The 70,297-nt window shown below is 40.9% G+C and overlaps 7 protein-coding genes and 1 long non-coding RNA gene across 16 annotated transcripts in view; 3 read left to right on the top strand and 5 right to left on the bottom strand.

The window, feature by feature from the left end:
- The window catches only part of LOC130139723 (uncharacterized), a 13,699-nt gene extending 13,651 nt beyond the window's left edge, over positions 1 to 48 (bottom strand). The window contains exon 1 of the long non-coding RNA XR_008817819.1: positions 1 to 48. This exon is cut by the window's left edge and continues 1,779 nt beyond it. This is a non-coding gene — a long non-coding RNA (uncharacterized LOC130139723).
- A 5,238-nt stretch (positions 49 to 5,286) lies between these two features.
- On the bottom strand, positions 5,287 to 8,247 carry LOC115675125 (receptor-like protein Cf-9 homolog). Its single transcript, XM_030597738.2, has one exon. The coding sequence runs from the start codon at positions 8,245 to 8,247 to the stop codon at positions 5,287 to 5,289; it is 2,961 nt and encodes a 986-aa protein (XP_030453598.2).
- Positions 8,248 to 19,252: 11,005 nt separating this feature from the next.
- Positions 19,253 to 20,377, bottom strand: LOC130139701 (receptor-like protein 33). The gene has a single exon (XM_056317245.1). It carries the CDS (start codon positions 20,375 to 20,377, stop codon positions 19,253 to 19,255), a length of 1,125 nt encoding a protein of 374 aa, XP_056173220.1.
- A 6,556-nt stretch (positions 20,378 to 26,933) lies between these two features.
- LOC115675012 (uncharacterized) lies at positions 26,934 to 27,278 on the bottom strand. The gene has a single exon (XM_056317244.1). The coding sequence runs from the start codon at positions 27,276 to 27,278 to the stop codon at positions 26,934 to 26,936; it is 345 nt and encodes a 114-aa protein (XP_056173219.1).
- Positions 27,279 to 30,842: 3,564 nt separating this feature from the next.
- On the bottom strand, positions 30,843 to 33,401 carry LOC130139700 (receptor-like protein 53). The gene has a single exon (XM_056317243.1). The coding sequence runs from the start codon at positions 33,399 to 33,401 to the stop codon at positions 30,843 to 30,845; it is 2,559 nt and encodes an 852-aa protein (XP_056173218.1).
- A 5,656-nt stretch (positions 33,402 to 39,057) lies between these two features.
- Positions 39,058 to 43,099, top strand: LOC130134354 (protein DETOXIFICATION 21-like). Of its 4 annotated transcripts, none has more exons than XM_056316988.1 (9): positions 39,058 to 39,188; positions 39,803 to 40,137; positions 40,683 to 41,224; positions 41,495 to 41,581; positions 41,717 to 41,773; positions 41,870 to 42,108; positions 42,398 to 42,516; positions 42,658 to 42,744; positions 42,830 to 43,099. In XM_056316988.1, exons 2-9 carry the CDS (start codon positions 39,865 to 39,867, stop codon positions 43,013 to 43,015), a joined length of 1,590 nt encoding a protein of 529 aa, XP_056172963.1. In that variant the 5' UTR covers positions 39,058 to 39,188; positions 39,803 to 39,864; the 3' UTR covers positions 43,016 to 43,099. The 4 variants fall into 4 exon arrangements, with proteins under 4 accessions (XP_056172963.1, XP_056172964.1, XP_056172962.1 ...); XM_056316989.1 differs by lacking the exon at positions 39,058 to 39,188 and adding an exon at positions 39,230 to 39,347; XM_056316987.1 differs by lacking the exon at positions 39,058 to 39,188 and adding an exon at positions 39,306 to 39,444.
- Positions 39,319 to 63,506, top strand: LOC115675010 (protein DETOXIFICATION 21-like). Of its 6 annotated transcripts, none has more exons than XM_056316992.1 (10): positions 53,331 to 53,485; positions 53,672 to 53,815; positions 53,970 to 54,287; positions 54,929 to 55,470; positions 55,749 to 55,835; positions 55,969 to 56,025; positions 56,120 to 56,358; positions 56,648 to 56,766; positions 56,908 to 56,994; positions 63,306 to 63,506. In XM_056316992.1, exons 3-10 carry the CDS (start codon positions 54,015 to 54,017, stop codon positions 63,363 to 63,365), a joined length of 1,464 nt encoding a protein of 487 aa, XP_056172967.1. In that variant the 5' UTR covers positions 53,331 to 53,485; positions 53,672 to 53,815; positions 53,970 to 54,014; the 3' UTR covers positions 63,366 to 63,506. The 6 variants fall into 6 exon arrangements, with proteins under 6 accessions (XP_030453434.1, XP_056172967.1, XP_030453436.1 ...); XM_030597576.2 differs by lacking the exon at positions 63,306 to 63,506 and adding an exon at positions 57,072 to 57,400 and having other exon boundaries at positions 53,332 to 53,485; XM_056316990.1 differs by lacking the exon at positions 63,306 to 63,506 and adding an exon at positions 57,072 to 57,400 and having other exon boundaries at positions 53,369 to 53,514.
- On the top strand, positions 45,314 to 48,696 carry LOC115674989 (protein DETOXIFICATION 21-like). The gene is made up of 8 exons (XM_030597542.2): positions 45,314 to 45,649; positions 46,293 to 46,834; positions 47,107 to 47,193; positions 47,315 to 47,371; positions 47,466 to 47,704; positions 47,997 to 48,115; positions 48,257 to 48,343; positions 48,419 to 48,696. Exons 1-8 carry the CDS (start codon positions 45,377 to 45,379, stop codon positions 48,476 to 48,478), a joined length of 1,464 nt encoding a protein of 487 aa, XP_030453402.2. The 5' UTR covers positions 45,314 to 45,376; the 3' UTR covers positions 48,479 to 48,696.
- Positions 63,507 to 70,297: the final 6,791 nt, after the last annotated feature.

The raw sequence follows: 70,297 nt of genomic DNA, 5'->3' as shown, positions 1-70,297 counted from the left end.
GTCAGAAAAAGAGGAAACTTGGTCAAGTTGCAGGAATGCAAGACCAAAGTCTCAGGATTCGGAAATGAGTAATTTATACTGTTGTGAGCTAGATTTAACCCTACTGAAAGATCAAGGAATTGCAGATTTTTCAGTGTCGAAAAGACTCCCAAGTCTAAAACACCAGTAAAGTGGTTAGAAGAAAAGTCTAAATATATGAGTCGTTCAAGCTTTAGCTTTACAACAAATGACGAGATATGATCAATTAATTCATTCTGTGAAAGGTCCAACGTGGTTAATTTTGTTAAGTTCAAAAGCCATGAGGGAATCGATCCTGTTAATTCGCAGAAACTGAGATGTAGAGTTTTTAAATTCTTCAATTCACCAATTGAATCGAGTATTTTGCCTAAGATGTTTGCAAGTGAGAGGGTTAAGGATTCAAGAGACTTGCTCCAATTAGACTTCAAAAAAGATACCATGATATCATTGAAACCCAAACTGAGATCAAGGAGGTTTGGCAAGCTAAAAATGTTGGGCAGAAGTTCCCCTTGTAAATCGCACATAAACGCACTGAAAAACGTCAAGGAGGATGATAAATTCATGAAGGAACTAGGCGAAACAGCAGACATGTCTATGTAATCAAGGTTGAGTTCGCTCAACTCTGTCAAATTCTGAACAAGCATTTTGAAACCGGTATTTTCTATCTTAAGATTGGGTGCCACATACGGTTTTTTATAGTTTAAAGAGAGATCAAGTAAAACAAGTTTAGAAAGGTAAGAAATTTCGATGGGAACTAGACATGAAAAATTGGAAGGAGAGAGATTGAGGTGCCTCAGTTCAGTAAACACACTTAGTTCAGGCAAAATGGGTGAGGCACGGAAATCGTTAATAGCAAGGTTGAGGCTCTGAAGATGCCAAAGTGCAAAGAGTAAACTGTTAGAACGAAGGGTCCCTTGAAGATAGCTGAATGAAAAATTGAGGCCGATAATGTTACCCGTTACATTGTCACAGGCGACACCGTCCCACGAGCAGCAATCCAAGCCGTTCTTCCATGTAGTCGTCTTCGGATCACAGTGTGGGTCCGTATCAGTTTCAACTGTGAGAGAATTGCTAAACTGAAGTAAGGCATCACTTTGGACTGGACGACAAAATTGTGCTGTTGTGCAATGAAGGTTTAATAACAATTGCCCAAAAAGACAAAGACAAAAGAGAAAACAGAGGGACTGGTAGAATTCCATGCTTTTTGGTCGAGCACAATGCCTCTAGGACAGTGGTGCACTTAATTATAAACGCTAAGATGCCAAAGTCTTCTTGAAACGACATTACTGGGGTCAAAGTCTTTGGTGGGGTTACTTGGGCGTGGAAAATTCTTAGCGCAATGAAGGACAGTGGGGGAATTTTCAGGCCATCCATTCTAGCTGGGCATTGACAAATTGGTGCTAATAAGTTGGACTTCATTAATTGTTTTTACATGCAATATCACATCAAGCACGGAATAGGATCTTTCTACATGTACACAATGCGAAGCCTCCTCCGCTTTTCTTGGAAGGCATATTAGTCAAGTCTAGGGTAGCAATTTTCATATCATACATATGTATGGCTCTGGTCATTACTGTCTAGTAGACAAAATTGAATAATTAGCGAAGAAAATAATCTTTTATGAATGTTTTTCCGAGAAGATAACTTTGAATTCCTAATACCCCTGTTTACCATTGCAGATAAGTATGATGATAGGTACAATCACAAGATCTATTATTCACCTGCAAGTAAAAGATGCATTCTCTGAATGGCAGCATTTCAAGCCGATGACTTTTCTATTCCTTGATCTACATGGCGAACAGTTTCAATTGAAATCTTTTCAACAAGTTCGTGGTACGTGCAATCTGATGCCTTCTGCTTTGGCTTCTTCGTTCGTTTGGCTTCCCTTTTCTCCATTCTTTGCACAATTCTTGCGAGCTATTTAGGTCTTCCAGTTTCATATGCAATGTATGCTACTGAGTCCCAAGATGATTCCCAATTAAGATAAAGTGACAAAATCTCTAAAATCAATGAAGTGCTTGTCAAATGTTTTACGGTTACATTAGCTTACAACATCAGTGATGATATTGAGCTTCCACACAAGGATGTCCTCGACTACTCCCAATTATGCATCTTCGTTCGTACTTCAGATGCTCTAAAAGAAAAATTCCTCACAAATATCATTCGGAGTATCGGAAGGGATGAGTGGACCCGAGTGTCGTAGAGGTCGAAAGAGATCGAGAATCTCTATCACCTTCAGGACCCATCGAAGGATGGAGTTGCACATAAGTTTCCGTCCACTAGAATGATGTTGCACAAGACTAGGCGCTTTGCTCATCCTGCGGGCCACAGAGAAAAGGGGGTCAATATCATTCCAAATTCCAATCACCGAAATTTTTTTGGCGAAAACATACACATTTCTTTCTTTGTGGCTCCTGTTTTTCAGAGCCTTGGACATGGAACCCCACATCGTGCTGCTTGAGAAAGACGCAAACCGCACGTCTTCTCACTGCACATTTTGAGACTGAAACTGTATTCTTGTAGAGAAATCGAAAGGATTGAAGTAATTGTCGGGGCAATTCTTCCGGGATGAATAGCCAGCTTCTTTGGAGCTTTTCAGCTGCTTACGTAGGAGTTCAGTTTTATTGCCTCATCCTCTGGAATTTTACCATGTACCACCACGTTATGTGGTAAATCTCTTGGGAAGCACGGAAGTTCATGAACGTCGAATGCAAGGCAAGTCAATTTGTCTTAAACTTTGTCTCTTTGGCTGAAATTACAGCTCGCATATGATTTTCATATATGCCTGAGTGACAAAGCTTCAACCCCGAGTCCTTCTGGCTTCATAGGCAAGTGTCAAGTCACCAATCACCATCTCTATTTGACGGACAGATAGCGCTACTTCATGATTAGGCCACAGTTCATCAACCTGATCATCCGTTAAACTAATGCATATAGCTTCCTGTGCCTTCTCCCCCATAGCCTTATCCTGTTAATATGGTAAAGAGTAGAAATTGAACATTTATTGGAGCTACAAAGATTGCCAGATCTTTGCAGGTCGGAAAGCCCAAGCAGCTGTTTTCTTTCAATATCAGAAGGCTCAAGCAGAGAGCAAAAGCACCCAATGTGAGTCATCAATGGTCTAAATGTCGACCACCTGTGGCCGCGACCTCCGCCGGCCATCGACGAGGCCCAGCGGAGGGAAAAAAGGAAAAAGAAAAGAGAAAAAATAAAAGAAGAGAAAAGGAAAAGAAAAAAAGAAAAAAAAAGTAAACAAGGAAGGAATAGAGAATAAAAAGAATAAATAAATAAATAAAAATTCAAAAATATTAAAATATTATTAAAATTCGTCCACGTCAATGCCGATTGTGCCATGTAGGATGGCTGACATCCATGTCATCAATTTCTAGTCAAAATAGCTAGATAAACTCAATTGGCAAAATATGAAAAGGTTTAAGACTTAATTGTTACAATTAAAATATTTAAAACTGAATTGAAAAAAGTGCAATACATTTAGAATTTTTTAAATAGTTTTCCTATTTTTAGGCTCTGTCACTCTATATACAAAGCATGAACTGCTTTTTGGCTTAGTATACATAATCGGGAAAATTGTTCAAAAGGTCCTAAACCTGTTGTTGCTAATTCAGTCATAAACCATTCAATTTTGTTAATTCAGTCATAAACCTTCCAATTTTGCTAATTCAGTCAATCTGGTCAATTTTGGCCCGCCAGTGCTAACGTGGACGATGGCCGATTCCGTCCGTCCGACGAATGCTGACCTGGTAATTTTTTAATATTCAGTCGATGTAAATGCTGTTCTCAGAGTTTTTGTTTTGTTTTGTCGAGACTATTCTAAGAGTTTGATGATTCAGATTGTTTGTAACTTGCATACCGGATTTAGATGCAAGCAGTGAAGATAAGAAGTTTTCAATGATCACAGTCTCGAAATTCTATGTTCATTTCACAATCTTTGTCGATCAACTTATTCTCGGACGAATCGCAGTCAACTGAAGTTCAATCAAGTCTCCTGCTGATGTTAACAAAAGTATTTTTTAACGTGTGTAAGTCAAACAATTACTCCTGAAGTTGGCCGGACGGGATAGAAAAAGCAAAATATGTTAATTTTCCATATGTCCTCGGTGATATGTTCTTCGTTTCTTTCTAATTAGTCAGCAATGCATAGAGATTGTTTCAATAGAGATAAAAGTACGCAAAACTTTACAACGGAAGAACCAAGCGCAGGAGTATAATGCCAGTAGCACGTGAGTTAATATGTCATGATGCACTTGGTTTATCAACGATGCCATAGAGATTAAGAAACCAAGATTTGCACAAAGATAGTTTTGCGGCATTTTCTACATGAGTCAAAACCACCATTTGTCTCACTTTTGGCTTTTGAAATTGCATAAAAAATTAAGGCTGCCCGCTACTTTCTCTTCATCAAGTGGCCACTCAATGCACACATCTGCATAATCACTCAATTAAATAATCACTCAATTCCTCAAGAAGCGACTTCTTTTCTCTTCAAATGTAATCCACCAGCGATCATGCACACACGTTGCGTCTGCATCAACACTAGCCAATATATTAAATCAAAAGTGAATTCTGTCACGCTTTTCTAAGGTTCTAATATCATCCCTTGAACAAGAAAAAAGAAATAAGTTCCCGGAAGAAATAGGGATAAAATTGTAAGCTGGAAGTTATATCTTCAGACTTTGATTCTGTCCACTAACAAAAACTAGAGAACCCGATGGCTGGGAAAAGTACACGAAAAAAAAGTTCTAAATCTATTTTATTTGTGCCAATTCACTTTTAAACTTTTCAATTGTACCAATTGAGTTATAATAATTTTGCTGATTTTCCAATATAATCCGTTTGATTAATTTTGGCCGGAAATCGCTGACATGAACGCTAATTATCTTACGTGTCACGGCTGACATTACGTGTGAAATTTTTTAATTATTTTCATCATCATTTTGTTATCAACAGTGCCATAGACTTTGTACAGTCGTGAACCGAATCGCAAGGATGGGATCCTTTGTCAAACTTTCACATTTAATAAGTTCTTATGTTTGCGTTCCAACAATAAAATTTAGGCATACGGCTAGCCAAGGATTTCAAAGTCTTGCAGATGAGGAAATTCAGATCTCACTTTGTGTAATTGGATGAGACTACACTTGAATGATAAAAAGGTCAAAATTATAAGCATATAATTTGCCTCATGGCAGTTCAACTGACATATTCATCATCTTACAATGCAAAAAAGGAACAGTCAAGATTCTCTCATCTTTAATAAGATCTACGAGCATTCCTCCTCCGCTTCTTTCTCATATTAGCTCCTTTCCTTTCAAGCAATCCCGCGAGCCATCCAAATTTTTTGGATTCGAGAACGATATATCCTAGAGAGACTCCAGCTACGATTCCACACCCATAACCCATCAATATGGCTCTCCACTCAAACCAGCCTCCATGCTCTGTATCATTTCCCTCGAGGATGGTTAACGGCGGAATTTCTCGTGAATTGTTTGTGCATGTCCCTGGCAATGGAAATCCGCATAATCCGGGATTCCCAACAAACGAGTCACTCTTAAATGTGTTGAATTGCCTTCCCAGAGGAATAGGTCCGATGAGCTGATTCTCTGAGAGGTTCAAGATTTCAAGAGACGTCAAATCTGCTAGTTCTCGAGGAATCCTTCCACTGAACTTGTTTGAAGAGAGGTCTAGCCATTCGAGTTCAGTCAAGTTCCCGATAGATCGAGGGATATAGCCAGTGAGATTGTTGTGGGAAAAGTTTAGCCCTTTGAGTGACTTTAGGTTTCCTATATCCACCGGAAGCTCCCCACCAAAATGGTTGCTCGATAAGTCGATACTCGTGAAAACAGTTAGAATTTTCACCAATTGTATCTCCAGTCCTTTTATGGTCACCGTGACTGAATCTTCATAACCATCTCCTCCCATATACTGCAGCTTGCCCTGTCCATTATCCCGATTCATCATGGCAGTGAACTTCATAATATATCTAACGGGTAAAGGACCGCTCAGATTGTTGTTGGACAGGTCGAAAATGCGCAATTCAGAAAATGGGGGAGCTGCTCTAGGACTACTGACGAAGCCGTGGAACATGTTGGACCTCAAAACAAGAACTTGTAGCTTGGGAAGGGTTCCCAACCAATCAGGGAACGTATCCTTCAATCCATTGTTGCCGAGATCCAAAACTTCCAACTCGTCACAATGTACTAAGGACCGTGGCAATGTCCCTTCAAATCGATTCCGACTAAAGTCAATAGTCCTTAAATTGCTGCCCTTAGCAAATTTTATGGGGATCACACCCTGAATCATGTTCATCCGGAGGTTGAGCACCGAGAGATATTTGCTAAAGCTCATCAAGCACTCTGGCAAGGTGCCCATCAAACTATTATTGGACAAGTCAACGACTATGAGCTCAGTGGCATTGCATATCAAAGAGGAAACCTTTCCACCAATCTTGTTGTTTGCAATGGAATAAAATTGAGTGGCGGGTGGTGGAATTGGAAGAGGACCTTCAAATCTATTGTTGGATAGATCAACTTTCCACATATTCAACCGATGGAGAAAATATTCCTCGGGCCATTGACCCCCCAAATTATTGTTAGATATGGAAAAACTATTAAGCCTAGAGGGAAGAAATGGAGCAGCTGGAAGATCGATTTGGCCATGGAATTCATTGAACTGTAGATCGATGCTCTCCAATGAGGGGGCTTCTAGCAACCACTTGGGAAAAGTATCGTTGATTTTGTTGAAACCGACGTTTAGCACAAATAACAGTGCACAATTGTCTAAAAATCGCGGTAATGTCCCTTCAAGCTGATTGGCACTCAAGTCAAGTGCAAAGAGGTTGGTTAAATTTCCCAAACATTGTGGAATAGAGCCGGAGAGATTGTTACGAGCCAAGAGTAGAATTTCAGGGGAGCTTAATTCGCAAATGGAAGATGGAATCTCTCCGCTGAAGCCGTTTTCGCTAGCCCAAAAGAGGAGTATAGAGAGTGGTGGAATTGGAAGCGGGCCCTGGAATAAGTTGTCACTAAGGTCAACAATGGTCAACTCTTTCCAAGGAAATTGTTGTATGCCTCCCTCAATAAGGTTACTAGAAATATCAAGAACCAGTAGTCTACCTTCCCCTACATCCCAAAACCATCTCGGGATCTCACCGCCAATCTTGTTTTTGGAGAGATCTAATTCTGTTATCCTTTTTAAAGACTTAAGAAAAATAGGAAACTTGGTCAAGTTGCAGGAAGGCAAGGCCAAAGTCTCAAGTTTTGGAAATGTGTCATTCGTACTGTGGTAAGCTAGATTTAACTCTACTGTAAGACGAAGGACTTGCAGATTTTTCAGTGTCGAAAGGACTCCCAAGTCTAAAACACCAGTAAAGTTGTTAAAAGAAAGGTCTAAATATATAAGCCGTGCAAGCTTTCCAACAAATGACGGGATATGACCAGTTAATTCGCTGTGCGAAAAGTCCAACCTGGTTAATTTTGTTAAGTTCACAAGCGATGAGGGAATCGATCCTGTCAATGTGCAGTAACTGAGATATAGAGTTTTTAAATTCTTGGATTCACCGATTGAATCAGGTATTTTGCCCGAGATGCTTGCATCCGAGAGGGTCAAGGATTCAAGAGACTTGCTCCAGTTGGACTTCGGAAAAGAAATCTTGATAAAATTAAAATCCAAACTGAGATGAAGGAGGTTTGGCAAGCTAAAAATGTTGGGCGGAAGTTCCCCTCGTAAATAGCACCAATACATACTGAAATACGTCAAGGAGGATGATAAATTCACGAAGGAACTAGGCGAAACAGCAGACATGTCTATGTAATCAAGGTTAAGTTCCCTCAACTCTGTGAAATTCTGAACAAGCCTTTTGAAACCAGTATTTTCGATCTGAAGACCCAAGTTAAAAGAGAGATCAAGTAAAACAAGTTTAGAAAGGTAAGAAATTTCAACAGGAACTAGACCTGAAAAATTGGACCTAGAGAGATCGAGGTGATTCAGTTCAGTAAACAGACTCAGTTCAGGCAAAATGGGTGAGGTACGGAAATTGTTCTCAGCAAGGTTGAGGCTCTGAAGATGGTGAAGTGCAAAGAGTGAACTGTTAGAACGAAGGGTCCCCTCAAGACAGCTGAATGAAAGATCGAGGCCGATAACGTTACCCGTTACATTGTCACAGGCGAGACCGTCCCACGTGCAGCAATCCAAGCCGTTCTTCCATGTAGTCATCTTCGGATCACAGTTTGAGTCCGTATCAGTTTCAACGATGAGAGAATTGCTGAACTGAAGTAAGGCATCACTTTGGACAGGATCACATAATTGTGCTGCTGTGAAACGAAGGTTTAAGAACAATTGCCCAGAAAGACAAAAGAAAAGAAAGAGGGACCGGTGGAATTCCATGTTTTTTGGTCGAGCACAATGGCTCTAAGACAGCGGTGCACTTGATTATAATTGTTAAGAAGTCAAAGTCTTCTTGAAACGACATTACTGGGGTCAAAGTCGCTGGTGGGTTTACTTGGGTGTGGAAAACTTTTTAGGCTCCGTTCGTTTGGCGGAAAATATTCTCCCGGAAAATATTTTCCGGGTTTTTCGGTGTTCGGGAGGCGGAAAACGTTTTCCATGGGAAAATATTTTCCTTTCCCCCATCACAAAATAGCCTAAGTCTATGGAAAATGACTTCCGCTTCTTCAAAAGCGAAAATCATTTTCCGGAGCTTCTTCTTCTTCTTCTTCACTAAGGTCGCCGCCGCCGCCGCCGCCGCCGCCGCCGCGACGCCGCCGCCGCCGATCGCCGCCGCCGGTCGCCGTCGCCGCCGCCCGTCACCGGCCGCCGGTAGCCGGTCGCCGCCGCCGGTGCCGCCGCCGCCGCCGTCGAAAAATATTTTCCGAAACTTTTTCATATTGATCGCCGAACACCGGAAAATTATGTTCCGGGAAAACATTTTCCAGAAAAATGACTTCCGGGAAAATATTTTCCAAAAGGAGAATATTTTCCGCCAAACGAACGGAGCCAGTGCCATAGAATTTCTTCCTTGGCTGAATGCAATAAAGGAGAGTGGAGGAGTTTTCACGGCATCCATTCTAGATGGGCATTGACAAATTGGTGCTAATAAGTTGGACTTCATTAATTTTTTTTACTTGCAATATCATATCAAGCATGGAATAAAATTTTTCTACATGTACGAGATGCGGAAGCCATCTCCGCTTTTCTTGAAAGGCATATTGGTCAAGTCTCTGGTGGCATTTTTCATTTCAAAGATATGCGTGGCCCTGGTCATTACCACTTGGTAGACAAATTTGAATCTCTAGTGCCCCCGTTTACTATTGCCGACAAGTGTGATGATAGGTACAAGTCCAACTTATGCTATTCACCTGTAAGTTCAACAAGAATTTGGGGCGGGACGAGGGAATGTGTGTTGGTGTCTACGGAACATGTAAGGTAAAGTAAAATATAAACGCAGCGGAAGCAAAAAATAAAATTAAACTATACATGTATTTTCAAAGGTGTTGTTCGTGTGCTTTAATAAAAAAAATCAGAAAAACAAAGGGGGTTAAACGGATTGCCTCTCATAGCGTGCCCAAAACGACTTGGTTAAAATGTTATTCGGTTCGAGCTCCACCAATGTCTGACCTCCAGTTTATATACATCACCAATAGCACGTCAAAGGGAAGAAAGAACTCGCGAGTAATCACCTCTATAATTGTGCTAACAATCTCGTGTGGAGACAATTCTCTGCAATCCTGGGACCAACAGAAGAGAGAAAAACTTTTTACCTCCCCAATGTGTGTATTGTTGACCGTGTGCTGCACGTGATCAGCTGCTAACCATGTGTCCACTTTGGGTGTGTGTTCACATCATACGCATGCAAGCCCATGACCAAAAATAAAATAAAATAAAATATCATTTAACTTAATTTAATTTCAGGCCAACTCAATTCGATTGTTGTAATTGCAAACATATTGCATAGTTACTTTAAAGCATACATCCAATAATGTCTAGTGATATGATCCTTAAGGGATGTATTTCCATGGCAGAGTCATCCATTAAGACCAGCTATATGGGATTCGGCCGTTTTATCTTATTATTCAAGGAAAAATTCATGCACCCCCCAAAAAAAGATGCAATCTGTGAATGGCATTTCAAGCCGACAACTTTTTTATTCCTTGAACTGCATGGCGAACGGTTTCAATTGCAATCTTCTCAACAATTTCATGGTCCATGAAATCCGATGCCTTATGCTTTAGCCTCTTCATCCATTTGGCTTCCCTTTTCTCCATCCTTCTCACAATTCTCACGAGATATTTTGGTCTTCCAGTTTCATATGCAATGTATGCTACGGAGATCCCAACAACAATTCCCAATTAAGATAAAGTGATAAAATCTCTAAAATCAAGAAAGTGCTTGTCAAATGTTTTACAGTTACATTAGCAAGAATGTCCTCGACTACTCCCAATCGTGCATCTTCGTTCGTACTTCAGATGCTATAAAAGAAAAACTCCTCACAAATTTCATCCGGAGTATCAGAAGGGATGGGTGGACCAAGTGTCGCAGAGGTCGAAAGGGATCGAGAATCTCTATCACCTTTGCTCAATGAAGTTGCACGTAAGTTTCCGTCCACCAAAATGAAGTTGCACAAGTCTACACGCTTTGCTCATCCTGCGGGCCACAAAGAAAAGGGGGTCGATATCATTCCAAATTCCAATCCCCGAAATTTTTTTGGCGAAAACATACACATTTCATTCTTTGTAGCTCCTGTTTTTCAGAGCCTTGGACATGGAACCCCACATCGTGCTGCTTGAAAAAGACGCAAACCGCTTGTCTTCTCACTGCAGATTTTGAGACTGAACCTGTATTCTTGTTGAGAAATAGAAAGGATTGAAGTAATTGTCGGGGCTATTCTTCCGGGATGAATAGCTAGCTTCCTTGGAGGTTTTCAGCTGTTTACGTAGGAGTTCAATTTTATTGCCTCATCCTGATGAATTTTACCATGTACCACCACATTAGGTGGTAAATCTCTCGGGAAGCACCGAAGTTCATGAACGTCGAATGCAGGGCAAGTCAATTTGTCCTAAACATCGTCTCTTTGTCTGAAATTACGGCTAGCATATGACTTTCATCTACGCTGGAGTGACAAAGCTTCAACCCCGAGTCCTTCTGGCTTCACAGGCAAGTGTCAAGTCACCAATCACCATCTCTATTTGACGGACAGATAGCGCTACTTCATGATTAGGCCACAGTTCATCAACCTGATCATCCGTTAAACTAATGCATATAGCTTCCTGTGCTTTCTCCACCATAGCCTTATCCTGTTAATATGGTAAAGAGTAGAAATTGAACATTTATTGGAGCTACAAAGATTGCCAGATCTTTGCAGGTCGGAAAGCCCAAGCAGCTGTTTTCTTTCAATATCAGAAGGCTCAAGCAGAAAGCAAAAGCACCCAATGTGAGTAATCAATGGTCTAAATGTCGACCGCCTGATGCCACGACCTCCGCCGGCCATCGACGAGGCCCGTTGATGACCGGTGGAGGGAAAAATGGAAAAGGACAATAATAAAAAATGAAAAAAAAAAGAGTAAAGAAGGAAAAGAGAATAAAAAGAAAAAAAAAAGAGAAAGAAGAGAATAGATAAATAAAATTGAAAAAATGTTAAAATATTAATAAAATTTGTTAGTGTTAAGGCCGACTGTGTCACGTAGGATAGCCGACATTCACGTCAGTGATCTCTAGCCAAACTTGGCCGGATAGACTCAATTGGCAAAATGTGAAAATGTTTAGGACTCAATTGTCACAATTAAAAGGTTTAAAACTGAATTGGCAAAAATGCAATAAATTTAAAACTTTTTGGATAATTTTTCCGTTTTTGGGCTCTGTCACTCTATATACAAAGCCTGAACTACTTTTTGCCTTAGTGTACATAATCTCTAGCCATTACTTAGACAGTCTATCTATACTCGAAAGGACAAAAACTGGAAATATGGGGAAAATGGAGTTCCTCAACTAACTTAAGCACTGGCTCAAGTGCATGTAACATACAACTCTATATACAAAGTCTCTCTTTTGCATTGAACACCTGAGAGAGGATCATGGAGGATAAACATTCTGAATGGCATCATCAGTTTGAGATAACTTTTAATTTTACCCTCTTATTATCGTAAATTTTATGACTCTCACAGCGTGACCTTCACTAATCTCGAAATGAGAACAAAGTAGCACTAAATCGGGAGAGTCTTTTATGTAGTATTTACATCAAATGACGGGTTATCATTATGTTATCCACCGTATTAAGTACTATCATCTATCTTGCTTCTTAAATATGCATTGAAGATAAGGATACAATGCTTTCGTGTCGACACGGCCGAGTTGATAAAGGAAAATTACTCATCTAACTTTCTCCCAAAATAGAATTTAAAGAGCAAAAGGCACCTTCTCTTAATATAGAACGATTTTTTTTTTCTGGCTGTGAACTTGAAAACACATCATTCAAAGAAGGTGGAGGAAAGGGATTTTTCTAATCATTGTCTAATTGAATGACCTCTTTTGTTACATTGCAAACCCCAATTAGGGGAAGCGGAAAGCCCACTCGACATAATAAAGTTAAGAGAACTCGATGTGCTTTTGATCGCCAATTCGAACCTGTTCAGAAGATTCTCTCGTGCTTCATTCATCAATACGATTGGCAGATGTCGACCATGGTTCAAAATCTTGTTTTTAGGTCCCACTGTATGCCGGGTGAACAATGTTTTTTTTTTCGTTTGATAAAAAATAATTTTGATATGATAAGAAAGTAGAATAAGAATGTACAAAAACCTAACACGTTTGACATATTTAAGAAATAACTTTTTATAATACAAGTGGGGAGAAAACTAAAGAATGCGCGAATGCGTTGGTGTCCAGTAAAAAGCATGGTGCGAGTGAAATTCTGATTTGATTTAATTTTTTTAAAGTAAATATGCACAAGCGTTGCATGGGCATAAGAAATCGACATTTAAAACATTAAGCGAAATCATTATACCGCGAAATGTTTGGATCGTTCAGTAATTAAAAGAAATTAGTGATAAACATGCGAAATGAAAAAAAAATAGTATAAAATTTGTTACGGCTAATGCTATCACCTAGAGGGAGATGAATATGTGATTTTACCAAATTGTATTATTTAAACGTGCGGAATGAATATAGTCGAGGTCAACAACTCGTATGATCAATATCAGATAGATGCGTATAACAAACTTGTATATAAGTTGTCGTCAGATGATTGCGTCTGATGACTATGATGATGTTTTAACGAACTCGTTTGACAGATATATATGCAGTATAATGTCAATAATAATAAATGAAAGTTTAGGGATAGAGAATACTGCACACAGATCTTTATAGTGGTTTGGCTATATCAAGCCTACGTCCACTCTCCACGCTGGCAGCCTGTTGGCTGTGTTTCACTATTGAATCACCAAGAGATTACAAGAGTAGTGCTTCTCAGATGATAGATTGCACTATCACATACACTATTCACTCAAGTAATTTTCTTTCTAAAGTAACAACGTGGAATACAGTAATCACAAATGTGTAAGATCAAAGCTCTATTCAGACTTTGAAATTCTCGATTCTGGTTTTTTTTTCTTGTACGACGTTTGCACTCTTTTTATACTCCTCTTTTTCCAATCTATTCATTGGACAATTTTCAGAGGATTGATCTCCAAGGATGCGCATGATAACCATTCTGTTCCAGAATGAGTTCCTGAAACAGAAATAGATTTTTCTATTTCTGGTTCGAGGATGAGTTTCTGAGAAACGAAACCCGTTTGATAACGATAAAAAATTTCTATTTCTGGAACAGAAACCCGTTTGATAACAGCACAAAATTTCTATTTCCTGAAACAAAAACCCGTTTGATAAACAACACAAAATTCTATTTCCAGGAACAGAAATCCATTTTTTTAGAAATGGAATAAAATAATTAGAAAATCCGAAAAATTCCTAAAAATCTCAAAAAAAATTCAAAAAATCCAAAAAAATTGAAAAATTCCAGAAAAATTCATCAAAATGTCGAGAAAATAAAAAAAAATTCATATTTCGGGAAAATAGGAAATTTGATGAATTTTAAAAAAAAATCAAGAAATCAAAAATTTCAAAACTTCACAGAATTGCTTAGAATACCTGTGGCCACCCACTTTTTGAGTAAATTTTAATTTTTTTGAGATGTCCAAAAAAAATAAAATAAAAAATTTCACAGAATAGCTTAGAATACCCGTGGCTAACCATTTCGAATGAAATTTAATTTTTTGAGATTCCCAAAAAAAATAAAAAAATAAAAAATTTCAAAACTTCACATAATGGCTTAGAATACCTGTGGCCATCCACTTTGAGTGAAATTTAAATTTTTTTAGGTGCCGAAAAAAAAATAAAAAATTTTAAAACTTCACAGAATGATTTAGAATACCTGTGGCCACCCACTTTGAGCGAAATTTAAATTTTTTTAGATGCAAAAAAAAATATAAAATATAAAATTTCAAAACTTCACATAATGGCTTAGAATACTTCTGGCCACTCACTTTGAGTGAAATTTAAATTTTTTAAGGTGCCCAAATGGTATTTTGATTTTTTTTTCTTTTTTAATTTTTATTTCGTCACCTAAAAAAAATTAAATTTCACTCAAAGTGGGTGGCCACAGGTATTCTAAGCCATTCTGTGAAGTTTTGAATTTTTTTACTTTTTTTATTTTTTTTCGGCACCTAAAAATATTTAAATTTCGCTCAAAGTGGATGGCAACAGGTATTCTAAGCCATTCTGTGAAGTTTTGAAGTTTTTTATTTTTTTATTTTTTTTCGGTACCTAAAAAAATTTAAATTTCGCTCAAAGTGGGTTGCCACAAGTATTCTAAGCCATTATGTGAAGTTTTGAAATTTCTGATTTTTTTATTTTTTTTGGGAATCTCAAAAATATTAAATTTCACTCGAAATGGTTGGCCACGGGTACTCTAAGCTATTCTGTGAAGTTTTAAATTTATTTTTTATTTTTTATTTTTTTTGGGCATCTATAAAAATTTAAAATTTACTCAAAAAGTGGGTGGCCACATGTATTCTAAGCAATTCTGTGAAGTTTTGAAATTTTTGATTTCTTGATTTTTTTTGAAAAAATTCAACAAATTTCCTATTTTCCCGAAATCTGAATTTTTTTTATTTTCTCGACATTTTAATGAATTTTTCTGGAATTTTTCAATTTTTTTGGATTTTTTGAATTTTTTTGAGATTTTTAGGAATTTTTCAGATTTCTAATTTTTTTTTAAGAGAAAGAGTTCTCTCAGAAATGATTCTGATTTTTGTTCAAGAAATATAAAACATACTTTTTTTGGTTCTGATTTTTGGTCCAGAATCGGTTTTTGAACAAAAAGTTATTCCAGAAATAGAAAAATGAAATTGCGTTACCAAACGGGTTTCTGATCCAAAACTATTTCTGGGAACAGAAAACTAGTTCTTGACAGAACCAGAATGGTTACCATGCGCTACCCAAATCAACCCGTTGGAGAATCTTCCCAAAAGAATATGCATAGCCGTTAGAAGAAGAACCATTATCTCCCGGTGATTTGATCTTCCATACAATCAAATCAAGATTTCTATAATTGTAGTCTTTTGTGTTTAAGGAACGATCTTGTGATTGCCAATTAGGATATCTTGAGATATCAATTTGATTGTCCTGCATAAACTTGCCAAAAATAATAATTATTGAATCTGATAACAAAGTCATTTTATCGACTAAGTCTGATGACTCAGTATTTACCTGCATTAAATAACTTAAGTGTAATTGTGGTAAAAAAAGAATTGTTTTGTCTTTCTTCAAAACTAATTAGAAATTTGTTGAACAGGATTGTTGTAGGATAAAAAAAATCCGAGTTTTAATATTGGAACGTGTGAGTGGTAATATAAAACGTTGTGTTTGTGCAATCGTCCATGTACCAATATTTGCAAATAAATAATTAAGGATAGTTACGGAAAGGAAAAAAGAAACTATAGAAATCCCTTAAATTAAGAGCTTTTGTTTAATATAATAATATTAATAATATCAAAATCCCTTAAATTAGGAAGCATAGACTAAAATCAGTATCCCAGTGAACCAACTTTCTAGAACCACCTCCATCTAGACAGCTTATAGGCTACCGTGACTCGATGAGATTAGTAAGATATTTAAGAGGTCTAGGGTTTTCATGGATGTTACACTCGTAGACAACGGTTTCATGAAAAGAATTTATGCACTCACCATTGTATGGGAAATATTTTATAACGCACAATGCATTGGACAATTTAGGGTTTGTCCAAACATTCATCTAATGCTTTGCCGTAGCCTAGTTGGGCCGTGATCCATGGGTATAAAAGTCGCGACCTTCGGCGACTCGCCCGCAAGGTATGATATAAAGGTATTTGATAATTGATACGGTAAACAAAATCAATTAATTCATAACAATGGTAGGAGGGTACAATTTTGTATTTATAGTATCAAATTATACTTTTCTGCTCTGATGATGTGATGAAGCCCGATGCCACTTATGGGCTTTGTCTGCAATGAAGCCCACTTGCCATGCCCACGTCAATTTTTCTGTTTCTTTGGTAATAATCATACTCTGCCTCTACATTATATCAACCATTCAAATTATTTACATTAGAACAAAAAAAATTACATGAAGAAGTTTGATATTAGCAGGAACATATAAGAAATACAATGTAAAAAAGTCTCACAACACGTCCTGGTCGTGTTTATCTTGACCTGGTAATGACGTCCCCATGTATATTACATACATAGCATATGCTGATTTTTTGTTTTTTTGTGGTCGGAACATATGCTAATCTTGAACTTCCCGCAAATAAGCTACCAAATCATATGCTAATCTTGACCCAATAACCTTGGCTCACAATAACAACCTCTTCACCATCATCGATAAATTGAGTTAGACATGGAAAGGAACCATCCATGTTGCCAAGTAAATCACGACTAATTAACCCAGAAAGAACCAAGATTTGCACGAAAAGAATTAGCGGCATTTTCTACACAAGTCAAAACCACCATTTGTCTCACTTTTTGCTTTTCAAATTACATAATAATTAAAACTATCAACTATTTTCTCCTTCATCAAGTGACCACTCAATTCACAAATTTATAATAACTATGTGTTGTATATCCACTCAATTAAATAATCCCTCAATTCCTCAAAAAGCCGATTCTTTTCTCTTCAAACGTCACCCGCCGGCGATCACGCACACGAGTCAACACTAGCCTATATATTAAATCAAAAGCGAATGCCGTCTCGCTTTTTTATGGTTCTAATGTTATCCCTTGAAAAAAGAAAGAAATAAGTTCCCAGAAGAAACAGGGATAAAATTGTAAACTGGAAGTTATATCTTGAGGCTTTGATTCTGTCCACTAACAAAAACTGGAGAACTCGATAGCTGCCTATGGAACAGTGACTTGCAGCAGCTAATGTCCCCCCTTCTTCACCTTTTTCCTCACAAAGGATGCGCTTGCCATGGCTTCTATGCAAAATCACAGAGGACAAGCCTCCATTTGAAGTGAGAGTTTTGCCCAAGCAACAAGGAAGAGAAAACACCCTCTCTCGGTTTTGTTCCCATATTAAGATAAAAAAAGGCCTGCAAAATTGACTTTCATTATTTGTTTTCTACTTAATCTAAATCGTGCAATTTCTGCACTTTTAACTTTTTTTTTTAAATTCGAAACCCTCCCTCCCTTGTAACATGTGCCTATTAACATGTACATTCATATACAATTTTTTGCAATTGTTTAAAAATTTGTATGCCGATCCAAAAAATTTTGGTGGGCATGCGGAAATGTATTTTTTACTTTTTGGTGAATCTTAAACGAGCGAGCTGGGCCTTCTTCTTCTTTTCCTTTTCCAACAAAGAGAAACGAATCGTGCATGCACATAGCGCGTGCTTTAAAAATGATTTAGTTTGTGAGAATCCCGATGAGTTGTGTTAAGAGGGGATGAGACGCTGGGAAGCATTAGGTGATGTGGTTATTGGAAGATATCTGGGATGTTGAAGAAGAAGACAATAGGATCTGAGATACTTGGTTGTTGAACAAATGGGAGAGAGTGTGCCAAGAGGAGGAGATGAAATATAGTTAATTGGACACTTGGGCAATCTTTTTAGGGTTAGGTAGAGGAATTGGCATGTTAGAGTTGTCATGAATGGGAGATGATGCCATTCAAGAGGAAAATAGTGCAGGATCCGTCGGTGTTGGAAGATGGAAAATCTAGCAGTCTCTTCCGAGAACTATACATATAATCCTCAACAACCTTTGTAATACAGATCAAGAGAATGGGAGAACACAATTAATGCAAAATTCCAATGCAAAAGCAAAAAGAAATTGGTGAAAAATAGATACTCACCAAGATCTAAGATAAATATGTCCCTTCAATCAAGAATTGCAGTGATCCGTTGTGTGACAGTGACAACTGTATAGTCGATGTAAGTGTCGTTCTAAGCGTTTGCTGATTCAGATTGTTGGTAACTACATGCACACGGGATTTAGACGCAAATGAGGAAGATAACAATTTTTCAATAATCAAAGTCTCGAAATTTTGTGTTCATTTCTTAATCTTTGTCGATCAACTTGTCCCCGGACGAATTGCAGTCGATTGAAGTTCAATCAAGACTCCTGCTGATCTTAACAAAAGAATTTTTTAACGTGTGTAAGTCAAGCAATCGCTTCTGAAGTTGGCTGGACGGGAGAAAAAAAGGCAAAACATGCTATTTTTCATATATCCGCGGGGATATGCTCTTCGTTCTTTTTTTAAAATTTGTCAGCAATGCATAGAGTTTATTTCAATAGAGCTAAAAGTACGCAAAACTTTACAAAGAAAGACCCGAAGCGCAGAAGCACAATGCCAATAGCACCTGAGTTTGACATGTCCTTATGCATTTAATTTATCAACCGTGCCACAGACTTTATATATTCGCGATATGAATCGCAGGACGGATTTCTCTGTCAAAACTTTCCCATTTAATAAGTCTATATGTTTGCGCTCCAACAATAAAATTTAGGCATCCGGCTAGCCAAGGATTTCAAAGTCTTCCACATGAGGAAAATTAGATCTCACTTTGTGTAAATGGATGAGATTACACTTGAATGATAAAAAGGCCAGAATAATAAGCATATAATTTGCCTCATGGCAGTTGAACAGACTTATTCATCATCTTACAGTGCAAAAAATGAACAATCGAGATTCTCAGATTTGAAAAGATATACGGGCATTCCTCCTGCACTTCTTTCTCATATTAGCTCCTTTCCTTTCAACCAATCCCCCGAGCCATTCAAATTTTCTGGATTCGAGAACAATGTATCCTAGAGAGACTCCAGCTACGATTCCACACCCATAACCCATCAATATGGCTCTCCATTCAAACCGGCCTCCATGCTCTGTATCATTTTCCTTGAGGATGGTTATCGGTGGAATTTTTCGTGAATTGTTTGCGCATGTCCCTGGCAATGGAAATCCGCATAATTTGGGATTCCCAACAAACGAGTCGCTCTTGAATGTGTTGAATTGCCTTCCTAAAGGAATAGGTCCAATGAGCTGATTCTCTGAGAGGTTCAAGAATTCAAGAGACGTCAAATCTGCTAGTTCTCGAGGAATCCTTCCGTTGAACTTGTTTGAAGAGAGGTCTAGCCAATCGAGTTCAGTCAAGTTCCCGGTAAATGGAGGGATATAGCCAGTAAGATTGTTGTGGTAAAAGTTTAGTCCTTTGAGTGACTTCAGGTTTCCTATGTCCACTGGAAGCTCCCTAACAAAATGGTTGCTCGATAAGTCGATACTCGTGAAAACAGTTAGAATTTTCACCAACTGTATCTCCAGTCCTTTTATGGTCACCGCGACTGAATCTTGATAACCATCTCCTCCCATATACTGTAGCTTGTCCCTTCCTTTATCCTGATTCATCATGGCAGTGAGCTTCATAATATATCTAACGGGTAAAGGACCGCTCAGATTGTTATTGGAGAGGTCGAAAATGCGTAAATCAGAAAATGGGCGAGCTGCTCTAGGACTACTGACGAAGCCGTGGAACATGTTGGACCTCAAAACAAGAACTTGTAACTTGGTAAGAGTTCCCAACCAATCCGGGAACGTATCCTCCACTCTATTGTTGCCAAGATTCAAAACTTCCAACTTGTCACAATGTACTAAGGACCCTGGCAATGTCCCTTCAAATCGATTTTGACTAAAGTCAATAGTCCTTAAATTGCTGCCCTTAGCAAATTTCTTAGGGATCACACCCTGAATCCTGTTCATTCGGAGGCTGAGCATTGAGAGATTTTTGCTAAATCTCATCAAGCACTCTGGCAAGGTGCCCATCAAACTATTATTGGACAAGTCAAGGACTATGAGCTCAGTGGCATTGCATATCAAAGGGGAAACCTTTCCACCAATCTTGTTGTCTGCAATGGAAAAGAATTGAGTGGCGGGTGGTGGACTTGGAAGACGACCTTCAAATGTATTGTTGGATAAATCAACCGTCCTCAGATTCAACCAATGGAGAAAATATTTCTCGGGCCATTAACCCCCTAAATTATTGTTAGATATGGAAAAAGTAGAAAGCCTGGAGGGAAGAAGTGGAGCAGTTGGAGGATCGATTTGGCCATGGAATTCATTGAACTGCAGATCGATGCTCTCCAATGAGGGGTCTTCTAGCAACCACTTGGGAAAAGTATCGTTGATTTTGTTGAAACCGACGTTTAGCACAAATAACAGTGCACAATTGTCTAAAAATCGCGGTAATGTCCCTTCAAGCTGATTGGCACTCAAGTCAAGTGCAAAGAGGTTGGTTAAATTTCCCAAACATTGTGGAATAGAGCCGGAGAGATTGTTACGAGCCAAGAGTAGAATTTCAGGGGAGCTTAATTCGCAAATGGAAGATGGAATCTCTCCGCTGAAGCCGTTTTCGCTAGCCCAAAAGAGGAGTATAGGGAGTGGTGGAATTGGAAGCGGGCCCTGGAATAAGTTGTCACTAAGGTCAACAATGGTCAACTCTTTCCAAGGAAATTGTTGTATGCCTCCCTCAATAAGGTTACTAGAAATATCAAGCTCCCGTAGTCTACCTTCTCCTACATCCCAAAACCATCTCGATATCTGACCGCCAATCTTGTTTTTGGAGAGATTTAATTTTCTTAGCTTTTTTAAAGAGTTTAGAAAAAAAGGAAACTTGGTCAAGTTGCAGGAAGGCAAGGCCAAAGTCTCAAGTTTCGGAAATGTGTCATTCGTACTGTTGTAAGCTAGATTTAACTCTACTGTAAGACGAAGGACTTGTAGATTTTTCAATGTTGAAAAAACTCCCAAGTCTAAAACACCAGTAAAGTGGTTAGAATAAAGGTCTAAATATACGAGTCGTTCAAGCTTTCCAATAAATGACGGGATATGACCACTTAATTCATTGCGGGAAAGGTCCAACCTGGTTAATTTTGTTAAGTTCGCAAGCGATGGGGGAATCAGGTATTTTGCCCGAGATGCTTGTAAACGAGAGAGTTAAGGATTCAAGAGATTTGCTCCAATTGAACTTCGGAAAAGAAACTGTGATATAAGAATTGGAATCCAAACTGAGATCAAGTAGCTTTGGCAAGCTAAAAATGTTGGGTGGAAGTTCTCCTTGTAAATTGGACATAGACACACTGAAAAACGTCAAGGAGGATGATAAATTCATGAAGGAACTAGGCGAAACAGCAGACGTGTCTATGAGATCAAGGTTAAGTTCCCTTAACTCTGTGAAATTCTGAACAAGCGTTTTAAAACCAATATTTTCTATCTTTAGATTGGGTGCCCAATCCATATTATTAAAGTTATAGTTAAAAGAGCGATCAAGTAAAACAAGTTTAGAAAGGTAAGAAATTTCAACGGGAACTAGACCTGAAAAATTGGAACGAGAGAGATTGAGGTGCCTCAGTTCAGCAAACACACTTAGTTCAAGCAAAATGGGTGAGGTACGGAAATCGTTAACGGCAAGGTTGAGGCTCTGAAGATGGCAAAGTGCAAAAAGAGTGAACTGTCAGAACGGAGGGTCCCCTGAAGACAGCTGAATGAAAGATCAAGGCCAATAACGTTACGCGTTACATTGTCGTAGGCGACACCGTCCCACGAGCAACAATCCAAGCCGTTCTTCCATGCAGTCGTCTTGGGATCACAGTGTGGGTCCATATCAGTTTGAACTGTGAGAGAATTGCTGAACTGAAGTAAGGCATCACTTTGGACAGGACCACATAATTGTGCTGTGGTGAAAGGAAGTTTTAATAACAATTGCCCAGAAAGACAAAAGAGAAAACAGAGGGACCGGTTGAATTCCATGTTTTTTGGTCGAGCACAATGCCTCTAAGACAGCGGTGCACTTAATTATAATTGTTAAGAAGTCAAAGTCTTCTTAAAACGAGATTACTGGGGTCAAAGTCTTTGGTGGGTTTATTTGGGTGTGGAAAATTTTTTAGTGCCATAGAATTTCTTCGTTGGCTCAATGCAATAAAGGAGCGTGGATGAGTTTTCATGGCATCCATTCTAGATGGGCATTGACAAATTGGTGCTAATAAGTTGGACTTTATTAATTTTTTTTACTTGCAATATCATATTGAGCATGGAACAGGTTTTTCTTACATGTACACGATGCGGAAGCCTTCTCCGCTTTTCTTGAAAGGCGTATTGATCAAGTCTGTGGAGGCATCTTTCATTTCAAAAGTATGCGTGGCTCTGGTCATTACTATTTGGTAGAAAAATTTGAATCTCTGATGCCCCTGTTTACTATTGCTGACAAGTGTGATGATAGGTACAACTCCAACATCTACTATTACCTGCAAGTTCAACAATAATTTGGGGCGGGATGATGGAATGTCTGTTGGTGTTTACGGAACATGATGTATAGGTAAAATAAAATATAAACGCAACAGAAGCAAAAAATAAAATTAAACCATACATAAATATCCAAAGGCGGTGTTCGTGCGTTTTAATAAAAAAATCAAAAGAACAAAGGGGGTTCAACGGATTACCTCTCGTAGAGTACCTAAAACGGCTTGGTTCAGATATTTTTCAGTTCGAGCCCCACCAATGTTGGACCTCTAGTCCACATACACCACAAAATCGTACGTTGAACGAAAGAAAAACTTGCAAGTAATCACCTCTATAATTGTGCTAACGATCTTGTGAAGACAATTCTCCGCACTCTTGTTATTTCGATCATGGGACCAACAAAAGAGAGAAACTTCTTACCTCCCCACACACACGTTGCACAATCATCATCCCTTTATTTTTTTTTTGGCAACCGTTGCTGATCGCCCTTTTAGTTGTTTGATCATGTGCGGCACACTGATCGCACATAAAAGGGTGATCGGGTGCTACACATGATTAGCAGCTATGGCTGATTGCACATAAAAGGGTGATCAGCAACGGTTGCCGAAAAAAAAAAGGATGATGATTGTGCATTATGTGTGTATTGCTGACCGTGTGCTGCGCATGATCAGCTGCTGACCATGTGCAGCACACAGTCAGCAACTATTGCGGACTAGGAATATCAACGGTTTGGCTCGGTTTGGTTTTCTTGAAATACCGAACCGAACCATTAGAATGCACGAATCGAACTGAACCGAACTTCGAATGAACCGGATATGAACTGAACCGAAGAACCGGTTCGGTTCAGATCGGTTTTCGGTTTTTCTTCTTTTTCTTTTTTTCTTTTATCCTCCACAGCTCACAGCCATCTGATCAGAAGTCAAAAGCTTAGTGTTGCTGCTGCTGAAGAATCCCTCGGATTGGTTTATTTTATTATGTCCCCGTGACTTTTACGGAATCAAATACTTTTAATTTTAGAAAGATACAGCAAACGTATTTCATCTTTTATATTACGTAACTCTATTTTTCAAAAATACTATATATGTACCCAAGATTTACCTCCGAAACCAACTTTACACCTTCGCGTCCATTATCTTTGTGCCCCTCTTCATTTTCTTTCAAAACAAAAATGTTCAATCCAATATCCCAAAATGTCGCCCATCCAAAACACTCAACTATGACATCTACCTCAGTGTCTTCCTATGAATTTTTCTAAGTTCTTCACCCAGAAAAGAGAGAACAGATATTTAAGAAGAACAGTTAGACCTGCATCCATTTCAACAGAAAAGGATCAACAGCCAAAACCCAAAAAGCAACCTGGAGCTCTGCTGATATTTTGAACATTAGAACAAGATCACGAGGCCAAACACACATAAACTACAGCTTGCACCCACAAATGAAATCCCATGGAGAAAGGAATAGATCAAATTCCCGAAATTCAGCTTGATAAGCAAACAAAATTAACACAAGAAACCAGATTAGCCCGACACAGTCATACGGATCATCCAATTTCAATATCAAGGCTCAGCCTCGAATCAAGATTAATAATCAACTCGACCAGGAAAAAGAATAGCCGCATGTGAAAATGCATACCAAAATCAACAAACATTGCCTAACGGAGGCAGAAACCATAAAAATGAGGATCAAGATGCACAAATTATAGTATCTAGTGCTGTTCAGAGCTAAGAAAAGAGAAGGCGGGGAAAAAGAAGAAGTATCCAACCTTTAGCTGTTGACGAGAAATTCGCAACAAGAGAGTGGAGAAGCAAATGGACAGAATTGTAAGTTTCAAATTTTTGATTAACAGCATCGAACAGTTTCACCAAGGAATCTGATAGTGTAGCAGCAGCAAGATGAGAATAAGAAACCGGTTGACCACCACATTCCAGAATCATATAATCTTCCCCGCAACCCAGTCCCCGTCGCTCACTCTCGCCCAATCGAAGAACCCTCGAATCCGTCACCCACACGCCATCGCTCGGCCTTGCCTCCGCGGCCGCGCGCAACCCATTCCCCGTCGCTCACCCTATTCTCTCGAGGAAGCGAAAAATAAAAACATTATCCGAACTGTTAGGTTCGGTTCGGTTCGGTTTTGGTTTCGATTCCGGTTCGGTTCTGACACCCCAGCGGACCATATGTGTGCACTATTATTATTATTATTTATTTTTATCTTTTATAAAACATAAGAGCGCATGACCAGCATGTGTGCAGTTTGGGCACATTAATATGTGTCCATTTCGGGCGTGCGTGTATCATATGTGCGCAAGCCCATGACCAAAAATAAAATAAAATTAAATCAATTTATTTTAATTTCAGCCGGACTCAATTCGATTGCTATGATTGCAAACATATTACATGCTTACTTTAAAGCGTAAATTCAATAATTTCAGCATGCAAACATATTACATGCTTACTTTAAAGCGTAAACCCAATAATTTCTCTATCCTTTTTTCTATCCTTCTCATAGTTCGCGCGAGCAATTTGGATCTTCCGGTTTCATATGCAATGTATGCTACAGAGATTCCAATTACGATTCCCAGTTAAGATAAAGGGATAAAATCTCTAAAATCAAGAAAGTGCTTGTCAAATGTTTTACGGTTACATAAGCTTACAACATTAGTGATGACATTGAGCTTCGATACAAGGATGTCCTCAACTACTCCCAATTCTGCATCTTCGTTCGTACTTTAGATGCTGTAAAAAAAAAATTCCTCACAAATATCATTTGGAGTATCGGAAGGGATGAGTGCACCCGAGTGTTGCGGAGGTTGAAAGAGATCGAGAATCTCTATCAACTTCAGGACCCATCCAAGGATGGAGTTGCTCGTAAGTTTCCGTCCGTTAGAATGAAATTGCACAAGTCTAGGCACTTTGCTCATCCTGCCGGCCGCAAAGAAAACGAATTGATATCATTCCAAATTCCAATCCCCACAAATTTTTTGGCGAAAACATACACATTTCATTCTTTGTGGCTCCATTTTTTCAGGGCCTTCGACATGGAACCCCACATCGTGCTGCTTGAGAAAGACGCAAACCGCCGCATGTCTCCTCACTGCAGAATTTGAGACTGAACCTGTATTCTTGTAGAGAAATAGAAAGGATTGAAGCAATTGTCTGGGAAAATCTTCCAGGATGAATGGCTAGCTTCTTTGGAGCTTTTCAGGTATTTACAAAGGAGTTCAGTTTTATTGCCTCATCCTTTGGAATTATACCATGTACCACCACATTAGATGCTGAATCTCTTGGGAAGGACGTAAGTTCATGAACGTCCAATGCACTGCAAGTCCCTGAACGTGATTATGATTGCTGTATTGCTAAAATAACTTGTTACGGTTAATAAAGCCAACTCAATTTGTCTTAAACTTTGTCTCTTCGGCCGAAATTACGACTAGCATATGATTTTCATTTATGCTTGAATAGCAAAGCTTCAATCCTGAGTCCTTCTGGCTTCATAGGCAAGTGTCAAGTCACAATCTCTATTTGACGGACAGATAGCACTACTTCATGATTAGGTCACAATTCATCAACCTGATCATCCGTTAACTACTGCATATAGCATCCTGTGCCTTCTCCCCCATAGCCTTATCTTGTTAATATTGTAAAGAGTATAAATCGAACATTTATTGGAGCTACAAAGATTGCCAGGTCTTTGCAAGTCGGGAGGCCCAAGCAGCTGTTTTCTTTCAATATCAGAAGGCTCAAGAAGAAACCAAAAGCGCCCAATGTGAGTAATTAATGATCTAAATTGGACGCTGAACCAACTTGTATGGATGCAATGCCTTCAGTAATTAAGAGTTGAGCAGCAGGCTCATCGTTTACAATCATTCTCACCCTGAATCTATCCAAACATGCCAACACACATGCTCAGATGTGTACATGCCCAAACATTCAATATGCTTATATCCTTACTAAGAAGAAATCAAAATAAGCAGTCTCCAACATTAAAATCTCATGCACTCTCTTCTACTGTCATCTGTCTCAAGTGAAGATCACTTCAAACAAAGGTCACAAGTCTCAAAACAAATACAACCAATAAGTTCAGGAGTTCTTAAAGCAACTTCACACCTGCTTCTCTCACAGAATCGATGACTGCCTTAACTTTGCCATGATACTTTTGTTCTCTTTTTAAGTGGATGGCAACAGCAGGGATGCCCTTGAGCAGCAGCCTCTCTCCCAGTATCTTTCCTATCTTCGCAGCGGCGGCCACGTCGCGTGTCGAGTCCATGCTCGGTCTCAAAGCCTTCTCCTGCGAGCTTGCTGAAGATGCGACAGTAGCAGTAGGGGAATGGATCACTTGGGCACTTACGAACTTGTTAGTGAAGTGCATCTTCAGAACATAAGGCTTGAGAAAGTTTATTATTCTCGGTGGCTTAGCTGGCGGTGGGATAACCATCTCCGAGTTGGGGAATCAATATAACAAACTTCGAATTGCTAGAACCAAAGCACCAAAGTCAGACAAAAGGGAAAATAAATGGAAAAATAGAATGTTCATCTTTTCCATTCCATCTTTATGTTAAGGCCCAGTATGTCGTTTCAGTTGTATAAAAGTCGCCTTTTTCATTACAAAAGAAGAGAAGTATAAACCACAGGCCTTTAAGCTTGTAGTATAGTAGACTGTAGATGGGTCCTTACTAATAGAATGATAATGGAAACAAGATCCCTGTAAATAAGTAACTTAGGGTGCGTTTATTTCACGGAAAACTCAAGATTCGGAAAATATTTTCCAAAAAATGATCGCTTGTATTCCTTACAAAAATAAATGAATGAGAAGTATTTCCATCAACTACGAAAATAGTTAGACATAAATTGTTGTCGATAATGAAAACATTTTTCGTTAACTAATTTTTCTAAGCGATATAACCAATCATCTTTTGGAAAATTTTCTACAATTCTTGAGTTTTCCGTGAAACAAACACACTCTCAGTTCCCACACCATTGCACTAGAACAACGAAAAGCATTAACAGCTGAGGAATACAATATCGACCCTGATTGCTGATAAAGTATCTCATGAAGCAGGAATACAACTGATTCATGTGATGATTAGAGAAAGCCATACTTGAACAAAACGATCGCATGTCATCATAGAAAACCGTCGTAACTCGTAACACAACTCAGTTTCGATTTGGTTTTTCCCCCATTCCACATTTCAACGGCATATCACGCATCAAACAAGCAAAGATAGTTTTCTTCTACATGTGTCTCCTCTTTCACAACTTTCATCAAACAGTCCGCGGGCAATTTCTGAAAGATAGTAACCGAGCAATCTAGAAAACAGTAAAAGAAAGTTTTAAGCCGCCAACCAAGAAAGAGACACACGAGTGAATCGAAATCACGAGAAACGGGGCAAAAAAACACAAATTTGTCCAAAATTTCCAGGGAATCAATCAGAAAATGCAGAACTAGCAAGTCTAACTCTGACCCACAATGCACATTCACTCAAAGACAAGAAAGCAGCAGCGACAGACCCTTTTGAGAGGAAGTATCACGCCGGCGAATGCACGGTCGAGCTGCCAAAATCCACCAACAACGTCTTCAGAGAGCGTGAGATGCGAAGAGCGAGAAGTTAGCGAAGAAGCTGAGCGACCATATAAAAAGACTCGGAAGCATATGGAGAGCTCCAGACGGGCGACCCGATATTTGAGATCCGACCTGACCCGACCCAAATTGACTGAGGAAAGTCAATATTTTGCAATTGACCGAATCGTTCAATACTATTGTGCTAAGTTTGTTTTATTTACTGTTCCAAATTATTTTTTTCATATTAGAAATGGATATATACAAACGAAACTTGAAAAGTATTTCAATTGATTTGACAATTTTAACTAATGTGATATCATCAGGGGTCAAATGTAAGCTTTTACATATTTTAAAATTACAAAAGAACATTGCAATGATCGCTAACACTCAATTCGACTAATGTTGTCGCGCATCGAGTCTATTTTAATAGTTAGGTCCACAATTTAATTTTAATATGTGTAGTTGTACTATAGCTACGTTAACTACATGAAGAGGTGATTATCAAGTAATTGTACAATTTTGCTAAAATTGTTCAAATTAACTTTCCTATTATTTTGTTAAGATTTTTATTTGTTCTTCTTATCTAAGAGAAGTGTAGATATAGATAAGTTCATAGTAGACATATATTATTTTAATCCTTCGGTAGTCTATTTATTATGATATGTGAAATAATGTAAAGTCGAATGGAACTTCATTCACGTAATAAATTTATATGTACTTTAAATATGAAAAATTGTAATATAAACGGATGATTAGGAGTTAAATTCATATTTTATATTGTAAAACACCATTTGCAATTACATATTACCATCTATATAAAGTCATCTGAATATACAATATATATATATATACTTTTTTTTCAAAAGTATATGTAAATAGGTGGGTTCCATTTTCTTTGCCGCCCGTTTTGTGTGGGGAAAATCCATCTGGTTTGGGTCGGGCCACCCGCACCCATCCATATGTTATTTAACTTATTTTTACTTTACATCATGGATTGACGCCATAATAAAACGAGCAAAAAGATTTTGATTCTCTAAATAATTCGCAAAAAGCGTGGCGTGACCTAATCCGTGAGACATCAAACACATATGATTTCTTTAACACTAGTGAGTTTTGTCCACCCCTCCATTGAACTCTCAGAAAAGACAAAACAAAAAAATTTCCGACAGTCTTTTCTCCCTCTAATTTTTAAATTGCTCTTCGAACAGCTCTTGGACCAAAAGCAAATCTATATCCGCAGTTGGCATGTGTACCATTGTGTATCTTGTATAACTATTCAAATGTGGCAGCTTGGACGCGATAGTATAATTTGGGGATAAGTGCGCTGGAAATCCTAAAATTTATTACGAAAATGCAATTGAGTCCTAAAATTTTCAAAAAAGTGTAATCAACGGAAAGATTTAATTGAATCAATTTGACAAGTTTTAGGACTTGATTGCACTTCCTTAATAAATTTTAGGGCATAATTGCACTTTTTGAAAGTTTTGGACCGAGTTGCAATTTTGTGACAAGTTTTAAGACTCCCGGTGTACTTATTCCTATAATTTATATGTAAATCGGACAACGGCCTCTTCTTAAATCTTCTTAAATCAATTCGCAACTCCGGACAATTCCTCCCACCATCACCACGATGTTTCTCCTTGTTCTCGGTGTCAACTCACCCGTTCGACCGGAAAGGACAAGAAAGAGAGCTTCTTTTCAAATGCACGAATTCGTCACATGAGTCTGCGTTTCAGAATTCATGTATGGGAAGCCAAGCGAAAAAGTGGAGTGACTTACGTGAACCATTCGATATCTCATGGGACTGATCAACTTATTCATTTCTTAATCTTTGTTGATCAACTTGTTCTCGGACGAATTGCAGTCAATTGGAGTTCAAGCACGTCTCTTCCTGAAGTTAACAAAAGAATTTTGAACGTGTGTAAGTCAAGCAATCACTCCTGAAGTTGGCTGCACGGGAGAAAAAAAGCAAAACGTGTTATTTTCCATATATCCTGGGGGACATGTTCTTCCTTTTTTTCTAATTTGTGAGCAATGCATGGAGATTGTTTCAATAGAGACAAAAGTAGGCAAAACTTTACGAAGAAGGACCTGAACGCAGACAAATAATGCCAGTAGCACTGTGAGTTTGATATGTCATTATGCTTTCGATTTATCGACGATGCCATAGACTTTATACATTCACGTTCCGAATTAATAAGTTTCCCATTTAATAAGTTTCTATGTTTGCGTTCCAACAATAAAATTTAGGCATATGGCTAGCCAAGGATTTAATTCCAAGTCTTGCAGATGAGGAAAATCAGATCTCACTTTGTGTATTAGGCTGAGATTACACTTGAATGATAAAAAGGCCAAAATAATAAGCATATAATTTGCCTCATGGCAGTTCAACAGAATTATTCATCATCTTACAATGCAAAAAATGAACAATCGAGATTCTCATATTTGACAAGATCTACGAGCATTCCTCCTCCACTTCTTTCTCATATTACCTCCTTTCCTGTCAAGCAATCGCGCGAGCCATCCAAATTTTCTGGATTCGAGAACGATGTATCCTAGAGAGACTCCAGCTATGATTCCACACCCATAACCCATCAATATGGCTCTCCACTCAAACCAGCCTCCATGCTCTGTATCATTTTCCTCGAGGATGGTTACTGGTGGAATTTCTGGTGAATTGTTTGCGCATGTCCCTAGCAATGGAAATCCGCATAATCCAGGATTCCCAACAAACGAGTCGCTCTTGAATGTGTTGAATTGCCTTCCCAGAGGAATAGGTCCGATGAGCTGATTCTCTGAGAGGTTCAAGAATTCAAGAGACGTCAAATCCGCTAGTTCTTGAGGAATCCTTCCGATGAACTTATTTGAAGAGAGGTCTAGCCATTCGAGTTCAGTCAAGTTCCCGGTAGACGGAGGGATATAGCCAATAAGATTGTTGTGGGACAAGTTTAGGCCTTTGAGTGACTTTAGGTTTCCTATATCCATTGGAAGCTCCCCACCAAAATGGTTGCTCGATAAGTCGATACTCGTGAAAACAGTTAGAATTTTCACCAACTGTATCTCCAGTCCTTTCATGATCACCGTGACTGAATCTTCATAACCATTTCCTCCCATATACTGCAGCTTGCTCTGTCCTTTATCCTGATACATCATGGCAGTGAACTTCATAATATATCTAACGGGTAAAGGACCGCTCAGATTGTTGTTGGATAGGTCGAAAATGCGCAATTCAGAAAATGGGCGGGCTGCTCTAGGACTACTCACGAAGCCGTGGAACATGTTGGACCTCAAAACAAGAACTTGTAGCTTGGGAAGGGTTCCCAACCAATCAGGGAACGTATCCTCCAATCCATTGTTGCCGAGATCCAAAACTTCCAACCATTCACAATGTAGTAAGGACCGTGGCAGTGTCCCTTCAAATTGATTCCGACTAAAGTCAATAGTCCTTAAAATGCTGCCCTCAGCAAATTTTCTAGGGATCACACCCTGAATCATGTTCATCCGGATGTTGAGCACCGAGAGATATTTGCTAAAGCTCATCAAGCACTCTGGCAAGGTGCCCATCAAACTATTGTTGGACAAATCAAGGACTATGAGCTCAGTGGCATTGCATATCAAAGGTGAAACCGTTCCACCAATCTTGTTGTTTGCAATGGAATAGAATTGAGTGGCGGGTGGTGGAATTGGAAGAGGACCTTCAAATCTGTTGTTGGATAGATCAACCTTCCACATATTCAAACAATGGAGAAAATATCCTTCGGGCCATCGACCCCCTAAATTATTGTTAGATATGGAAAAGCTATAAAGCTTGGAGGGAAGAAATGGAGCAGTTGGAGTATCGATTTGGCCATGGAATTCATTGAACTGCAGATCGATGATCTCCAATGAGGGGGCATCTAGCAACCACTTGGGAAAAGTATCATTGATTTTGTTGAAACTGACGTTTAGATAGGATAATGATGCACAATTGTCTAAAAACCGCGGTAATGTCCCTTCAAACTGGTTAGCACTCAAGTCTAGGTCAGAGAGGTTGGTTAAATTTCCCAAACATTGTGGAATAGAGCCATAGAGATTGTTACGAGCCAAGTTTACCATTCCAAGGGAGCTTAATTCGCAAATGGAAGATGGAATCTCTCCGCTGAAGCCGTTTTCGGTGGCCGAAAAGGCCAATGTAGAGAGTGGTGGAATTGGAAGCGGGCCCTGGAATAAGTTGTCACTAAGGTCAACAAAGGCCAACTCTTTCCAGGGAAATTGTTGTATGCCTCCCTCAATACGGTTACTAGATATATCAAGAACCCATAGGCTACCTTTCCCTACATCCCAAAACCATCTCGGTATCTGACCGCCAATCTTGTTTTCGGAGAGATCTAATTCTCTTAGCTTTTTTAAAGAGTTCAGAAAAAAAGGAAACTTGGTCAAGTTGCAGGAAGGCAAGGCCAAAGTCTCAAGTTTCGGAAATGTGTAATTCGTACTGTTGTAAGCTAGATTTAACTCTACTGTGAGACCAAGGACTTGCAGATTTTTTAGTGTTGAAAGGACTTGCAACTCTAAAACACTAGTAAATTTGTTAAAAGAAAGGTCTAAATGTATGAGTCGTTCAAGCTTTGCAATAAATGATGGGATATGACCACTTAATTCATTGCGGGAAAGGTCCAACCTCGTTAATTTTGTTAAGTTCGCAAGCGATGAGGGAATTGGTCCTGTCATTGTGCAGTAACTGAGATCCAGAGTTTTTAAATTCTTGAATTCACCGATTGAATCGAGTATTTTGCCCGAGATGCTTGTAAACGAGAGGGTCAAGGATTCAAGAGACTTGCTCCAGTTAGACTTCAGAAAAGAAACCGTGATATAATGATTGAAATCCAAATGGAGATCATGGAGGTTTGGCAAGCGGAAAATGTTGGGCGGAAGTTCCCCTTGTAAATTGCACATAGATGCACTTAAAAACGTCAAGGAGGATGATAAATTCACGAAGGAACTAGGCGAAACAGCAAACATGTCTACGAAATCAAGGTTAAGTTCCCTCAACTCTGTGAAATTATGAACAAGCGTTTAAAATCAATATTTTCGATCTTAAGACCGGGTGCCCAACGCATATTAGTAGGGTTGAAGTTCAAAGAGAGATCAAGTAAAACAAGTTTAGAAAGGTAAGAAATTTCAACAGGAACTTGACCAAAAAAATTGGAATAAGAGAGATTGAGGTGCCTCAGTTCAGTAAACACACTTAGTTCAGGCAAAATGGGTGAGGTACGGAAATCGTTAAGGGCAAGGTTGAGGCTCTGAAGATGGCGAAGTGCAAAAAGTGAACTGTTAGAACGGAGAGTCCCCTGAAGACAGCTGAATGAAAGATCAAGGCCGATGACGTTACCCGTTATATCGTCACAGGCAACACCATCCCACGAGCAGCAATCCAAGCCTTTCTTCCACGTAGTCGTCTTCGGATCACATTGTAGGTCTGTATCAGTTTCAACTGAGAGAGAATTGCTGAACTGAAGTAAGGCATCACTTTGGACAGGACCACAAAATTGTGCTGTTGTGAAATGAAGGTTTAATAACAATTGCCCAGAAAGACAAAAGAGAAAACAGAGGGACTGGTAGAATTCCATGTTTTTTGGTCGAGCACAATGCCACTAAGGCAGCGGTGCACTTAATTATAATTGTTAAGAAGTCAAAGTCTTCTTGAAACGACATTACTGGGGTCAAAGTCTTTGGCGAGTTACCGTGTGGAAAATTCTTAGTGACATAGAATTTCTTCCTTTGGCTGAATGCAATAAAGGACAGTGGGGGCGTTTTCAGGCCATCCATTCTAGCTGGGCATTGAGAATTTGGTGCTAATAAGTTGGACTTCATTAATTGTTTTTACTTGCAATATCATATCAAGCATGGAATATGATTTTTCTTTGTGTACACGATGCGAGAGTCTTCTCCGCTTTTCTTGGAAGGCATATTAGTCAAGTCTGGGCGGCAATTTTCATTTCATACATGCGTGTGGCTCTGGTCATTACCGATTGGTAGACCATTTTGAATAATCCATAACGAAGAGCAATCTTTTACAAATATTTTTCCGATAAGATAACTTTGAATTCTAATAACTCGTTTACTATTGCAGATAAGTGCGATGATAGGTACAAGTCCAAGATCTACTATTCACTTGCGAGTAAAAGATGCAATCTCTGAATGACATTTCAAGCCGACGACTTTTCTATTCCCTGATCTACATGGCGAATGGTCTCAATTGACATCTTCTCAACAATTTCATGGTCCATGAAATCTAATGCCTTCTGCTTTGGCCTCTTCAGCCATTTGGCTTCCCTTTTTTCCATCCTTCTCACAGTTCTCACGAGATATTTGGGTCTTCCAGTTTCATATGCAATGTATGCTACGGAGATCCCAACAACAATTCCTAATTAAGATAAAGTGATGAAATCTCTAAAATCAAGAAAGTGCTTGTCAAATGTTTTACGGCTACATTAGCTTGCAATATCGGTGATGATGTTGAGATTCCATACAAGGATGTCCTCTACTACTCCCAATCCTGGATCTTCGTTTGTACTTCAGATTCTGTAAAAGAAAAATACCTCACAAATATCATTCGGAGTATCGGAAGGGATGAGTGGACCCGATTGTCGCAGAGGTCGAAAGAGATTGAGAATCTCTATCAACTTCAAGACCCATCCAGGGATGGAGTTGGTCGTAAGGTGCCGTCCATTAGAATGAAGTTGCACAAGTCTAGGCGCTTTGCTCATCCCGCCGGCCGCAAAGAAAGCGGATTAATATCATTCCAAATTCCAATCCCCACAAATTTTTTGGCGAAAACATACACATTTCATTCTCTGTGGCTCCATTTTTTCAGGGCCTTCGACATGGAACCACACATCGTGCTGCTTGAGAAAGACGCAAACCGCATGTCTCCTCACTGCCGATTTTGAGACTGAACCTGTATTCTTGTAGAGAAATAGAAAGGATTGAAGTAATTGTCTGGGCAAATCTTCCAGGATGAATGGCTAGCTTCTTTGGAGCTTTTCAGGTATTTACAAAGGAGTTCAGTTTTATTGCCTCATCCTTTGGAATTATACCATGTACCACCACATTAGATGCTGAATCTCTTGGGAAGGACGTAAGTTCATGAACGTCCAATGCACTGCCAAGTCCCTGAACGTGATTATGATTGCTATATTGGTAAAATAACTTGTTACGGTTAATAAAGCCAGCTCAATTTGTTTTAAACTTTGTCTTTTCGGCCGAAATTATGACTAGCATATGATTTTCATTTATGCTTGAGTAGCAAAGCTTCAACCCTGAGTCCTTCTGGCTTCATAGGCAAGTGTCAAGTCACAATCTCTATTTGACGGACAGATAGCACTACTTCATGATTAGGCCACAATTCATCAACCTGATCATCCGTCAACTACTGCATATAGCATCCTGTGCCTTCTCCCCGATAGCCTTATCCTGTTAATATGGTAAAGAGTATAAATTGAACATTTATTGGAGCTACAAAGATTGCCAGATCTTTGCAAGTCGGGAAGCCCAAGCAACTGTTTTCTTTCAATATCAGAAGGCTCCAGCAGAAACTGAAAGCGCCCAACGTGAGCAATCAATGATCTAAATTGGACTCTGAACCAACTTGTGTGGATACAACGACTTCAGTAAATAAGAGTTGAGCAGCAGGCTCATCATTTTCAATCATTCTCACCCTGATAATCTATCCAAACATGCCAATACACATGCTCAGATGTGTACATGCCCAAACATTCAATATGCTTATATCCTTACTAAGAAGAAATCAATATAAGAAACCTCCACCATAAAAATCTCATGCACTCTCTTTCATTGCCATCTGTCTCAAGTGAAGATCACTTCGAACAAAGGTCACAAGTCTTAAAACAAATCCAACCAATAAGTTCAGGAATTCTCAAAGCAACTTCACACCTGCTCCTCTCACAGAATCGATGACTGCCTTAACTTCGCCATGATACTTTTGTTCTCTTTTCAAGTGGATGGCGACAGCAGGTATGCCCTTGAGCAGCAGCCTCTCTCCCAGTATCTTTCCTATCTTCGCAGCTGTGGCCATGTCTCGAGTCGAGTCCATGCTCGGTCTCAAAGCCTTCTCCTGCAAGCTCGCTGAAGATGCGACAGTAGCAGTAGGGGAATGGATCACTTGGGCACTCACAAACTTGTTAGTGAAGTGCATCTTCAGAACATAAGGCTTGAGAAAGTTTATTATTCTCGGTGGCTTAGCTGGTGGTGGGATAACCATCTCTGAGTTGGGGAATCAATATAACGAACTTGGAATTGCTAGAACCAATGCACCAAAGTCAGATAAAAGGGAAAATAATTGGAAAAATATAATGTTCATCTTTTCCATTCCCTCTTAATGTTATGGCCCAGTATGATGTTTCGGTCGTATAAAAGTCACCCTGTTCATTACAAAAGAAGAGAAGTATAAACCACATGCCTTAAGTTTGCAGTATAGTAGACTGTAGATGGGTCCTTACTAATAGAATGATAATGGAAACAAGATCCTTGTAAATAAGTAACTTAGGGTGCGTTTATTTCGCGGAAAACTCAAGATTTGGAAAACATTTTCCAAAAAATGATCGCTTATATTCCTTACAAAATTGAATGAATGAGAAGTATTTCCATCATCTGCAAAAATAGTTAGGCATAAATTATCTTCAATAATGAAAACATTTTCCGTTGACTAATTTTTCTAAGCAATGTAACCAACCATCTTTCGTAAAATGGTTTTCAAATCTTGAGTTTTCCGTAAAACAAACGCACCCACACCATTGCACTAGAACAACGAAAAGCATTAACAGCTGAGAAATACAATATTGACCCTGATTGCTGATAGAGTATCTCATGAAGCAGTCATACAACTGATATATGCGACGAATAGAGAAAACCGTACATGAACAAAGCGATCGCATGTCATGATAAAGAACGGTCGTAACACAACTCAGTTTCGATTGGTTTTTCTCCAGTCCACGTTTCAACGGCATATCACGCATCAAACAAGCAAAGATAGTTTTCTTCTACATGTGTCTCCCCTTTCACAAACTTTCATCAAACACTCAGCGTGCAATTTCTTAAAGATCATAACCGAGCAACCCTGAAAAACAGCAAAAGACAGCTTCAAGTGGCCAACCAAGAAAGAAACACGAGTGAATCGAAATCACGAGAAACGGAACCAAAAAAAACACAAAATTTGTCCAAAATTTTCCAGGGAATCAATCAGAAATTGCAGAACTAGCAAGTCTAACTCTGACCCACAATGCACATTCACTCAAAGACAAGAAACCAGCAGCGACGGACCCTTTTGAGAGGAAGTATCGCGCCGGCGAATGCACGGTCGAGCTGCCAAAATCCACCAACAATGTCTTCAGAGAGCGTGAGATGCGAAGCGGGAGAGGAGCGCGAAGAAGCTGAGCCACTGTATAGAAAGACTCGGAAGGATGTGGAGAGCCCCAGATGGGCGACCCGATATTGGAGATCCGACCCGACCCGAATTGGCTGGGGAAAGTCAATATTCGAAATGAACCGAATCGTTCAAGCACTCGATCCAACCCGACCCGCAAAATAAAAGAAAGCAAAATGACTTAAATCCAAAGCCCAGTTTAAAATAATAATTTATATTTTACTTCTTCTCAAATGTTATTTTGTATTTAAGTTGCTTAGAAAATAAGTGACCGGACGGCGTTTTGCTAAAATTGTTTTATTTGTTCTTTTAAATCACCGTTTCGATATTATAATAGATGTATGCAAACGAGACTCGAAAAAATAATTATATTCGGATTTTTTAAATGATCATCCGGATTGTTTTGCTGAGTTTGTTTAATTTGTTCTTCCAAATTATTTTTATAAATTAGAGAGGGATATTCATAAACGGGACTTAGAGAGATATCTCCGTTAATTTGACCGGGTTAATCAACGTACTATCATCAAGGGACAAATGTAGGTTTTCACAAATGATTAAACTACAAATGAACATTGTAACTATCATCCTTAGCAGTCAAGTTGAGCAGTGCTCTTTGCTCGTTGGGTCTATTCTATGCAAACGAGACTTGATAGATCGCTAATTTGACAAATTAACTAGCGCCACATATCATTAGGGGACAAACGATTGCTTTAAAACTAGTGAGTTTTGTCCACCCCTCCATTTAACTCTCAGAAGAGACAAATTTCTTTTTTCCTCGACAGTCTTTTCTCCCTCTAATTTTTCAATTGCTCTTCGAACAGCTCTTGGACCAAAAGCAAATCTATATCCTCAGTTGGCATGTGTACCATCGAGTGTTAACTTGTATAACTATTCAAATGTGGCAGCTTGGACGTGATAGTATAATTTATATGTAAATCGGGCGGTGGCCTCTTCTTAAATCAATTCGCAACTCCGGAGGACAATTCCTCCCACCATCACCATGACGTTTCTCCTCGTTCTCGACGTCAACTCACCCGTTCCACCGGAGAGGACAAGAAAGGGAGCATCTTTTCAAATGCACGAATTCGTCACGTGGGTCTGCGTTCCAGAATTTATGTATGGGAAGCCAAGCGAAAACAGTGGAGTGACTTACGTGAACCATTCGATATCTCATGGGACTGACAGGCAATCGTAGACATGATTGTTGTCGCGGGGTGAATCAAGATTCCTGATGCCTTTTGGACATTACATACATGAACATGCCAACAAAAAAATAATGCAGCTCTCACTCTGTCCCTTTCCGTGGAATCTGGCTTTTCAATGAGTCAAATCTGAGTTTTTCTTCTGGAAAAACTTCGCTCTAGGTTCGAACAAACACGTTTGCTTATCCTCATTTCATGTCCATCACTAGTTTTGGAGTTCACTTCATCCTCACAACTAAGAATGTCATGCCACACTGCCTAAAGAAATTTCAAGTGCGACAAGAACACTGCTTGCAGTTATCGAGGCGTAGCTGAACAAAAGTAGGAAAGCCATCGATCCTCTGCTTCACCATACCAAATTTTAGTCATGATTGGTCGATATATTGAGCTGGTCATGTTTGCCCCTATATTTGCACAGGTTCTTCTTATTAACGCTCGCGACTCTTGAATGGTGGTGTGTATCTGCAGTTGAGTTTTGGGTGCTGTTACTCCTTTATAAGTCGTATGCTTTGTCCAAGCTAAGAGGGTCTTATTTTTTGTGTTTTTTTTTTTTTGCTGAACCGAGCTAAGAGAGTCTAGTTATCATAGCAGTGGTGCGTTCCGCAGCTCTGAACATGTGATGTGAGCGCACATACCTCACTATCAACTGATTTACTGCGAGTTCTCATCGTCACAAGCCATGATTCTTGGCATGTCTACACCAGAAGCAACTCTTTCACTGGGAAATCCACTCCCTCACTGCCTAATTTGATTCAAACTGTGTTTGTGGTTTACAGCTGATAGAAGTAGGAGAAGTTGTCTTGGGCATATAAGGTGAACATAGATCTAATTACTAGCCATGGCAATGGAGGGAGAGGCAAACGAGAAGCTGCTGAAAAAATTGGCAGCAGTGGAAGTCGGTGATGGTGGTGAGGATGAGCCACTGAAGGACAGGATATGGAGTGAGACCAAGAAGATGTGGATTGTCGCGGCGCCTGCAATATTCACCAGATTCTCCACCTTTGGGATTTATGTCATCAGCCAAGCTTTTATCGGCCATATCGGGTCCACCGAATTGGCTGCCTATTCTCTCGTCTTCACTGTCCTAGTGAGATTCGCAAACGGCATCCTGGTATGTTTAAGCATGTTTTCCATTACTTTAGTTGTCAATTTTTTCATATAATATAATCGTGTAATATGGTATCTTTCTGTTGTTCATCTTACGTCAACATTTTTATAGAAATCGAAACAGTAGTCTTATGTCCATTAAGTAATAATGTTCAAACATAAAATAGCTGCCGCGAAGCACTATACCAGTATTGGCTATTCATGGAAACAGCTCATCAGCTTTCATCGGCTTTCTGAGTACTTCGAAGCCAGTGAAATTGTTATGAGAACGAGGCATATAGAAATCGAAAGAGCAACGAGGAAAATGAGTTCGGAGTTGAACCTAGGTCATTTGCGTTGTGGCTGTGACTTTGAACGAAACAATACTTTGTTATTGTTGAAATAGAGCATGACCAACAAGACTTATGAGTGAATTTGCCAACAACATCTCCATGCATATCTTTTTTATCACCTGTCAGAGGAACTTTTCGTCATGTAATTCATGTGATGTTGTCCAGAAATTTGAGTTTTGAAATGAGTTACAACAGCTTCTATTTATGGAACTTGCAGCTCGGTATGGCAAGTGCGCTAGAGACGCTATGTGGCCAGGCCTATGGCGCGAAACAATACCACATGCTCGGAGTGTACCTCCAGAGATCATGGATTGTCCTAACAATCTGCTCCATCTTTCTAGTTCCCCTTTTCATCTTCACTGCGCCACTTTTAAGGGCCTTAGGCCAGGAAGATAAAATTGCGGAGGTCGCTGGAGACATCTCACTCTGGTTGATCCCAGTCCTCTTTGCCTTCGTCGTATCTTTCACCTGCCAAATGTTTCTCCAAGCGCAGAGTAAGAACATGATCATTGCATACGTAGCGGCATTCTCGGCAGTGGTTCATCTGTGCCTTTCGTGGCTATTGACCGTGAAATACAAGTTTGGAATTCTAGGCGCTATCGCTTCCACCATTTTGGCATATTGGATTCCTAATATAGGACAACTCATGTTTGTGTTGTGCGGAGGTTGCCGAGATACGTGGAAGGGTTTCTCGAGTTCGGCCTTTAAGGCCTTGTGGCCAGTGATCAAGCTCTCACTTTCATCTGGCGCCATGCTATGGTAAGTCAGCACTTCATCACCGAGACACGAGATTTCGTTCTCGAATTCAGACTAATTGATAAGTTTCTGTGCGGATCAGCATTAGTTTAGTTGGTCTAACCATTTGGTATCTACGTGCCCGATGGCTGATTTAGAAGCCGGCTATCTTTTGTTGTCAAATAAATGGTGATATCTGAACACTTGAAATCTCGCATCAGAAGTGGATAGCAGTACATCCTTTCTTTTTCATACAAGATTTTCACTGAATTCCTATTCTTTGCTAATTGTCAGTCTCGAGCTGTGGTACAACACGGTTTTGGTTCTTCTAACAGGCAACATGGAAAAAGCAGAGGTTTCCATCGATGCGCTCGCCATCTGGTAATTGTGTTTGCGCTTCCACTCTTTCAGCTTTTAGGTGTTTTCCATTACGTTTGGGAAATGCCTTGATTACAAAAATTCCTTTAGCAAAGGCTAGTTCACTAAAATGAAATGGCATAATTTCATTACTTGCAGCCTCAATATCAATGGTTGGGAAATGATGATCTCCCTCGGTTTCTTGGCTGCAGCAAGGTGTAATCACATGAGTCATGACTCGTATTGACTATTAATTCCTTCTCTAGACGCGCACTTTACTAGCAAAATTCTTAATTTTGTATGCTTTTTCAGCATTCGAGTATCCAATGAACTAGGAAGAGGGAGCTCAAGATCAGCAAAGTTGTCAATCATGATTACGGTGCTCACATCATTCGGCATAGGATTTGTTCTCTTTGTGTTCTTCCTCTTCTTCAGGGGGCGTCTGGCTTATATTTTCACGGAGAGCGATGAGGTTGCCAATGCCGTGGCTGATTTATCACCTCTTCTGGCTATTTCCATACTTTTGAACAGCGTCCAACCGGTGCTTTCCGGTACTTCTTCTCCACTATTCCCTTCTGGTCAGATGAATAAAAGTACATTATTCCTTAAAGAACCTGATGGTTTTCAATTATAACCGATATGAGTGGATATAAACTTAATCAATCAATACACAAAATTTTCATGGGATTCATGTTACTCTGTTGTGGGATTCAGTGAGCTCCCATTCAATCTGAGAGATATGGCGATCCATTGTATGACGTGAGCGATGAGTGGTGGATTAATATCAAATCATTAGTACCTGATTGTGATTGAACATTAGTCTCAACATTTGTTTATCAGGAGTCGCCGTTGGAGCTGGTTGGCAGAGCATAGTAGCCTATGTCAACATCATAAGCTATTACCTAGTGGGGATTCCTGTAGGAGTCGCGCTTGCCTATTTCTTTAGTATGCAAGTGAAGGTGAGCTACTAATTTCCTCTCTTAGATGGGCTGCATTGGCGAATTTGCATGTCAAAGAGTGAGACATGTCAAGATGGGCTGAAGCTCCTAACCTGCACCTGTAAAATTGAGATTCCTAGAACTTGATCATCTGTCTTGTAGGGCGTCTGGGTCGGAATGCTGTTCGGAACTTTCGTGCAGACTATAGTACTGATCGTTATTACCTACAAAACTGATTGGGATAAGCAGGTGCGCCGGATATTACTATTCTCCATTAATTCCTGATTATTTTGTGGGTCGATGAATCTCCATGATGTTATGCAGGTATCACTAGCTCAAAGACGCGTCAATGAGTGGTTCGTGGCAGAAGAAGCATCACACAAGACCGGCACGGGTGTCTAATTCGATCTTTTCTTCATTCTACTGTTACACTCTTGAAGATAGCGAAAAGCTCTGTATCAGATGTAAAAATCTCAATTCCCAGCAAGGGAACCGTCCTGCAAGATGCGCATCAATTTAATAAGATAAGCGTACGAGCAGTGGAAGTGCTGTCAAAACATTAGTTATTCGACCTAAATTACAGGAACAATGACATTCTAGCAAATCTATGAAGATGGCAATTGAAATGAGAAAACACGTACTTTCATGATTTCGACACCATTTCTCCTCCTGTAATCCTGTGTTATTTCGCCAAAGCGAGCAATTTCCTATCTCGTCGAACATTTTGAGTTTCAATATGTTTGTTCTTCCAGGAACAGATTTTCAGTTCCCTTTCGAATTGAATGTTAGGAAATGCTAATCGCGAGTAGTTTTAGCACACGAGCTTGAGCCTTGAGTAATTGTCGTTGATTATAAGCGGCAACGCTTGCGAAAAGTCCATGGTCGACTTTCCTTGTTTTATTACCGTGGCCGACTCCAGTGCTTTAGGAAATTCTGTGCCCCATTTTTCATTCTTTTCAATTTCCACAACCAAAAAGTCCGTGTATTTTCACTGTATTCGGGCCGGGTTTTATTCAACGGGCTCAAACTCGAGACTCATTATAACAAAACAGTTTGATAGAAGTAATCAAATTACCCAACAAATGCAATTTTTGGAAGTCAATCACTTGTGGTGATCCAAGTCACATACGAATTCTGACTTGTCGTAAATGTTCACGCTTGCCTTGACTGGCCGAACACTGTGCAAGCAGATAAGTGAGCTTAGACACAGACTCGTCCACTTCCTCACAGTTTATGGACAACCCGACATATTTGCTAGCTGTAGAGAAGGCGTGGAACCGCGCAGATCAGCCTGAAACATGTGGCCGTGTGCCGAAGACGACTTGGATGGCGAATTTTGCAGCTCGGGTGTTTCCTCTCCCCGAGCTCATTTGAGACACTCAAACTAGAAAGCATTGGAGATCAGACACACAGAACCGGGTCCAATCGCAGTAATGTCCATCTGCCTATTGTCATCCAGACTTGCACGGGCAACAAAGACCTGAGAAATTTGATAGAGCAGCGGAATGCAAATCCTTCTTGCTGTCAAAAGGGATGGAGAATATCTGCCTTCCATATTTGAGTCGTGGCCCTTCCCCAGTACTAAAACTACATGTACTTTAAATATCGAAAGGTGTATACTTTTACGGAAAATTCTAATATCACGAGTTATATTGACAATGTAAATTCTCAAGTACTATTCGTAATTACGGATAAAATGTATATTCGATTAACTAAATATATAAAATATATATACTATACTAAATTTGATTATATCATTTGTAATTACCATATGTATTAGAATAATTCAATATACAATATATGTATATAGTTTAAAAAAATGTATATATATTTTAAAATACGTATGTTTGGGTCGGGGCCCCCTGCACCCCACGCCCATCCAGAGGCGTGGATCTTTACTTAACATCATGATTTGACGCCAAAATAAAACAAAAAAAAAAAGATTACGATTCTCCCACTCCTTTGCAAACGTGACGCTTGTCCTGATCGAAGAGACGTCAAACACGAATGATTTCTTTAAAGACTGATGGGTTTTGTCCGCACATGAATTGATTACTCACCCTCGAATTTTTAAATTGCTCTTGGAACAGCTCTTGGAAGTTGGACCAAAAGAAAATCTATATCCTCAGTTGGCATTTGCACCGTTGTGAAACTTGTGCCGCCCGACCAGAGAGGACAAGAGAGAGAGACAGCGAGCTTTTTCGATGAACGAATTCATCACGTGAGTTCGCGTTTCATACTTCATGTGCGTGAAGCCAAGTGAAAACAGCGTGACTCCGATGTAAACCATTTTTTATATGTCAGGGACTCATGGACGATGAAAGACATGGTTGTTGTCTTGTGGTGAATCAAGATTCCTGACAGCTTTTGGCCATTACTTACATAAACATGCAAACAAAAAGTGTTAAAATATCATACGTCGCTTGACAATGATGTTTATATGTTCTTTATATGTATGCAGATTGCGGTCGGCCTTCACCTATTGAGTTGAGCTTTTAGGTTGGATTATCTAACATGATATTAGAATTTTTCCCTTTTCGCATGTGCATCCACTCTGTTGGTTTAACCTAAGAGGGTAAAAGAAATATTTGTTTTTTCGGTGAACCAAGCTAAGAAAGTCTAGTTATCGAAGCAGTGAGTGCGCTTCGCAACTCTAAACATGTGACGTGAGCGCACAACCCCACTATCAACTGATTTACTGCGAGTTCTCATCATCACAAGCCATGATTCTTGGCATGTCTACACCAGAAGCAACTCTTTCAATGGGAATTCCACTCCCTCACTGCTTAATTTGATTCGAACTGTATTTCTGGTTTACAGCTGATTCGAGTAGGCGAGTTGTCTTGGGCATATAAAGCGAACATAGATCTAATTACTTGCCATGGCAATGGAGGGAGAGGTGACCGAGAAGCTGCTGAAAAAATCGGTAGCAGTGGAAGTTGGTGATGGTGGTGAGGATGAGCCACTGAAGGACAGGATATGGAGTGAGACCAAGAAGATGTGGATTGTCGCGGCGCCTACAATATTCACCAGATTCTCCACCTTTGGGATTTATGTCATCAGCCAAGCTTTTATCGGCCACATCGGGTCCACTGAACTGGCTGCCTATTCTCTTGTCTTCACTGTCCTCCTGAGATTCGCAAACGGCATCCTGGTATGTTTGAGCATGTTTTTCGTGACTTTAGTTGGGCAATTTTTCACAGAATTTAATCATGTAGTATGGTATCTAGCTTCTTTTCATCTTACATCAACATTTCTAATTTGCAAAACATTAAGATCTTTGTCTCTGCCTATTGTTTATAGATGCTTCTTAAGCATGTAGTACCGTTGAGCCCAACACTGAATAATGAATGATAATCTTTTTAATAGAAACAGACTCGTGTCCCGGAAGTGATAATGCTCAATGACATAAAATAGCTGCCGCGAAGCACTATACCAGTTACGAGCTTCTCATGGAAGCAGCTAGTCAGCTTTTGATCAACTTTCTGAATATGTTAGAGCCAGTGAAATTGTAATGTAAACAAGGCATACAGACATCGAAAGAGCTAAAAGGAAAACGAGTTTGGAGTTGATCCTAGGCCATTTGCATTGTGGCTATGGTTTTGAATGAAACAATACTTTGTTATTGATGAAGAAGAGCATGACCAACAAGACTTTGACTGAATTCACTAAAAACATCTCCATGCCTAGCTTTTTATCACCTGTTAGAGGAACCTTTCATTGTGTAACTCGTGATGTTGATCAGAAATTTGTGTTTGGAATGATTTAAAACGCGCTTCTGTTTAATGAACTTGCAGCTCGGCATGGCAAGTGCATTGGAAACCCTATGTGGCCAGGCCTATGGCGCGAAACAATACCACATGCTTGGAGTGTACCTTCAGAGATCATGGATTGTCCTAACAATCTGCTCCATCTTTCTAGTTCCTCTGTTCATCTTCACTGCGCCACTTTTAAAGGCCTTAGGCCAGGCAGATAAAATTGCGGAGGTCGCTGGAGAAATTTCACTCGGCTTGATCCCGATCCTCTTTGCCTTCGTCATATCTTTCACCTGCCAAATGTTTCTCCAAGTGCAGAGTAAGAACATGATCATTGCATACACATCGGCGTTCTCAGTGGTGGTTCATCTATGCCTCTCGTGGCTATTGATTGTGAAATACAAGTTTGGAATTCTAGGCGCTATGGCTTCCACCATTTTGGCATATTGGATTCCTAATATAGGACAACTCATGTTCGTGATGTGCGGAGGTTGCCGAGATACATGGAAGGGTCTATCAAGTTTGGCATTTAAGGACCTCTGGCCAGTGATCAAGCTCTCGCTATCATCTGGCACCATGCTATGGTAAAGGCAGCATTTCATCACCGGGACATGACATTTCGTTCTTGAAATCGGACTAATTGCTAAATTTCTGTGTGGATCAGCATGAGTTTAGTTGGTCTAGCCATTTGGTATCTACATGCTCTATTGTGTGATTTAGAAGTCGATCAACTTTTGTTGTCGAATGGATGGTGAACTCTGAACACTAGCAATCTTGCATCAGAAGTGGATAGCAGCACATCCTTTCTTTTTCACACAAGATATTCACTAAATACCTATTCTTTGCTAATTGTCAGCCTCGAGTTGTGGTACAACACAGTGTTGGTTCTTCTAACAGGCAACATGGAAAATGCGGAGGTTTCCCTCGATGCACTTGCCATCTGGTAACTGTGATGCACTTCCTCTCTTTCTGCTCTTCAGTGTTAGGGAAATGCCTTGAGTTATAAGGGAATTCTATCAAAGGCCTGTTCACTAAAATGAAGAGCATAATTTCATTATTTGCAGCCTCAACATTAGTGGTTGGGAAATGATGATCTCTTTCGGTTTCTTGGCTGCAGCAAGGTATAATTACATGAGTCATGACACCTGTTGACCATTAATTCCTCCTCTAGACTTGCATTTTACCATCAATTCTGAATTTTGTATACATTTTCAGTGTTCGAGTATCGAATGAACTAGGAAGAGGGAGCGCAAGATCAGCAAAGTTCTCGATCATGATGGTAGTGCTCACATCGTTCGCCATCGGATTTGTTCTCTTTGTGTTCTTCCTCTTCTTCAGGGGGCGTCTGGCTTATATTTTCACTGAGAGCGGTGAGGTCGCCAATGCCGTGGCTGATTTATCGCCTCTTCTGGCTATTTCCATACTTTTGAACAGCGTCCAACTGGTGCTTTCTGGTACTTCTTCTCCACTATTCCCTCCTAATCAGATGAATAAGACTTCATTATACCTTAAAGAAGTTCTTCATGGTTTTTGATTATCACTGACATGAGTGGACATAAACTTAATTGATCAATACATAAGATTCTTATGATGTTCATGTTTCTCTTTTGTGGGATTCAGTGAGATCCCATGTAATTTGAGAAATATGACAATCCACCATATGACGTGAGCGATAAGTGGTGTATTAATATCAAATCATTAGTACCTGATCGTGATTGAACATTAGTCTCAACATTTATTTATCAGGAGTTGCCGTTGGAGCTGGTTGGCAGAGCATAGTAGCCTATGTCAACATCATAAGCTATTACCTAGTAGGGATTCCCGTGGGAGTGGCGCTTGCCTATTTTCTAAGTATGCAAGTGAAGGTGAGCTACTAATATCCTTTCTAAGACAGTCTACATTGGCGAATTTGCATGTCAAAGAGTGAGACATGTCAAAATGGGCTGAAGTTCTTGACTGGCACCTGTAAATTTGAAATTCCTAACGTTTGATAATCTGTCTTGTAGGGCTTGTGGATGGGAATGCTGTTTGGAACTTTCGTTCAGACTGTAGTACTGATTGTTATTACCTACAAAACCGATTGGGATAAGCAGGTTTGCCAGATTTTACTATTCTCCATCAATTCCTGATGACTGTGAGGGTCAGTAAGTCTCAACGTCCTTCTGCAGGTATTACTAGCTCAAACACGCGTTAATGAGTGGTTTGTGGCTGAAGAAGCATCACGCTAGACCGGCACGGGTGTCTGATTCAATCTTTTCTCGTTCTCCTGTTATTCTTTTGAAGATAACAAGAAGTTTTGTGTCGCATTTAAAAATCTCGATTCCCAGCAAGGGAACTGACCTTGAGTTTAATAAGGGAACTGTCCTGTAAAATGTGTATCAAATTGTCAATTTAATTAGATAAGCGTATGAGTAGTGAAAATGCTGTCAAAACATTAGTTATTCAACTTGAATTGAAGGAACAATGACACTCTAGCAAATCTATGAAAAGGGCAACTGAAATAAGAATTGACAAACTTTCACGATCCGACATTGTTTCTCCCGTTTTCGAATCGAATGTAGGTAATGTCAAAATTACTCGATATATGTAATCTGCTTGCGAGTAGTTTTAGTACACGAGCTTGAGCCGTAAGTAAATTGTCATTGATTGTGGGCAGCAATGCTAGCAAAGCTGCTGTCAAAGATGACTTGTATGGCCTAATTAGCAGTTGCAACAGTTGCCGGTTTTGAAATGAGGAAGGAGTTTTACATGATGGCATTTGACTAAGCTTCTTCCATAGATCCTGTAAGATTCTTGACTATACACCTAGACGTTGTGCGAAATGCTAATGCTTTTGGGATGACAAAAATAATATGCAGTTCTCAGTCTTGTTTGTTTTTTTCCCCCTTTCTGTTAATCAAGCCGACGAATTGCATTGAGGCAGGGTCTATTGCTAGGCTGTACATGCATGAACTCTTCATCACAAAATTCTGCAATTTTCTCCTAGAATTGCTCGTACCTTGTTTTTTGACACCGTCAGGTGCACCAAAAATGTTGTCATGGACAGGGTACAAATCCACCTTGCGTTAGGAGGTGAATATGTCTGAAGCAATAGCATACTGATCCGATGTATAGGGTCTGTCGGACGTCATCAGTGTTCAGTCTTCTGCACTACTTCTGTGCTTTGTTGGTTAGACATCTCGGATGGTTTCAGAAATGGACGATTCAGTTGTTCCGATGCGTAATCACCTGTAGCAGGAAGCGGTGAGTGTTCTTAAGTGAGTGTAATATGGGAAACTATGCAAGAAAATTTCATCCCAATTTGTTTTCCATGTCATGTAGAGAAGAGCGAGCAATTGGGAAGTAACCCCACAAATCATTCCTATCCATATTCTCTGCAAGGGTGAAAAGAAATGGTTTTGAAAGCATGGTACACAAAACTGTTAGATGAAAGTAGCCGATCTACCAAAAGAATGCAGTTTTTTGGAAGTTGATTGCTTGAATTCATACGAGTCACATATGAATTCCGAGTCATACCTTGACCTCCAAGTGGGCAACAACATATCCATGGAAAGCTCCGATGGGGACACCATTCAGCTGACAACATCCAACATTAACAAATGCAGCCACACTTTGGTATCCTGCTCCTATGGCCACCCGTCCTTGCTTCCAACCCGAGAAGTTTCAAACCCATGATTGAATCGAAGGACTTATTAGAAGACATCGCCCGGCGTGATAACTCGGTATGGCTTTGATGGAATTATATTGCTCTTAAAACTTTGGCAAGATGGATATATATTCGTAAATGTTCACGCTTGTGTCACGGCCCATAGAATTGGATCGTTCATGAGAGTTCTTAACAAAGGACCTTGATTAACCCATGAACAAGTGGCGGATCTCGAGGACTATAACTCCTAAGGTTTTCTCGAATATTCTAGAATACTCCTGAGGCAGGCGATACTGTAATGGTAGTTGGGAGGTTCAACCTCCACCGTTAGATCGAGGAGGGATTTACGGATACGGTCGATCATGTACTTGTATATAAAATTCTCCTCCCCTCATTTATGTAACTCATTTTTTCGTGGGGAATACAATCCAGAGCTTCTGTTACTTGGGAAGAAAATTCCTAATCCAGCCCGCGAGAACTGGCTGAACACTGTTCAAGAACATTGATAGTGCAACTGCCTTGCAGCTTGTGAATAGAGGTGTCAAAATGGATCTTAAATCCATATATGACCCATTTAAAAATAAATGGGTTATATATGGGTCACTTTAATTTTAAAGAGTTAACTTTAAATGGGTTTTAAATTTTAAAACTTAAAGATAAATGGGTCTAAATGGGTTGAGTTTGGAACCCATGTCCAACCCACCCACTAGACCCATCCACACACTCTCTCCCTCTTTATAAAAATGTTTAAAAAAATCGAAATTTAATTATTTTTTTTTTTCTCTTTTTCTTTTTTCTTTTCTCTTCTTTCTTTTTCTTTTTTTTTTTATTTCGGCCGGTGGTCGGCCACGGCGACCGGCCACCGGGGCGGGACGACCTCGCCAAAGGTCGGCGAAGCTCGAGCTTGCCGGCTTCGGGCGAGGCTTGAGCCTCGCCAATCCGGCGAGTCTCAAGCTCGCCCGATTCCGGCGACCTCAAGGCTCGCCCGATCCCGGCGAGGCCGAGGCCTCGCCGACCTGTGGCGAGGCTCCAGCCTTGCCGATCTGGCGAGACTCGAGCTCGCCGGCCTCGGGCGAGCTCGACCTCGCCGGATCTGGCGAGGTGGAGCCTCGCCCGAGGCTGGCGAGACTCGAGCTCGCCGGATCTGGCGAGGTGGAGCCTCGTCGGATCTGGCGAGGCTCGGCTCGCCGGAATCGGGCGAGCTGGAGCCTCGCTTGTGGTCGGTCGCCGGCCATGGCGGCCGGCGATCGGCCAAAAATAAAGGAAAAAGAAAAATAATTAAAAGTTCGATTTAAAAAATAAAAGAATATTAATATTATTAAAATGAATGCACAAAGTAAAATCAAATCAGATTTTATATACCAAATATCGAAAAATATTTTCTAGTTTATTTTTAGGTTTCAGCCAAACGTCAGAAATTTTTTTATTTTCTTGGATAATGACTTTATGGAAAATATTTTCTAGAAATATCGCATTTTTCGCAAAACAAACAGAACCTTAATTTTAAAAAAAAATTAAAAATTTTAAAAAAAATCATAAGAAACAAGTATTCCTAGATTAGGTTAAATATAAAAGTGTTTTAGCAATATGGGTCGGGTATGGGTTGGGTATGGGTCGGGTCGGGTATGGATCGGGATATTTACACTACGAATAAATGGGTCATAAACGAGTTAATGGGTCAATTTGGGTCGGATCATTTATGACCCGACCCAAACTCGACCCGACTCACCCGTTTAACAGGTCTACTTGTGAACAACTCGGTAGTTTGGTCGCCGTCGACAAGGCATAAAACCGCGCAGATCAGCCATTTTTCCCGCCACCTATTTTGTGCGGGGAAAATCCGTCATTCGCGTTGGATTGATTGCAAAATAAAACGAACAAAATGATCTCGTTCCAAGATGCGAAGCTCGACTTGATCGAAGGGACGTCAAACACAATGATTTCTTTAACACTGGTGAGTTTTGTCCCCACCTCAATTGGACTCTCAGAGGATACAATGTCTTTTTCCCCGACAGTCTTTTCTCCTTCTAATTTTTAAATTGCTCTTTGAACAGCTCTTGGACCAGAAGTGTTAAATTATGTCTTGAATTTGATCCATTGGACAATATCTGATCTAAAATTATTTACGTAAGTCATCTTGCTGATTTTGTGGATTCGGTTGCACACAGTTTATATCTAATCTCTCATTTGTTCTCTTCTGTTGAAGACAGTCTTCAATTTCCCTCATGCGCAGGACTTCCGCAGGCCGCACATTTAATGAAAAAAAGACTCCAAATGTTTGGCGTCAAAAGGATCAACAACAAGGAGAGGGGCCGCGAGTTGTACAAGTTGATGGAGACTTCCCTTCTTCATCACTGTAAAAGGTGACAAACTTTCTTGGACAATGAACGAAGAAAGAGAGCAGTGTACTTCTTCAATGTGAACAAAGTAGCTCTTGAACGCACGGAGATTTTGTGCAGAAAATTCTATGAGGTAATTATTGAGCAAATCACGTGAGTCTAAATAATGAACAAATTCGTCACATGAGTTTCTGTTTCAGGATTCATATATGCGAAGCCAAGTAAAAACAGTGGAGTGACTGATGTGAACAATTTGATATCACGTGGACTGAGAATCAAGGACATGATTGCTGTCGTGGGGCGAATCAAGATTCCGGATGCCTGGAGGCCATTACATAACATAAACATGCCAACAAATATATAAGGGAAAATTCCAATTAAGGATCCCAATTGGAGTCTTTTTCTAAAAAAAAAATTCCAAGTGGACATAATGTCAAATAAGGATTCGAAGTGCCCAATCAGTCTCAAATAAGGACCCGAAGTGCCCAATTAGTCTCAAGTAAGGTCCCGAGTTCGCTGACTGATCAAATGCTCGCCGGCCGGCGAGCAAGGTTACTGTTCCAGTGACCGGAAAAGGACAGTTTCATCTTTTTCTTTTTTCTTTTTTTTTTCCTTCTCTTCCCTCCGCCGGCCATAGCCGGAGGCGGCAGAGGTCGCCGGCGTCAGGCGGAGGCCACCCTCGCCGGCGTCGGGCGACCTCCGCTTGAGGCCGACGACCTCCGCCGGCCCCGGCTATGGCCGGCGGAGGGAAGAGAAGAAAAAAATCATAAAAGGAAAAGGAAAAGGAAAAAAAATAGAAAAAAGGAAAAAAAAAAAAAAAGAAGAAAAAGACGAAATTGCCCTTTCCGGTCGCCGGAACAGTAACCGTGCTCGCCGACAGGCGAGCATTTGACCGGCCGGCGAACTCAGGCCCTTACTTGAGATTAATTAGGCACTTCGGATCCTTATTTGAGATTGATTGGGCACTTCAAGCCCTTATTTGACACTATATTCATTTAGAATTTTTTTTGAGAAAAAGATCCCATTTAGGGTCTTTAATTTGAATTTTCCCCAATAAATAATACAGCCCTCGCTCTGCCACTTTCCGTGAAATCTGGCTTTTCAATGAATCAAATCTGAGCTTTACTGGTAGAGAGACTTTGCTCTAGGTTCACTGAAAACACCTGATTTCATGTCCATCGCTACTTTTAGAGTCACTTCATCCTCACCATCAAGAATCTTATACCGCACTGCCGTACGGAATTTCAAGTGTGCGCACGTCTTGACATGAACCCTGCTTGTGGGTATCGAAATTTACGCTGATCTAATTGGTTAACATATTGAGCTGGGGGATGATTGCCCCTATATTAGCATAGGTTTGTCTTATTCATGCCATTTTAGATCTGCACTTCACAAACTTTAAGGCTCATGACTCTTGAATGTTGGTGTATCTGCAGTTGAGTTTTGGGTACTGTTACTCCTTTGTAAGTACGTATGCTTTGTCCAAGCTAAGAGAGACTTTATATTTTTTTCGCTGAACCAAGCTAAAGAGAGTCTAGTTATCGAAGCAGTGATGCGACAGGCAACTCCGCACATGTGAGGTGAGCACACAACCTCACTATAAACTGATTTATTGCTACTTCTCATCGACACAAGCCATAATTCTTGGCATGTCTACACCAGAAGCAACTCTTTCACTGGGAAACCAACTCCCTCACTGCTTAATTTGATTCAAACTGTGTTTCTGCTGTACAGCTGATTGGAATAGGCGACGTTGTCTTGGGCCTCTAATTACTAGCCATGGCAATGGAGGGAGAGGGCACCGAGAAGCTGCTAAAAAATTCGGTAGAACTGGAAGTTGGTGATGGTGGTAAGGATGAGCCATTGAAGGACAGGATATGGAGTGAGACCAAGAAGATATGGGTTGTCGCGGCGCCTGCAACATTCACCAGATTCTCCACCTTTGGGATTTCTATCATCAGCCAGGCTTTTATCGGCCACATCGGGTCCACCGAACTGGCGGCCTATTCTCTCGTCTTCACAGTCCTCCTGAGATTCGCAAATGGCTTCGTGGTAAGTTTCAGCACGTTTTCCATTACTTTAATTGTATATTTTTTCACATCATTTAATCATGTAAAACGGTGTCTTGCTGTTGCTCATCTTACATTGACATTTTCAGTTTGCAAAAGAATATTTCTGTGTCTCTGTGCTTATTGTTTATAGATGCTTCTTAAGCACATGTTGTGCCATTGAGCCCAACACTGAATAATGAATGTTGATTTTTTTCGTAGAAGCAGTCTTATGTGAAGTAACAATGCTCAGAGACATAAAATAGTTGCTGCAAAGCACTACACCAGTACCAGCTTCTCATCGAAGCTGCTAGTCAGATTTTGATCGACTTTCTGAATATGTTGGAGCCAGTGAAATTGTAATCTAAACGAGGCATACAGAAATCGAAAGGCAAAAAGGAAAATGAGTTTGGAGTTGATTCTAGGCTTTGGCATTGCGGATATATAGCTTTGAATGAAACAATAATATGTTATTGTAGGAGAAGAGCACGACCAACAAGACTTTGGGTGAATTTGCTAAAAACATCTCCATGCATAGCTTTTTATCACCTGTTAGAGGAACCTTTCGTCGTGTACTCTTGATGTTGTTCAGAAATCTGAGTTTTGAAATTATTTAAAACACGCTTCTGTCCATGGAACTTGCAGCTCGGCATGGCAAGTGCACTAGAGACCCTATGCGGCCAGGCCTATGGCGCAAAACAATACCACATGCTCGGAGTGTACCTTCAGAGATCATGGATTGTCCTCACAATCTGCTCCATCTTTCTAGTTCCTCTGTTCATCTTCACCGCGCCACTTTTGAAGGCATTAGGCCAGGAAGATAGAATTACGGAGGTCGCTGGAGAAATCTCACTCTGCTTGATCCCGATCCTCTTCACCTTTATCTTATCTTATACCTGCCAAATGTTTCTCCAAGCGCAGAGTAAGAACATGATCATTGCATACATAGCGGCATTCTCGCTGGTGGTTCATCTATGCCTCTCGTGGCTATTGACCGTGAAATACAAGTTTGGAATTCTAGGCGCTATGGCTTCAGCCACTTTGGCTTATTGGATTCCTAATATAGGACAACTCGTGTTCGTGATGTGCGGAGGTTGCCGAGATACGTGGAAGGGTTTCTCGAGTTTGGCCTATAAGGACTTGTGGCCAGTGATCAAGCTCTCGCTTTCATCCGGCGCCATGCTATGGTAAGGCATCATTTCATCAACGAAACATGAGATTTTCATTCTTGAATTCGCACTAATTGCTAAATTTCTGTGTCGATCAGCATTAGTTTAGTTGGTCCAACCACTTAGTATCTACATGCTCTAATGTGTGATTTAGAAGTCAACGATCATTTGTTGTCGAAGAAATGGTGAAATCTGACACTAGCAATCACTAGCAATCTTTCATCAGTTGGCTAGTGGCACATCCTTTCTTTTTCATACAAATTTCCACTGAGTTACTATTCTTGGCTAATTGTCAGTCTTGAGCTGTGGTACAACACAGTGTTGGTTCTTCTAACAGGCAACATGAAAAATGCGGAGGTTTCCATCAATGCGCTCGCCATCTGGTAATGCTGTTGCACTTCCATTCTTTCTGCTCTTCAGTGTTTTCTATTACGTTAGGGAAATGCCTTGAGTTACAAAACATTTTATCAATGGCTTGTTCTCCAAGATGAAATCGCATAATTTCATTATTTGCAGTGTCAACATCAATGGTTGGGAAATGATGATCTCCCTCGGTTTCTTGGCGGCGGCAAGGTATGATCACTCGAGTCTTGACTCCTATTGACCATTAATTCCTCCTCTAGACTAGCACTTTACCAGCAATTCTGAATTTTGTATTTTTTTTCAGCGTTCGAGTATCTAATGAACTAGGAAGAGGGAGCACAAGATCGGTAAAGTTCTCGATCATGATGGTAGTGCTCACATCGTTCGCCATCGGATTTGTTTTCTTTGTGTTCTTCCTCTTCTTCAGGGGGCGTCTGGCTTATATTTTCACTGAGAGCGACGAGGTCGCCAATGCCGTGGCTGATTTATCGCCTCTTCTGGCTATTTCCATACTTTTGAACAGCATCCAACCAGTGCTTTCTGGTACTTCTCCACTATTCCCTCCTGATCAAATGAACAAAAGTATAATATTCCTTAGAGAAGTTCTTGATGGTTTTCGGTTATTACTGACATGAGTGGACATAAAGTTCATCGATCAATACATAAAACTTTCATGGGATTCATATTTTTCTTTTGTGGGATTTAGTGAGGTCCTGTATAATTCGAGAAATATGACGATCCATTGTATGACGTGAGCAATATGTGGAGGATTAATATCAAATCATTAGTACCTGATTGTGATTGAACATTAGTCTCAACATTTATATATCAGGAGTCGCCGTTGGAGCTGGTTGGCAGAGCATAGTAGCCTATGTCAACATCATAAGCTATTACCTAGTAGGGATTCCCGTGGGAGTCGCACTTGCCTATTTTTTAAGTATGCAAGTGAAGGTGAGCTACTAATTTCCTTTCTAAGTCGGTCTGCATCGGTGAATCTGCATATCAATGAGTGAGACATGTCTAAATGGGCTGAAGCTCTTGACCTGCACCTGCAAATTTGAAATTCCTAACACTTGATAATCCCTCTTGCAGGGCGTGTGGGTCGGAATGCTGTTCGGAACTTTCGTTCAGACTGTAGTACTGATCGTTATTACCTACAAAACTGATTGGGATAAGCAGGTGCGCCGGATATTACTGTTCTCCGTTAATTCCTGTTGATTGTGAAGGTCAATGACTCTCTCTATGTCCTTCTGCAGGTATCACTAGCTCGAACACGCGTTAATGAGTGGTTCGTGGCTGAAGAAGCATCACGCACGGCTGGCACGGGTGTATGATTCAAGCTTTCTCGTTCTCCTCGTATTCTTGTGAAGACAACGAAGAATTCTGTGTCGCAATGGGAAATGACCTTCACTTTATTGCAGTTAAGCGCCTTGATAATGTAATGTCCTGTAAAATGTGTATCGTATCTTCATTTAGTAAGATAAACTTACGACTAGTTTTAAAGGAGGAACCTCAGATCAGTGGAAATGCTGTCAAAACATTACTTATTCAACCTAAATTAAAGCAGCGATGACATTCTAGCAAATCTATAAAAAGGACAATTAAAATGAGAAGGGACGTACTTTCTTGATTTCGACACCGTTTCTCCTCCTGTAATCCTACGTTATTCCGTCAAAGCAAGCAATTTCCTATCACGTCGAACATCTTCCTTCTGGAGCATTTTGAGTTTTACCGTGTTGCTCATCTATGAATGGATTTTCAGTTCTCTTTCGAATTGAATGTAGGAAATGTTAATTGCTCAATATATGTAATCTGCTCTCGAGTAGTAGTCATTGATTATAGACAGCAATCCTAGCAAAGCTCATGTCAAAAGAGGACTTATATGGCCTAAATTAGTAGCTGCAACATTTGCTGGTTTTGAAATGAGGAACGAGCTTTCCATGGCGACATTCGACTAAGGATGTGTTTGGTAACTAGTCAAATAGTAACTAATTCTAATTTTTTGTTCTGGGGAACAAAAAAAGAACAGAAATTCGTTTGGTAAATTTTTTGTTCCTGGGCACAAATTTATTCCCAGAATCAAGAAGCAAAAAAAAGTTACTTTTTGATTATGCGAACAAGAATCAGAAATGGAAAAGAAATTTTTTTTTTCTTCTTCTTGGTTTTCTGCTTCGTTTTCTTCCCGGGCTGTGGCTGGCCGCCGGTCGCTGATGCTGGTGACCTGGCCATGGGCCAAGGAAGGGGAAGAAGAAAAAAAAAAAGGAAAAAAAAGAAAGAAATATTAAAAAATTCAAAATATTATTAAAATAATATTAATAAAAAGAAATTTTATACAGTTACCAAATATATTTCTATTCTTTTTCTCTTTCAAGAATAGAAATTTTAGACAATTACCAAACGCCTTCAAATATTTAAAAATTATTTCCAGAAATAGAATAAAAAAATCATTTATGAGTAAAAATTATTTTCGGGAACAGAATGGTTACCAAACGCAACCTAAGCTTATTCCACAAATCCTGCAAGGTTCTTGACTATATATGCCTAGACATTGTGCAAAATGCTAATGCTTTTGGGATGACATGATTGTATGCAGTTCTCAGTGTCGTGTGTTCTTTTTCCAGCTTTCTGTTAATCGATCGAACGAATTCAGTTACAGACATCGTCTATTGCTGTGCTCAATGTACATGCATGAAGTCTGCATCACAAAAATCTCAATTTTCTCCTAGAGGTGCTCGTTCCTTCTTATGAAACAGGTGGGTGTAGCAAAAATGTAGTCATGGACAGAGTGCAAATCCGCCTTGCTTTAGGAGGCGGCGGAATCCATCACTGTTCATGCAGAAAAGAGCGGGGCATTGTGGAGTAACCCCCCAAATCATTCCTATCCACATGTTCTGATATGTGACATAATCCACACTGTTCAGGACTTTTACTCAACATCATGGATCAATGTCAATATGAAACGACAAAAAGATTTTGATTCTTTAAATTCTTTGCAATATGCCACGCTTGAGCTGATTGATGAGACGTCAAGCAAAAATAAATTTCGTTCATACTGGTGAGTTTTGTCCTCGCCTGAATTGAACGCTCAGAAGATAATTTATTTTTTTCCCGATAGTCTTTTCTCCCTCTAATTTTAAAATGCTCTTCCAGCAGCTCTTGGAACAAATGAAAATCTATATCCTCGGTTGTCATATGTACCGTTCTGTAACTCGTATAAATATTCAATTGCGGCAGCTTGGAAGTACCGGCATAATTCATATGTCCATTGGACGATGACCGTTTCTCAAATCAATTCACAACTACGGACAGTTACTTCCATCGTGTCGTTTCTCATCGTCGTTCTCGAACTCGCCCGTTCGGCCAGAGAGGACAAAAGAGTTTTTGCAATGTATGTGAAGCCAAGTGAAAACGGGGAAGCGACATTGATGTGAACAATTTGATACCTCATGGACTCTAGAGAGAATGAAAGACACGATTGTTGTCGTGGGTGAATCAAGATTCCTGATGCTTTTTTTTGACATTACATGAATAAACATGCCAACAGAAGATAGAATGCAACTCTCACTCTGTCACTTTCGCTAGAAGCTGGCTTTTCAACGAGTCAAAACTCCTTTGCTTATCCTCATTTCATGTGCATCACTAGTTTTAGAGTCACTTCATACTCACCATTAAGACTGTCCATGCCACACTGCATTAAGAAATTTCTAGTATGTGCAACGTCTCAACTTGAACACTGCTTGCTAGTATCAAAATTTACACTGATCTAGACGTAACTGAACAAAAGTAGGAAAGCCATCAATCATGTGCTTCACTATACCAAATTCTGGTGATGTGATAATTTGTTAATACGTTGAGCTGGGCATGATTGCCCCAGTACTAGCACAGGATTGTCTTAATCGTGCCATTTTAAATTTGAACTTCACAAACTAAGGCTCATGACTGTTGAATGTTGTGTTAAGATTAGGCATACAAACACAACAAAATAGAGAGTAAAAGCGAAAAAGAAAAATGGAGACACGAGGTTTATCCTAATTCACCTCAAACTAGGGTTACATCCAGCAAAAGATTCCACTATAATTGGCACATCTCACCTCTTTATTGCAATCCTTAGTTACAAGAGAGAGATTATATATACTCAGTAGATATTCATTGGCCCAAGATCAAACCACCAATAAAGTATAGGCATCGCAACGGCCCCCATGCCTTCCTATCTATGAACCACACCCCAACATGTTGAGTTACCTGCAGTTGAGTTTTGGGTGCTGTTACTCCTTTATAAGTTGGTATGCCTTGTCCAAGCTAAGAGGGTCTTTTTTTTTTTTTCGCTGAACCAAGTTAAGAGAGTCTAGTTAGGGAAGCAGTGATGCTATTTGCAACTCTAAACATGTGACGTGAGCACACAACCTCACTATGAACTGATTTATTGTGAGTTCTCATCATCCCAAGCCATGATTCTTGGCATGTCTACACCAAAAGCAACTCTACTAGGAAATCCGCTCCTTAGCTGCTTATTTTCATTCACACTGTGTTTCTGATTCACAGCTGATCGGAATAGGTGACGTTATCATGGGCATATAAGGTGAACATAGGTCTAATTACTAGTCATGGCAATGGAGGGAGATGGGTCCGAGAAGCTGCTGAAGAAATCGTTAGCAGCGGAAGTTGGTGATGGTGATGAGGATGAGCCACTGAAGGACAGGATATGGAGGGAGACCAAGAAGATGTGGATTGTCGCAGCGCCTGCAATATTCACCAGATTCTCCACCTTTGGGATTTATGTCATAAGCCAAGCTTTTATCGGCCACATCGGGTCCACCGAACTGGCTGCCTATTCTCTCGTCTTCGCTGTCCTCCTGAGATTCTCAAATGGCGTCTCGGTATGTTTCAGTCTGTTTTCCAATACTTCAGCTGTTGATTTTTTCACATCATATAATCATGTAGTGAGGTATCCTGCTGCTGTTCATCTTACATCAACATTTTTGATTTGCAAAAGATTACTTCTTTGTCTCTGTACTTATTGTTTATAGATGCTTCTTAAGCACTTGTTGTGCCACTTAGCCCAACACTGAATAATGAATGATAATTTTTTTCATGGAAGCAGTCTAATGTCCCTGAAGTAATAATACTCAAAGACATAAAATAGATGCCGCAAAGCACTAAGTCAGTACCGGCTTCTCATGGAAGCAGCTCGTCAGCTTTTGGTCTGACTTTCTGAATATGTTAATGCCAGTGAAATTGTTATTGTTGACAAAGAGCATGACCAACGAGACTTTCAGTGAATTCACTAAAAGCATCTCCAGGCATAGCTTTTATCACCTGTCAGAGAAACCTTTCATTGTGTAATTCATATAATGTTGTTCGGAAATTTGGGTTTTGAAATGATTTATAGAACACGCATCTGTCCATGGAACTTGCAGCTTGGCATGGCAAGTGCGTTAGAGACCCTATGTGGCCAGGCCTACGGCGCAAAACAATATCACATGCTCGGAGTGTACCTCCAGAGATCATGGATTGTCCTAACAATCTGCTCCATCTTTCTAGTGCCTCTATTTATCTTCACCACGCCACTTTTAAAAGCCTTAGGCCAGGAAGATAAAATTGCAAAGGTCGCTGGAGAAATCTCACTCTGCTTGATCCCGATCCTCTTCGCCTTCGTCATATCTTTCACCTGCCAAATGTTTCTCCAAGCACAGAGTAAGAACATGGTCATCGCATACATAGCAGCATTCTCAGTGGGGGTTCATCTTTGCCTCTCGTGGCTATTGACCGTGAAATACAAGTTTGGAATTCTAGGCGCCATGGCTTCTGCCATTTTGGCATATTGGATTCCTAACATAGGACAACTCGTGTTCGTGATGTGCGGAGGTTGCCGAAATACTTGGAAGGGTTTCTCGAGTTTGGCATTTAAGGACTTGTGGCCAGTGATCAAGCTCTCGCTTTCATCCGGTGCCATGCTATGGTAAGGCAGCATTTCTTCACCGAGACATGAGATTTTGTTTTAATTGCTAATTTTCTGTGTGGATCGACATTAGTTTAGTTGGTCTTACCATATGGTATCTACAGTCTCTAATGTGTGATTATCTTTTGTTGTCAAATAAATGGTGAAATCTGAACACTAGCAATCTCACATCAGAAGTGGATAGCGCACGTCCTTTCTTTTTCATGCAAGATTTTCACTGAATTCCTTTTCTTTGCTAATTGTCAGTCTCGAGCTGTGGTACAACCCGGTGTTGGTTCTTCTAACAGGCAACATGGAAAATGCGGAGGTTTCCATCGATGCGCTTGCCATCTGGTAATTGTGATGCACTTCCGTTCTTTTCTGCTCTGCAGTGTTTTTTATCAAAGGCCTGTTCACTAAAATGAAATAGCATAATTTCATTACCTGCAGCCTCAACATCGATGGATTGGAAATCATGATCTCTTTTGGTTTCTTGGCTGCAGCAAGGTATAACCACATGAGTCATGACTCCTATTGACCATTAATCCTCCTCTAGACTTGCACTTGACCTGCAAATTTCTGAACTTTGTATGTTTCTTCAGCGTTCGAGTGTCCAATGAACTAGGAAGAGGGAGCTCAAGATCAGCAAAGTTCTCGATCATAATTATAGTGCTCACATCGTTTGCCATTGGATTTGTTCTCTTTGTGTTCTTCCTCTTCTTCAGAGGGCATCTGGCTCATATTTTCACTGAGAGTGATGAGGTTGCTCATGCCGTGGCTGATTTATCACCACTTCTGGCTATTTCCATACTTTTGAACAGCGTCCAACCAGTGCTTTCTGGTACTTCTTCTCCACTATTCCTTCCTGATCAGATGAATAAAAGTACAATATTCCTTAGAGAAGTTCTTGATAGTTTTCGATTATCCCTGACATGAGTGGACATAAACTTGATCGATCACATAAAATTTTCATGGGATTCATGTTTCTCTTTTGTGTAATTCAGTGAGGTCTCATACAATTTGAGAAAGATGGCGATCCATTGTATGACGTGAGGGATAAGTGGTGGATTGATATCAAATCATTAGTACCTGATTGTGATTGAACATTAGTCTCAACATTTGTTTATTAGGAGTCGCCGTTGGAGCTGGTTGGCAGAGCATAGTAGTCTATGTCAACATCATAAGCTATTACCTTGTTGGGATTCCCGTGGGAGTCGCGCTTGCCTATTTTCTAAGCATGCAAGTGAAGGTGAGCTACTAATTTCCTTTCTAAGTCGGTCTGCATTAGCTAATTTGCATATCAATGAGTGAGACGTGTCAAAATGGGCTGAAGCTCTTGACCAGCACCTGCAAATTTGAAATTCCCGACACTTGATAACCTGTCTTGTAGGGCGTGTGGGTCGGAATGCTGTTCGGAACCTTCGTTCAGACTGTAGTACTGATCATTATTACCTGCAAAACTGATTGGGATAAGCAGGTGCGCTGGATATTAATATTCTTCGTTAATTCCTGATTATTGTGAAGGTCAATGAATCTCTATGTCCTTCTGCAGGTATCACTAGCTCAAACACGCGTTAATAAGTGGTTCGTGGCTGAAGAAGCATCATGCTAGACCGGCACGGGTGTATGATTCAAGCTTTCTCGTTCTCCTCTTATTCTTGTGAAGACAACGAAAAATTCTGCATCGCACTGGGAACTGACCTTGACTTTATTACAGTTAAGCGCCTTGGTAATAATATAATGTTCTGTAAAATGTGTATCGAATTGTCAATATAGTAAGATAAACTTACAAGTAATATTCAGATCAGTGGAAATGATGTCGAAACATGACTTATTCAACCTAAATTGAAGCAACGATGACATTCTAGCAATAGTATACTGATCCAATCGGCGAATCTGTCGGAGGTCATCACTGTTCAATCTTCTGTAGGATTCCCGGTGCTTTGGTTCGACATCTTGCAGAGTTTCTAAAGCCAGCGATGCAGGTGTTCCAAATCCCCTAATCACCCGTAGCAGGAAGGAGTTAGTGTTTCTAAGATTCTGTGTGATACGGGAAGAGCTATTGGAAGAAAATTACCGTCATGAATCTCATTAAGTGCATCAGATCCAACAAGCTTCAAACTTCAAAGAACTTACCTGCTCATCCCAATTAGTTTTCCATGTCATGTAGACAGAGAGCGAGCAATTGTGAAGTAACCCCACAAATCATTCCTATCCATATTCTCTATGAGGGTGAACAGAGATGGTTCTCCAAGCAGATTACATAAAACTGTTACATGGAAGTGACCAAAGTACTGAAAGAAAGGATTTTTTAGAAGGTTGATTGCTTGAATACATGCAAGTCGAATATGAATTCTGAATCAGATCTTGACATTCAAATGGGCAACGTATCCAAGTACAGCTCCAACGGGGATGATACCAACCAGATAAGGAACATCCATTATTAACAAATGCAACCACGCTTGGGCATCCTGCTCCTATGGCCACCCCTCATTGCTTCAAACCGTAAAGTGTCAAACCCATGATTGAATCAAAGGAGAGATCGCCCGCGCAATGACTCAGTATGGCTTTGATGAAATTATATTGCTCTTAAAACGTTGGCAAGATGGATATGCTCGTAAATGCTCACGTTTGCCCTTGAGAGCAGGCTGAACACTGTTCAAGAACGCCAATAGTACAAGCAGGTTAGAGAGCTTAGCCACAGACACATCCTACTCCCTCGCAGCTTGCAAACAACCCGGCAGTCTGACAGCCGTAGAGAAGGGCACAGAACCGCGCAGATCAGCCCGAAACATGTCGCCGGGTTGAGAATGTCTTCATTGGCGGATCTTGCAGCTTGGGTGTTTCCTCTCCCCAGCTCATACGAGACCCTCACACAATAGAGAATGCATTGGAGATCAGACACAAAAAAAACCGTGTCTAATCGAGGTGATGCTCGTGTGCCATATAGTCATCAGAACTTGGCAACTTGCACACAAGTGTCACGGCCCGAAGAATTGGATCGTTCCTGAGGTTTTCTGGACGATGGACCGTGACCGACCCTTGGACAAGAAGGCGGGCCTCGAGTGTTCTAGTACTAGGGTTTTCTTGATGTCTTCTAGAATACTCCTGGGGGCGGGCGATACGGTAATTGTACCCTTCCGTAATAAATGCGGTAGGTGGGGTAGTTGGGGGAGTACGATCTCGACCGTCGAGATCGGGGTGAGATCTACGGATACGGTCAGCCCGATACTTGTATATAATGGGGTCTCCTCCCCCTCATTTTATCATCTCTCATTTTCAAGAAGCAATACAAGTTCAGAACTTCTCTCTCTAGAGTTTCTCTCTCTAAAGTTCTTGTGAGTGTGAGTGTGGGAAGGCTTACTTGGGGAGAAATTCCTAAGGCCGCACGGGCGTGGGAACGCTAGATCGATCGGCCCGTGACAAGTGGTATCAGAGCAACGATGGGTAGAGGCGCGACCGAACCACGATCCGATGTATCGTCCCAAACCGAGAAGGGTGGAGGCGATGATCGTGGGAGGGCTCCCGAGAAGCAAGGCGCCAAGGCAAAGAAGGACCGTGCTAGCTCAAGTTCGAGGGATATGGTTGGTGACTTGGAGACCCGCATGGCGAAGGTGGAGATCGCCATGGCAGACGTCCAAGGAATGGTCGAGGATATGTCCGCACGCATCGAAGGAGTCGAGACCGGAACGGGGGAGCTTGAGGCCGAGGTGCTAGAGCTCAAATCCGGGTTCGAAGAACTCCGAGGGGAGATGCTGGGCAACTTGACCGACACAACCAATGAACTTCAGCAACGGGACGATGCCTTGGAGGCCTTGGTGGAGGCTATGCGCGCGGAGATGGCCGAACTTAAGGCGAAAGTCGCCGAAATGGAAGGAGCACGCGTGAACGGGGTGATCACCGTGCAAGCCAGTCCACGAGTGGACGCCCCAAAGCCAAAGGAGTTCAAAGGCTCACGGGTGGCCAAGGACGTGGACAACTTCCTATGGTACATGGAGCAGTACTTCCTAGCAATGGGGATCACCGACGGGGCGATTCGGGTAAGTACCGCGGCTATGTACTTGTCTGATAATGCACTCTTATGGTGGCGTCGTAGGAGTGACGATCGGAGTGGTGAACCGATCACTACATGGGAATTGTTCGTCGAGGAATTCCGACGACAATACTATCCCGCTTATGCGGAGGAAGAAGCTCGAGATGAACTCCGTCGCCTTGAGCAAAAAGGAGGTGTCCGTGATTATGTCCGAAAGTTCTCGGAGTTGCTACTCCAAATTCCGTCCATGAATGATACGGAGGCCTACCACCAATTCATGGGTGGCTTGAAACCATGGGTTAAGCAAGAGTTAAAGCGGTGCAACGCGAAAGACCTTTCAACGGCCATGTCCGTGGCCGAGGCCTTGGTGGAATACAAATCAACTCCCGTAAGCAAGCCGGACACCCGACCGAGGGACAAGGGCGTTGGTGGGGGAGATCGTAACAAATTCCACCGCCCAGGTGGAAGCAAACTACCAATGGCCCCTCCAAAGGCGAGGCCGGAGTCGAGCGGAGGAGAACACAAGAAGGGACGTATCTTCAAGTGTTTCTTGTGCGATGGTGCGCACATGGCTCGTGATTGCCCAACTCGAGGCAAGCTAGCGGCGCTTGTCAAGGCACACGATGAGGAACGAGAGGGGACGCGACTCGGTTCGTTGCGAATCCTAAGTTCCATAAAGTCCAAGAAGGCAAATAAGCCTAAGGGCTTGATGTTCGCGGACGTGACGATCGGAGGAACCACGGTGAGTGCACTCGTCGATACGGGGGCATCCGATCTATTTATCTCGGAAGAAGCCGCGAAGAAACTCAATCTTCGGGTTGAGAAAGGGGCCGGTTGGCTTAAGACGGTGAACTCCAAGGAAATCCCTACCAACGGGTTGGCTAAGGATGTGGAGTTCCAACTCGAACAATGGAAAAGCAAAGAGACGATCGAGGTAATTCCACTTGACGATTATGACTTTGTCATTGGCTTGGGATTCCTTGATAGAATAGATGCTCTTATTGTCCCATTTGCCGATTGTATTTGTATCTTGGACGCACGTTGTCAATGTGTGATCCCGGTCAACCGAGAGTCGGGTCGTGACCAAAAGATAATATCGGCAATGCAAGTTACTAAGGGAGCAAGAAAAGGGGAAGCTACTTTCTTGGCAACTTTGAAGGTTGAGGATCCGAAGGGTGAAGGGAGTGATGTCCCGACGGAAGTAACCCGAGTCCTCGACGCTTTCAAGGACGTGATGTCCCCCGAGCTCCCGAAGAAGCTTCCACCTCAAAGGAAGGTGGACCATAAAATCGAGCTCGTGCCCGACGCTCGACCGCCCGCCATGGCACCCTACCGCATGGCGCCTCCCGAGTTGGAGGAATTAAGAAGACAACTCAAGGAGTTGCTCGATGCGGGGTATATCCGACCGTCGAAGGCTCCGTTTGGTGCCCCGGTTCTATTCCAAAAGAAGCACGATGGATCACTCCGGATGTGCATCGACTATCGGGCATTAAACAAGCTGACGATCAAAAACAAGTACCCGATCCCTCTCATTGCCGACTTGTTCGATCAACTTGGAGGAGCACGATGGTTCACCAAGCTTGATCTTCGATCAGGATACTATCAAGTGCGGATTGCAAAAGGGGACGAGCCAAAGACCGCTTGTGTAACGCGGTATGGGTCATACGAGTTCCTCGTCATGCCATTCGGCTTGACAAATGCTCCGGCCACATTTTGCACACTCATGAACAAGGTACTCCACCCGTTCCTCGATCAATTTGTAGTGGTTTATCTTGATGATATCGTGGTGTATAGCCGGACGCTCGAGGAACACATCGAGCATCTCAAACGAGTCTTCCGAGTTCTACGGGAGAATGACTTATATGTCAAGCGGGAGAAATGTGCCTTTGCGCAACGAGAAGTTCCATTCCTGGGACACATCGTCGGGGGTGGACGTGTGCAGATGGACGTGGCCAAGATTAAGGCCATGGTAGAATGGGAGCCGCCGACCAAGGTGACGGATCTAAGGTCATTCCTCGGCCTTACCAACTATTATCGACGGTTCATCCGAGGATATTCGAGCATTACCGTGCCACTCACGGATATGTTGAAGAAGGAGAAACCGTGGGAGTGGACGGCCCGATGCCAAAGGGCGTTTGATCGGTTGAAGCAAACCATGACCGAGGAACCGGTGCTCGTGCTACCCGATCACGCCAAACCTTACGAGGTAGAGACCGATGCTTCCGATTTTGCTATTGGTGGTGTTCTTATGCAGGATGGACACCCGGTAGCATTTGAGTCGAGAAAGTTGAACGATACCGAACGACGATACACGGTCCAAGAGAAGGAGATGACCGCGGTGGTGCATTGCCTTCGTACATGGAGGCATTATCTCTTGGGATCCCGGTTCGTCGTGAGGACGGACAACGTGGCCACGAGCTACTTCCAAACCCAAAAGAAGTTAAGCCCGAAGCAAGCTCGTTGGCAAGATTTCCTGGCGGAGTTCGATTATGCGCTCGAGTACAAGCCTGGGAAGGCGAACTCCGTGGCCGACGCTCTTAGTCGAAAGGCGGGGTTGGCATCGACCCTAACTCGTCCCGAGAATCCGTGGAACGAGCGGATCAAGGAAGGGCTCAAACATGATCCAACCGCCAAGGCAATCCTCGACCATGCTCGGGAAGGCAAGACCCGGCAATTTTGGTGTGAAGGTGACTTGCTTTACACCAAGGGACGACGGTTGTACGTGCCTCTCCATGGGAAGCTAAGGAAGGAAATCCTACGAGAGTGCCATGATTCCAAGTGGGCAGGTCATCCGGGGATCCACCGCACTATGGCGCTTGTGGAGGATCGATACTTTTGGCCTCACTTGCGCGACGACGTTGAGGCATATGTACGGACATGTCTTGTATGCCAACAAGACAAGCTTGAACAAAGGTCGTCGGCGGGGCTTTTGGAGCCACTTCCCATCCCGGAGCGTCCATGGGAGAGTGTCTCCATGGACTTCATTGTCAACTTGCCAAAGTCCGAAGGGTGTCGGACTCTTATGGTCGTGGTGGATCGATTTTCCAAGTACGCGACGTTCGTGCCCGCATCGAAAGATTGTCCTGCCGAGGAGGCGGCCAAGCTATTCTTGAAGCACGTCGTCAAATATTGGGGAGTGCCACAAACGATCGTGAGCGATCGCGACCCTCGATTCACGGGTAGGTTCTGGACTGAACTCTTTAAATTATTAGGGTCGGATCTCAACTTCTCCACGAGCTTGCATCCTCAAACCGACGGACAAACGGAGCGAGTCAATGCACTCTTGGAGTTGTACCTCCGACACTATGTGAGTACGACCCAAGTGAATTGGGCAAAGTTGATCGATGTAGCCCAATTCTCCTACAATCTTCAAAAGAGTGAGTCCACGAACCAAAGTCCGTTCGAGATCGCGACGGGACAACAACCACTCACTCCGAGTACGGTTGCAACGGGCTATAAGGGGAGTAGCCCATCCGCTTTCAAGTTCGCCAAGGAGTGGCATGAGCAGGCGGACTTGGCGCGAACGTGTCTACACAAGGCCTCAAAGCGCATGAAGAAGTGGGCCAACAAGAAGCGACGGCACGTGGAATTCCAAGTCGGGGACTTGGTGTTGGCCAAGCTACACCTTGTGCTCCGATACAAGGACGTGCATAAAGGGCTTATACGTCGCTACGAGGGGCCATTCCGAGTGTTGCATCGAGTCGGGAAGGTCGCATACAAACTGGAACTTCCACCAAAGCTTAAGGTACATCCGGTATTCCATGTTAGTATGCTTAAACCTTTCCGTGTAGACGAAGAGGACCCGGATCGAGGGGAGTCGCAACGGGCACCGCTTGGAGCAAAGACCTCCTATGATCGAGACGTCGATTTCATCATGACGGATCGAGTCATACGGAAGAGATATCGTGTGCCGAAGCGAGAATACTTAATCCGATGGAAGGGTCTTCCGGAGAGTGAAGCAAGTTGGGAGCCCGTGACACAAGCATGGTCCCGCGCGGGCAATAAAGACCCGAGAAGAAGTCGGGTCATGGGCCTTGGGTGGGCTTTCGGACCATAATCGGGTCCCATGTAAATAGAACTTTCTCCGTAACCAGCGCGAAGAAAAGGGTCAAATGTCAACTGAAAATTGCCAAAACGAAAAGGGACGGTGACACAAAGATGGTCCTGAAATTTTAATTTATTCAAGGCGATTCCCGAACTTTTGGCCAATATAAAATGTGATTCATGAACTTTAAATTTGTTCAATATGATCTTTGAACTTTTGGTACAATTTAGTCCGTGAATTATATAAAAATGTTTAATACTGTTTTTGTTCCTGAACTTAAATTAACAGAATGACATAGTTCATGGACTAAATTTAACATGTATCAAAATTTCAAGGATCACGTTGAACAAATTAAAAATTCAAAGAACACACTATACATCGAATCGAAGTTTCGGGATGATTTGTGTCCTTTTCTAAGTAAAAAAACAAAACAAAACAAAACCCAAAAGAAAATAAAAAAATAAAG

Source organism: Syzygium oleosum, unplaced genomic scaffold (assembly GCF_021117445.2).
Source record: "Syzygium oleosum isolate NSW1041296 unplaced genomic scaffold, Sole_v2.1 Sole_v2.13, whole genome shotgun sequence".
In the NCBI taxonomy this organism is placed as follows: Eukaryota; Viridiplantae; Streptophyta; class Magnoliopsida; order Myrtales; family Myrtaceae; genus Syzygium; species Syzygium oleosum.
The sequence above is the reverse complement of the archived record's forward strand: the minus strand, read 5'-3'. Positions and strand labels throughout refer to the sequence as shown.

Bases quoted from the DNA above. Each gene is read 5' to 3' on its own strand.
- LOC130139700 (XM_056317243.1), bottom strand. From the start codon at position 33,401: ATGTTTGCTGTTTCGCCTAGTTCCTTCGTGAATTTATCATCCTCCTTG.
- LOC115675010 (XM_030597574.2), top strand. From the start codon at position 54,015: ATGGCAATGGAGGGAGAGGGCACCGAGAAGCTGCTAAAAAATTCGGTA. The intron at 56,359-56,647 runs GTACTTCTCCAC...TTTATATATCAG, and splicing joins CATCCAACCAGTGCTTTCTG to GAGTCGCCGTTGGAGCTGGT. The intron at 56,995-57,071 runs GTGCGCCGGATA...GTCCTTCTGCAG, and splicing joins AAACTGATTGGGATAAGCAG to GTATCACTAGCTCGAACACG.
- LOC115674989 (XM_030597542.2), top strand. From the start codon at position 45,377: ATGGCAATGGAGGGAGAGGTGACCGAGAAGCTGCTGAAAAAATCGGTA. The intron at 45,650-46,292 runs GTATGTTTGAGC...ATGAACTTGCAG, and splicing joins GATTCGCAAACGGCATCCTG to CTCGGCATGGCAAGTGCATT. The intron at 47,372-47,465 runs GTATAATTACAT...ATACATTTTCAG, and splicing joins GGTTTCTTGGCTGCAGCAAG to TGTTCGAGTATCGAATGAAC.
- LOC115675125 (XM_030597738.2), bottom strand. From the start codon at position 8,247: ATGACTACATGGAAGAACGGCTTGGATTGCTGCACGTGGGACGGTCTC.
- LOC130134354 (XM_056316988.1), top strand. From the start codon at position 39,865: ATGGCAATGGAGGGAGAGGCAAACGAGAAGCTGCTGAAAAAATTGGCA. The intron at 41,582-41,716 runs GTAATTGTGTTT...CATTACTTGCAG, and splicing joins ATCGATGCGCTCGCCATCTG to CCTCAATATCAATGGTTGGG. The intron at 42,517-42,657 runs GTGAGCTACTAA...TCTGTCTTGTAG, and splicing joins TCTTTAGTATGCAAGTGAAG to GGCGTCTGGGTCGGAATGCT.
- LOC115675012 (XM_056317244.1), bottom strand. From the start codon at position 27,278: ATGGTTATCCCACCGCCAGCTAAGCCACCGAGAATAATAAACTTTCTC.
- LOC130139701 (XM_056317245.1), bottom strand. From the start codon at position 20,377: ATGGGCACCTTGCCAGAGTGCTTGATGAGATTTAGCAAAAATCTCTCA.